The following is a 72,089-nucleotide window of genomic DNA, read 5'->3' on the forward strand; positions in this document are numbered from 1 at the left end:
GTCTATTACAACCAGGATAAACCTGTTGCCTGAAGATGTTGGAGGGTCTAAGGGACCAACAATGTTGATTCCTACCCTCTCAAAAGGGACTCCCACCACTGGGAGAGGCACCAAGGGTGCCACATTCTTGGCTCCACTCTTGCCAGATGGCTGACAAGTGTGACAGCTCCTACAGAACTTATCTACATCAGACCCCAATTTAGGCCAGTAGAAATAAAGAGAAAGCCTTTCCGTAGTCTTCTTGAAACTCAAGTGACCAGCCAAAGAAATCTCATGGGTTAACTGGAGGAACTTATGTCTAGTCTCTAGAGGCACTACAAGTCTCCTGTAGTCCCCTGGGATAGACTCAGTTGGTTCACTGTAGAAGAGGCCATCTTCCCAGCAGGGCCATCTTAAGCACTTTGGGGGCCCGGGGCACGGACACCTCTGGGCCCCCCCCCCTCCAACAGACCAAAGGAATGAAGGGATATGGAATATCAGTGCACCACACCCTGTGTCACGATAACAAACCATAGCTTGATATGCTGCCTCGCAGAGATCAAAATAAGCATGGTAAACGTCCTTTCAGATACCTTAAACTCTTCATTCACGTTGTAATCAGAGTGATAAACAAGTAGCATTTCAAGGGCAACATTAGCAGTCTAAGGGAGGGTACTTGGGTTCAAGCATAGGTACAGCAAACATGTCATCAATAGCAGCCACGTGGAAGGTATACTGGACATAGTATAACTGCAGGACACAGATTTTATGACAAAGGTACACATAATCCAGAATAGTCTGAGATTAGCTGCCTCAGAGACAGCAAAAGTGCTCAAGCATGGATACAGACGACCAATGGGAAGCGAGGATAAAACTACACATACCATAGCATAGAGATCTGAGGATACCAAGAAGGTGTCTGTATGCAGACAGACTGAGATTAGAATTGGGACATGGTTTTCAAGTAGTGTTGCCATTCGAGAGCAAAGAAACAGGTGGCTGTGGTGTGTAATATATCAATGCTCACTATCATTATAGAGGAGCAACACCATATATAGCCAGTGAAACCATGAATGAGTCTTTCTTAAAGATCATAACCCTGAGAACGAAATCACTCTGAAGGGCTGAACATTTTGAAAGGTCTAGGGACTTGCAATTTTGACAGGTGAAGAAATACAAGATTAAATGAGGTCCCCAGGATCACATATTGATTAAGAGGTGAAGCTGGGATTCGTACCCACGATTTCTGCTCTTTACCAATTTATTTTCTAGTTTTTACCTTGAACTAAAATAATCCCATTTTAGAGAACTGACTTGAAAAATATGAAAATCTCATAACCCAATATAAACATTTTAAAAAACAAAACATTATAGAAACATATTATTCAAAATGGGAATGATTCTAGCTTCATCGTATCCATCATCAAGGAAAGTATATAAATACCAGCATACTAATGGAGGTGATCTTAAAAGATTTCAGATAGGTTTGTCTTTTGTATTGTAAAGCTTTAAATACACCCCAAGGAAAACAATGAAACCTTGGAGCTTGGATTCTTTTGTATTTCCGTTTTTGTAAAAATTGTCATTGATACAATTAAAATCAAATAAACAAAAAAATACACCCCAAACACAGGCTTGTGCAATGGTATTTAAAAACATGCAGAAAAACCTTTGAATTGTACAAAAAAGCAAACCGTTTTGTTGTCACATAAGCTGACCTTACAATATGCTGGTAAGAAGCCTGCAATATCTGGTGTGCGCTCTTCTGTCTAGAACTCCTTCCACTCAAATGGCCTACATGATAGGAAAGATCAAATAACTGGCCAAAAAATGCCACCAGTATGTGAGAAGAAAACCTTTTCATAAAAGGCAGTACAGTACCGACAGTGATATAAGATTTATCCAGGATCACTGTATCGTCTGCTGGCAAAGCGAGGATCCAAGCATGAACGCTTTGTTTTCACAGTCTGGAATTTGGATACATAAACACCTCTAACACTTTATTGTCATCATTGTGGGAGGATAGCTCAGCGGCAACGTGGAAGCAAGACGACATGGAGCAATACAGGTTCGATCCCCGAGTCTGTGCTTAGAAACCTCAGGGTATTAAGCGCGTTATAAATAACCAATCATATGATATCATATCATATCATTGGAGGTGCCTGCCTAGGTTTTACAACTCCCCATCTGAACAAACCAATTTCTAGACCATCACCATACTGACACTGGCCCTCATTACGACCCTGGCGGAAAGTGACTGACCTGACCGCCATAGCGTAAATAGCGTTTCCGCCATCGCACGACGGAGCAAAGTGCGGCCAATTCCGACCCATCGGGCACGAGCACTACGCCATGGCGGAAGTGCAAAGTCCGCGATGGCGGAAATGTCCCCAAAACGCACCTCACCGCCGTCGTACGGCGCCCTAGGTGCAATTCCGCCACCCATCTTAGCGGTCACCGTAATGAGCGGCAACCGGAAAGTACGGTGACCGTAAACATACGGAAACGGAAGAAAAAACATGGGCCCGGAACGGGAAACAGCACGCCGTACACCTATAAAATCAGAATTCCCACACAACCATTAAAAATACTACCCTGAGACACATCCCAACCCGTTAGCCACCCCAGTGAAAGCAATAGAAATGGGAAAAGTAGCGAAAAAAGCGTGCGACCGCAAGCGGCAGGTCCACTTCTCCCGTGAGGAACTCACCGTGCTTACAGAGACCCTCCAGGAGAATGCTGCCGTCGTCTTCTCCACGCAAATGACCAGGACGGCACTTGCGAACAAGAAGGCCATATGGGCCCTGGTGGCACAGCGGGTAAGTGCGGTGGGGACCGCACCCCGCAACCCACTGCAATGCAGAAAGCGATGGGACGACCTGCGGATACGCGTACGGAGCATACTATCCGCCAATCGCAACATTGCCACAGCTACCGGGGGAGGATCGGAATCACCCATCAAGTTGACCCCCTGGGAAGAAATCTGTGCCTCCACCATTGGAATGGAGAGTATAGAGGGAGTCGGAGGGATGGAGAAAGGAGTGCAGACATCCGAAGAATCCGGTAGGTGGGCCAACTAATACAATGCCAAATCCACAATGTCCAATCATGTGAAGTACCATGTGTCCACATAGTGCAACAGTAACACATGTCCAGGAGAACGTCCACATACATTGGCCTGACAGCGCACTTTAAAACTCACATTAAATACATAAATAATTAAAAACCCTAAAAACACCCTCTACACGTGCAGCAGGCACACCCTAACTGCAGGCTGCAAAACAACTGCATCCTCAATCCATACAAAAATGAAACCACCTCCTCCAAGGCCCCGACCCAAATCACCCTCAGGTACCACCGCAATGCATGTGATACATTGCCATTCCAATTTCCACAGACCCATAAATAACGCTCGCCCTCCTTTACTCCACCACAGGGTCCGTTTCAAACGACGAGCTTCAGGACACCCCTACCAGCACACCTGCAAAGAGGGCCAAGACCAACGGCCAAAGACCCTCCACCTCAGCTGCACGCATCAAGACACGGCAGCAGCACAAATCAAGTGGCAGCACACAGGAGGGAACATCAACAGGCACCCCAGCAGCCAGCATGCCCACAACAGCACCACCACAGGTCCCCCCAATGGATGCCACAGAAGGCACTGCCTCTGGTGGCAGCAGCACCATAGGTGACACCCCATTAATGGCAGCATGCTCCGACACAGAAGATGGGGATGTCGAAGTAAGATCCATCCATGACCTGTCTCAATCCCCCTGTTTGTTTCATCCCGTACACCATGAGGATACCACGCAGGGGCACCCACAAGACGACGACTGGCCATCCCCCACAAGCCCTGTGGCAAGGCAACATGAGGTGACCAGCCCCTCTGTGACACCACCGCAAATGGCCATGGCACAGCAGAGGCAACAGTCCCTCGACCAGGTGATCGTGCAACAGCAGCAACTGGCCACGCTCCTCAAGGACCATGCTGATGAATGTGGGGGTACTAAGGCAGCCATAGAAACATCAACTGAGACGCTTAGGGCAGAAATGGAGAGAAGCACCGAGAGTCTGAGAGTACAAATGGAGAGAAGCACCGAGAGCCTGAGAGTACAAATGGAGAGAAGCACCGAGAGCCTGAGGGGGAACTGCATGCGACGTCCAAAGACGTATGTGCTGAACTTGCCGCTGTGCGCCGTGTGCTCACTGAGCTCTCACAAACCCTTAGGGACATGCATGGACGTGAGCAGGCAGAGACATCATCCGTTGCAAGTTCCGTCCAGGGCAGCCCCCAACGTAGATCTGGGAGGAACCTGCGCTCCACAGGCAGGGGTGCCCCTGATACCCGGAGAGGGGGCTTGCAATAGCGTCTGCCCACTGACAATGAGCATCTGCGGACACTGGTGTTCGGGGGGGAGGTAGGAGGGTGGAGGGGGTGTGTTGGGCTTACTTGGGTGGCGGGTCGATGGGGTGTGTAACATAATTTCACATATGCTATAAACATTTCACAATCATCCAATGAGATGTGTGGACATTGATCTTTGTGTACGAGGCCTTTATAGGCGTACAGTCCATATTGTGCATGTTCCAGACACACACAGTGCCACAAGTCCCGTGTCCATGTATCAGCCACCAGGCGTGAGTGCTAGAAGCATGAATCTATGAGCATCTGACGAATGTCACGGCCCTCCTGTGCCTCGCAGACTCCTTGAGGTGCTGCCACATCCCCACCCTCATCATGACCATCTTCAGGTGCTTGCAGTTCTGTGTCAGGGGGCATGGGCACATTTCTACGTACGCACATGTTGTGTAGCATGACACATGCCATGGCCATCTTTGCAACCTTCTCATGGCGGTACAGGAGTGCCCCGCCAGACCTGCTGAGGCAGCGGAAACGAGTCTTCAGTAGGCCGAATGCCTGTTCTATGACTACACGGGTACGTGAGTGGGCATGGTTGTAGTCCTCCTCATGCTGGTTCTGTGGGTTCCGGAGTGGTGTAAGGAGCCATCTCTTCAGTGGATACCCGGCATCACCTGTATGTGGACAATAAAGGACGTTTGTGGAATGACATTGCTACGTACGCACCCCCCCCCTTCCTGCCAGGTCATTGCCGCATCACATACCCCACATTATCATGCATGAAATGAGACTCACCGAGTAGCCAGGATCTGTTCCCTGCGTGTCGCTCCATGTAGCGTGGTATTGTAGAGTTCCTCAAGACCATAGAATCATGGGTTGATCCAGGAAATCGGGCACAACAATGTGTAATGATCCTGTTGGAGTCAGACACCATTTGTACATTAAGAGAATGAAATTGTTTTCGGTTGCGGTACTGGGCCTCCATGACATGTGGGACGACCAATTCCACATGGGTGCAGTCGATGGCACCAATGCAACCCGGTATGCCGCCAAGTGCATGGAATCCCACTTTTGTGTTCGTAATTTCCTGCTCCGAGCGTGGTAGAGAGATGTAGTCGTCTGCGTGCTTCAGGAGGGCATCGAGCACTTGCAATAGTGTCCGTGAGAACAGTGGCTGTGAAATGCCATGCAACTGTCCGACTGTGTGCTGGTAGGTGCCTGCGGCCAGGAAGTGGAGTACAGACACCACCTTCAGTAGGGGTGGGATGGCGGTTGGGCTATCTATCATGCTGACAAGGTCAGCCTGTGTCATGTCCACAATGGCGGTTATGGTGTCCCGGTCCAAACGGTAGAGGGTGTGGATCTGCTCAGCAGTGAGGTTGAACGGATGAGCTCGGAGGCGTGGGATTGCGGGCTGCCTGCGTGGTGGTAGTGGCTGTGCTGGTGGGCCTTGCTGGCCCTGCCTTGCCCTCCTCCTCCTCCTGCGTCTCCTCTGTGCGGCCGGTTGTTGTAGTAGTTGGTGTTCGTCTTCTTCTTGAAGTTGGAGTACTTGCAGTGCTATCAGGTCCCCCAGGGCCAACATCGCTAGTCCTGCCGGTAGCATTTTGGAGTGGGTGTGGTTGTGGGAGGGGGTTGGGTGTGCAATTTATGTGTTTTCAGGCTGTATAGCCTCCACCTGTGGTGATTCATTCCACCTGTGCCAGCTGCAATCCCCTTTGGGCGAGCACCGTACCGAGGTTCACCGACGGGCGGGGCGTCCCATTTGTGAGTGAAGCCAGTTGCCTTTTACACACACTGCCGCACTACATGGATGAATTTGTGATTTCAAGCGGTCACAGATGCCTTTTCGACGTGATGTTGCAAATGAGGAATTCGAAGGACAGCGCTTTCGGTTTTCAGCTAGCGGCGAGGAGACGCCCACAGGTCTGACTGCAAATATAACGTTCTATTGTTTAATGTCCTTGGGACAGGGGCCATGGCGAGTATGCTATGATTGATATGGATAGTATGGGATGCGCAATAGCGTAGTGGACAAAAAGGCAGGACGTTCCCAAATACATGTTACTTCACAACACTAGAATTCCGGGCTGGAGAACAGTGGATTTTGCAGACTGCATTACGCACAGACTCAATGGAAGTTTCAAATGTGATGTGAGTAAATAATCAGGCGTTTTCATACCGGGATGAGGGAATGATGTATGGATGCATGGACAGATGATTTGATGGAGAGTTTGCCATGTACAGGGCTTTTTGGAATCTATCCACCTCCCCTGCGCTATGTCATGCAGAGCTGCCATAGTGGGACCATCGTCTTTCTGCCCTTGTTGAACCCTCCCTGTCTCGACGCGCCTTCAGGCACTTGTATCTATGCACGTTACTAATCCCATCTGATGGATTCTGTCTTCACAGACGCATGCACACAAACACTCGTTTGTAATGCTGTTTTCACCTCGATTTTTATGGTTGTGATTCGCAAGTGATTTTTGGGTGGGTATATTCCTTTTCAGTGGGCTAGCATGCATATGGCTGTAGATTTAGTGTGATCATTGAAGTGAGTTATACAATTGTAGTTCTGATGCCCATACTATTCTTTTTCATTTCATTTGGGTGACAGGTATCTCCTCCCCTTTTGCCGCTGCCATCTGTACGCCACTCCTGCAGATGGCTTTTACTCCCGACACCTGCTGCTTCGTGTCAATCAGTGGAGCACCATTACGATCTTATGGGACGATCGCCAATGGGCCACATGCCCTTACGCAGTGCTAGTGGCTAGGAGCAACATATCGTCCTTTCTGCTGGACTAGTGGCTACCTGATGGGACGGCCCTGCGGTTCTAGGCGCTTCCGTGTTGCCTTTTTGGACGTGAATGTAGCCCCTGTGTACCATGATGGAACAGGGCGTCACACAAGCAGAAGCTGGTCATTTCTTGCGGATGCAGCCCACAATACTGGAATGTATTTAGGAGTTCATGACCTAATGGCTGTATGGCCCTTGGTGGTTTTGTGGTGCATTAAATTTCTATTCTGTTTTTGTTTGTCTCATTTTTCTGCTCATGTTGCTGTACTTGGACCTTCAAATGCCTGTGCTGCATCAGTGCGGCAATGGTGCCATGGCAGATATGGATGCCCACTCACAAGGCACTTGGAGCCCCTGGATTCATTTGTTTGTTGGCATGCATGGGTGACTTGTTCATTTCACTGGTTGCATAGTGTGACTTCATTGCACCTACGAGGAGTTGTGCAATGTGGCCAGGGAGTGGTGCACAGGCACTCAGTAGGGCCGTTTACGGTTGATTCGCGATGCCGTACTTCTCACCATGGCGGAATGGTACTTTCCGCCATGCTTGATGGCGTTAGGTACATGTCCGCTAGGGTCGGAATTCGCGTACCGTTGCGCCATGGTGGTAATTACGGTTTGGCATGGCGCGCGTGCGCGTACTTGGTGCAGTTAGCGTTGGCGTTCGCTACGGTGTCGCTAATGGCATCGTACTTTACGGTGACGGGTCGTAATCGCACCGAGCGCTATTCGATGGCGGTATTGCATTTCCGCCATCGTTTTTCGATTTCCGCCAGGGTCGTAATGAGGGCCACTATGTTAGTTTCTATAGCAACCACAATCTAGTGCAGGTACATTGGTGATAACACCTGGAGTGCTATAGAACAACGTACATATACATGCAGGTTTAACAACTTCATACTTTGGAAACGCGGAGTCAGCCTAGCTGGAATTTGGTATTGTAATCTTGCATGTGAATGCATATCTCTGCAATGAGTGCTTAATAGACTGAGCTATCCTCTAAACCATCGGGACACTGAAATGGATCAATATGTATTTCAACTTTGACAACTGCACATGATCAATATAATACCCACAGAAAGGTGAGAATGCTATAGGTCCTGTGCCACGCAAACTATGTTTACCACAGTGAGCATGCACCAACATGTGTTTACACACTCTGTCCCAACAGGCCATCCCCACCCTCTCTGGTCCCCCTGCGTTGTTCCCTTGTGCACCCCCCCTTCCTGCACACAGGAATCTGTCCTGATACATTCTGGTTTCACCATCACCGTCTTGTGGCCAATGCTGGATTTTACTTTTATGGGCTTCATTGATTCATGGTGGGTCACCCTTCTCAACTCTCATGCTGGACTTCCTTTGCATCTTGTACTCATGGTGGCCCTGAATCATGCTGTTCCATCTTCATCTTGTATCCTGGCTTGCAACATTATGTGTTACTACTGACTTCTGCAATTGTATTCGCTCTCCTCTCTTGCTTCTCCACTCTTTTTGACTGCTTACTCTCTGTTCTCTCCTTCCCTTCCCTCCCCTCTCCCTTTTCCTATCTCCTCCCCTTACTTTCTTCTATGCACTTACTCTATCAGAATTTTCCCTGGACCTAGTATGATAGCAACCTCGTCTGTCGTTCCCCTATCCCCTTACTGTTGCCCCCCCTCTCTCCAGCACTATCTGAAACGTTGTCAGGCCTAGTACGATAGTCACTTGTTTTGTTCCTCCCCTCCATTTCTGCACCCCTCTCCCTCACCTTTTGTTTTCCTCCGGCTCTACCAGAAATATCATCAGGCCTAGTACGGTAGTAGCCTGTCTGTAACCATTTCCTTCCCACTCTCCCCCTCCCTTATCTATGTTTTAGCACTTGCACTATCTGAAATGTCGTCAGGCCGAGTATGATAGTTAATTTCACATCCTTACTGTTCATGGCCTGTAAGAATGTCGTATTTTCCCTTGTTTCCTTCCTTGCCTTGAAGCGCTTTGAAACACATTGTGTATAGGCGCTATATAAATAAACGATCATATATCATGTATTACAGGATGAAAAGATCAGAACAAAATGTACTTGTCAACAACAGACAGAAAATAGGTTTAGCCTTAGCAGCACACCATAGAAAATCCTGATGTGTGTCACTTAATTTTGTTGACTTAGGGAAACTGACTTTTTTCATAAGGCTCCTTTTTGGGGCCCTCTCCAGGGTGGGGGCCCGGGGCAAGTTCCCCTTTTGCCCTCCCATAAAGACGTCTCTGTTTCCCAGTATAACCTATGCCTCCCTGGCTCTTGCCTTTCCAGCTGGGAAGCTGCTTGTTGGCGAAGGGCTTCAAGAGTAGGACACTCTCTTTGACCTCTGCTGAAGTCTGCCCCACAGGGGCCACCTTCTGCCAGTAAAGACTGCAGCTCAGGATGGTCTGTGGGATCCAGATCTCCAACAGGGGGACAGTCTTCTTCCAGCTCTGAATCTTCAGCAGCTGATTCAACCAGTCCTGGTTATTTCTCACACTCAGCTTCACAGGTGTGACTTTGGACAGTCCTCTCAGGGAAGTCCTTGTGGGTAGCACAGGAGTGCTTGCTGGCTTTTTCTTGGAGTTTTTAGGTTTCCTCTTTTCCTCCCTTTTCTTTGAAATAGTAGTGAGTAAGTCCTGTGGACTGGGGGTTATAGTTTCCTCTATCATTTCCCCTAGAGATCCTTTTAAGGTGCTCTCTCTGGCCTTCCTTGTCTGCTCCTGTTTCCTTTTGCTGGGAGGCCTGGGGGTGCTTGATACAACTCCAAGAGTTTTTAAGTCATTCCCCAACTTGACTCTCTGTAGTGATTTGTAGTTACTTCCTGGTCAGTATCTCTTTCACCATTCATGATGTCAAATGTAACTAAGTTGGGTCCGTAATAAACCTGGTAAGACCTTTGTTGTGAGAGCACTAGTTTATTGTAGTGCCACAGTTCAGTTTACGGTTACACCTCAGCATGAAGATACGTACATCCACCAGCCCCCATGGTCAGCCACACTCCTTCACTAACTCAAACTCCGAATCCCAACGCACACAACATTCCACTCCTTCCCAAGATCCATACCTATGACATCATGAATGGTGAAAGAGATACTGACCAGGAAGTAACTACAAATCACTACACTCTCCCAGGTACTTCACTCTGCACACTAACAGGTATATTGACAGTCATGTCATTGCACTGGATGAGAGCTGGTAACTGGAAGCATTTGGACAGGGCCTCCAGCAAGCTTAGTGAGGTATTTGGGTGCCTTAGCAACATCCTCAACCTTGGAAAAAGATTCAGCCACTACAATAATGCTGGTCCAGTGTCTCTGATGGCAGGGGTCGCCTGACCATTCACAAGTACACTGTCTTTGTAATATTCTTTGGTATTGTCTGGGATCGAATTATAGACATCTAGGTTCTGTTGTTCCCACAGACACAGGGAAACTAAAGAAACACTGGCTGAGACTTTCATGGGTTCCTCAGCCAGTAGGTGAAAGTTTCTACTTTACCATTTGTACTTCTTCCTCTGGGGAGAGGGCTAAGGAGACAGTGTGGATCCCTGAAGGTTTATCCTTACATCTGGGATCCCCTTTCACATGGTCAGTTGACACACAAGCAAAACACTTTCCAAAGGTTTTGATAAATGGGGGTTTGGTCTGACCTCCCTCTGGTTTAGCCCCAGAGGTTTCTCTAGCCTGATTCGGTTTCACAGGGGGCTTATCCTTCATATGTTTCTGGCCCTCTTTGGGAGTGGAGGTATTGGAATTCTCTTTGTTATCTTTCTTGTGCTGCTTTCCCTCATCCTTTTCTGAGTAGCCCCAGAATCCTTGTGAGTAGCCCTGTTGGTAGCCCACAAGTCAGCAGCCTTTGCTAACTTCTTTGGATCAATTTCCTTGGAATCAGCCAAGTACTGTCTGAGCTCAGGAGAGCAGGCATCATGGATAGACTAACATGAACAGATTTCTCATACCTTCATAAGTGTTAACTCTGTAACCCTTAACCCAAACATCTAGGTTTTTCAAACATTCACACACACAGGTAGCCCAAGGGGTACCATCATGCTTTTTGAGGGTTCTAAACCACTTAAGATTCTGGGAAGGAGTTTTCCCAAACCTAGATATCAAAGCTAGTTTCACATTTGCATACTCCATCCTGTCTATTTCCCCCACCTCCATTACAGCATCAGTTGCAACCTGGGTAGCCTAGACAAAAGCCAAGGAATCAGCTAATTCCCTGTAATTTCCTGAATCCTATAGTTGTACTCAAAAGCAGCCAACCAATCCACAATATTAAGTTTAAGCTCATAGATACTTACTGCATCCTTGGGCATGCAAGGCCTCTTTGGACTGGAAGACCTAGAATACTCTGGGAGAGAACCATTCTCAAGAGACAATTTCTTCATTTCAAGAGCATGTTGTAGTTCCATTTCCCTTAGTTTAAGTTCTTGATGTTTACTTTCAGTTTGTGCTTGAGGCCTTTTGAATTCTAACTCAAGCCTCATCTTCTCAAAAGAGACACACTCTGGACTCAGTACTGGACCTGGTAGGATCCCTGTGGATAAAGTTTGAGGCCTAAGAGCAGGTAGAGGTGCAGTAGGGCCTACATCTTGAAATTCCTCTGCCTCTTCTAACTCATTAATAACATCTGAGTTGGACTCTGAAACATTATCATCCTCATCATAATTTTCCACATTTTCTACAGAAGTAGGTATAGCAGACCTATTTCTCAGACTTTGAAATTCTAACAATCTTTCTATCAATTCATTCTTTTTGCCTTTAAGAGTGAGGTTCCTAGTTTTACATATTTCCTTTAGTTGATCAACTGTTAAAATGACTAGTGCCCCCTGTCTGTAGTTATCCATATCAGACATGAGAAAACAATTGCTTTTCTAGTAGTGATTAGCCTTATGAAGGTTATTTGAACAACATTAGGAGCAGTACTCTCAATGTAACAACTATACTTTATCCTCACCACTTGCCACCAGTGTTAGGCAGAATTGCATGCAGTACCCTTTGCGAACACTACACACAATTAAGACTACAGGTATAAGCACAATCTCACCTTTGGTATACGTCTGTACTACACAGTTTTGTGGTAGCAGGGCTGAGCAGCCAGGCTTATCTCAAGAGGGATGTGAGCAGTACACAGGGGTACACAAAGGACTTGAAATCACAGTGGTTCAAACAAACACTTACTCAAGGTTTCTTGGTAAAACACTATTAATTTATTTACACAGTCATTTATAAAACATTCAACTAGCAATAAGCAGCTCAATAACACACTATAATGCACTCCAGTCCCAAACCAATAAGTTTCTGAACAAGTTAGGCTCCCCTGAAGTGGGAGCAAAATGGCACTTCAGTAACTTTAAAAAGGGGTAAACAGACACAGGTATAAGAATTAAACACAAATACTTTCTCAGGCAGGGCAAATAGTTTCATTTCACTACAAGAGGCAATTCAATTCAATAGGCCTGTGCCAAAGTCAATGGATCAGTGTCTTGGATAGGATAGCACAGTTCTGGTAGTAAACAGTTAAGTCTTTGCCAATGTCCTTAGAAGTAGTTTGCACAAAAAAGAGTTATATGTCGGATTAGGAGTGAACAAGACTCCAAAGTTGGGAAAGTTTCACAAACTTTCACCACAGCAGAGAGGATTTCTCAACCACGTGTGCACAGTACCTTTGTAATGAAGAAAAGCTGTAGCTGAGGCAATTGTTCCTGGCAGTTCCTGCAGATTTCGCTGCTCCTGGGCCTCAGTCGTGGGGACAAGAGGGAGGACGCCGGGAGGTTCCTGCACTGCACGGGGAAGGATCCACAAGCTTGCCAAAACATTGGTTTAAGGTGCAAGTGCCTTAAAGTCCATAAACTGGTATCCTATCCGGTTTTCAACAGCACTCTGAAGAAGATTCGACCAGTATGAAGATGGTTTCCAGGAGGCTTGCGAGTTGGTTGTTCCCACCAGCTTAAGGGAAGAAGTCATCCTTGAAGGGGCTTCTCTGTCGAGATAGTTTCAGGCAATTCGGACCTGCAGCAGGGCTTCACCGGGCTAATAGCGCCATGGTTCTCCGCCATCCGTGTAATGAGGCCCAAACACTAGAAGGACCTTTCCAAAAAGAAATGGCAAAAACAGTCGATTGGAACGTGTTTTTACAGGGGGGTTCAGACGCCATCTTGAAAAACATGGCTCTGGTGGATTTTAGCTACCAGAGCATTTAAACGAGTTGCGGTCAGGAAGATGATGGTAATACCACTGCCACCAGCCATTCTGAGAGGAAAGGGTAGCTTTTGAGAGCTACATGAGTTTTCTAGGCATAGGAAATACTAGGTATTCCCTCCAGCACTCTGCTGTAAGGCAGTGTGTGCTGGGTATAGCAATTTAAAACAACTAGCAAAGTCAATGTAACTTTACATTCACTGGGAGACAGTAGTCAGTCCCAGAGAAGGTATTTACACATTGGGAAGTCTGAAAGACATCCCTGTGCCACTGCACTGAGGGTGCTGTGTGACACATTAGAAAAAGATGACGCCTATGGAGTTGTATAAAACTACATTTATTTTTAAATTTCTTTATTGGCATTTATAATAGGTACATAAACAGTGTGGCAGTGGGTGCCAACTGCGGCATAGAATACATTTGTCCATATAAGCCAGTCATTTAATGAACAATAAACAACTTCAACATGAAGCATTTAACAATAACAGTAATTGTCTCCAAGTGGTCAGTAAATAGTTCATTTTGAGAGGGTTAACACAGGAAGGGAAAGGAAGGAGTCCAAAAGGAGGGGGGACCAGGTATATTCAGGCGGTGGTCCATTCTGGTGTCTTGTGATGAATAGGTCGGTAAGCATAGGGGTGAATCATTCAAGGGGGTTTGTCGTCATTGGAGGGGTGGAACAGAGCCCTTGTGAGGGCCTTCCAAGCATCAAGTGCCTGACTCGCATCCTCAGGGGACCTGGCAATGCCTTCCTCCCAGGCCGAAGTCTCCGCCCCGACCCAGCGTTCCAGTTCGTTGCACCATGTATGGAAGTGTGGGCCATCTGGTTGTTTCCACGCCATGGTCCTTTTGGTGAGGATGCATGCCAGGTCCAAGAGCTTTACTGTGTGCTTGATTTTAGTTAATCTGGGGTAAATCCCTAGAAGGCACTCTCCGGGGGTCCACTCATTCCTGGTCATGCCAGCTGTCCTACAGGTTCGCTCAACTTTGGCCCAGAGTTGTCGGGCCTTGACGCACTCCCAGAACATGTGCATTAGGTCCGCTTTGTCTCTGTTGCACCATGGACAGATATGCTGGGGTTGCTCGTAGATCTTCACTATTCTGTGCGGTGTTAGGTACGAGCGATACAGTACGTTGAGCTGGATCAATCTGAATCTGGAATTCCTAGAAACCTCTTTAGGGAACGCCAGTGCTCTCTCCCATTCTCCATCGGTCATTTCTCACCCCAGGTCTCTGTCCCATTTCAGTTTTAGTTCAAGGCTGCGGGGATTAGGCCTGTCTATGAGGTGACAGTATATTTGAGACACTTGTCTCCACCCCTCTCCGAGACTGTACAGGAGTGTTATGAAGGGGTTGGACTCTGGCTCTTCAGGCCAAGTATCCCATTTGGTTTGCGCTAGTTTCCGGATCTTTAGGTACCAAAGGAATTGGTCACTGGGTATGTCATCTTCAGATTGTAAGGAGGAGAAGTCTCGGAAGGAGCCTTCGTTATATAAGTCCCCCCAGGTGTACACTGCCAGCCGTTCCCAATATCTAATGGTCGCTAGATCGACACTGTTCTGGCACAAGTTTGAAAGGAGCGGAATGTCCGTGGTATGTGCGTGCTTCAGGTGGAGAAGCGATTTTGTTCTGAGCCATATTTGTTTTCCTAGTGCGGCAAAAAAGGGGGTCCCGCCAGTGAGGTGTTGGGGAGCCCAAATGCGTTCATTCAGCCGGATTGGAGCGATTGAGTGCTGCAGTAGTGCCGTTTCAGGAGTGACGTCATCAGCCAGCCATTTGGCTACGAAGCTGAGCTGGGCTGCCAAAGAATACTTATCCAGGTCAGGGAGTTGAATGCCACCCTGTCTGTACAAAAGGGTTAACTTTGATAGTGCCAATTTGTGTCTGCCTTTCCCCCATAAGAAGTCTTTAAGTATTGCCTCTAGTAGTCGGAAAAAGGGAGCTTTAATACAGTAGAACACATTTTGAAATCCGTAGAGAAATCTGGGGAGAACAATCATTTTGATGATGTACACCCTTCCCATCATGGACAGGGGGAGTCAGGACCAGAACCCTATCGACTTGCGTAGAGGGGGCAGCGCTGACGCTGTGTTATTTTCATGCATGAGTTCAGGCGTGTGGTAAATGTTGACTCCAAGGTAGCGGAATGTGGTGAGGCGCCAATTCACCTCCAATGAAGGCAGGTCGTCCATGTGTTTACTTTGAGGCCTTCCAATGGATTCTGGATTTACTTCTGCTAAATTGTATGCCCGATACTTTGGCGAAGTTGCCAAGGACCTCCAGCATGGTCGGGACGTTCAGGTGCGGATCTCTTATATAGAAGAGGACATCATCCGCGTACAGGGATATTATATGATCTGTCCCGTCCAGCTGTATGCCGGCATCAAAAAATTGTTTTCTGAAATAGATGGCAATAGGTTCGAGCCCAAGTATGTAGAGCATGGGGGAGAGTGGGCAACCCTGCCTAGTGCCCCTTTGTATGTCCCAGGCTGCAGAGATAAGCCGTCCGGAATTCACTCGTGCCCTTGGTTTAGTATAAAGGACCTTGACCCACCTAATGAATTTCTCTCCAAAGCCAAATTCACAGAGCACCGCCAGCAGCCACTCCCAGAAGATGGAGTCAAATGCCTTGATGGCATCCAAGGAGAGCAGAGCGTAGGAACCCCTGTCTAGGTTGGTTTGAGACAAAACATGTTGGAGCCTACGGAGGTTGGCGGTGGTGTTGCGGCCTGGTACAAAGCCATTTTGGTCAGGATGCACCACCCCTCCTATTACCCTGGAAAGCCGCTTGGCTAGGATCGTTGTCAGAATCTTGATGTCGTAATTGAGCATTGCAAGTGGGCGGTAAGAGTCACAATCTTCAGCAGGTTTGTTGGGTTTAAGCATTGGATTCACAAGCGTTTCACGCATACTCTCAGGTAGGATCCCCAGTTCATAAACCTCCTGAAAAACCTCATGATGCAGCGGGGTTAACACAGGTTCGTAAGTCTTGTAAAATTCAGTGGGCAGCCCATCGCAGCCCGGGGCTTTGCACATGGCCTTTGCACTTGATCGCCTCGGTTATATCGCCCTTGGTGATGTCTGCGTCTAGGGCTTCTTTGTGTGTGAGCGGCAGTTTAGGCAGACCTACTTCCTCCAAGGTGTCTGAGATCTCGCACGAGGGAACCTGGGCATCATGGGAGTACATCTGGGCATAGAATTGCTTAAAAGTGTCATTGATGCCCTGTTGGGTCTGGTGTAGCGTGCCGTCTGCACCTTTCAAGAATGTGGTCAGGTATCTGGGGTGCTCTTTTCTGCACAACCAGGCTAGTAGTCTGCCGGGTTTATCCGCCTGGGTGTGTGCCCTGTTGGTCCTGGTAGTATAATCAAACTTGGCTAGCCTGTCCCAAGCCTTTTTGCATTCAGTTCTAATTTGCTTGAGCTCATCCTCTACTTGCTGGGAAACTCGGGTGCCGGATTTCAGCTGTTCAATTTCGGTTTCCCATCGCTCCAGTTTGGTTCTTAGGTGCTTCCTGATTCCCCCTGCCTCTGCTATGATTTTCCCTCGTGTAACTACTTTCAGGGCTTCCCATAATGTGCTTAGGTGGTCAACGCTATTCGTGTTTTCCTTTATGTAGTTCTCCAGGGACTCCCTGAGGTCGTCTCTGAATGCTGGGTCTTTTAGCGCTTCAGTGGGCATCCTCCATGTGGGTATTGGAGATCTGGGCCCTGCGGTGCTCCATTCTATTGTTAAGGGGGAGTGATCAGAGATGGTCCGGCCCAAGTATCGCGCCGTGTCGATCTGGGGTATGGTTTCTCTGCCAGTGAAAATTTAGTCAATCCTGGTGTGGAGGTTATGTGGGGACGAGTAAAAGGAGTAGCCCCGGTCTCTTGGATGTTTCTCCCGCCAGATGTCCACTAAGTCTAGGCGATTCAGCATGGCATTCAGTGCCGCGGTGGGTGCCGACGGGCCCCCGGGGAGAGGGGTGGACCTGTCGAGTTCTGGGTTGCTGACACAGTTGAAATCTCCCCCCCAAATAAAGAATCCGTTCGTATACTGTGTGACCTTGGCATACATCAGGTATAAATGTGCTGGTATGTTGCTGTTGGGGAGGTCCGAATTAACAATGCATATTTCAGTTTGCTTGATGTGGCCCCACAATATCACATACCTTCCTTCTGGATCTGATTCAGCTCTGTTGAGTTGGAAGGGGATTTGGGGGCTAATCCATGTGAATACCCCTCTGGTATATCTGGAGTATGTGGATCCAAACCCCTGCCCTCCCCAGTGTGTCTGAAGTGTTGCGATGGACTCCTTTGTTAGGTGGATTTCCTGTAGGAGGGCCAGTGCCACCTTCTTCCTGTGGAGGTAGGATTTAATCCTGTTGCGACTAAGGTAGGTACCCAGACCCCTCACGTTCCAGGTTACAACCTTGATGCGTGTGGCCATGTTAGTACAAGGAAAAGTTTGAATGCTCGCTTCCGGCTGAACCGGTTCACCCTCCTGTAGGCTTTGCATTTTAGACGCCTCCCCTCATGGCTGATCAGTATTGGTAGATAGTCCATTCCCTCCCGTGTCTTTGGTGACTGAATTGCTTTAGAAAGTGGAGACTTGTTAACGTTTTCAACTTCCACACGAAGAGGTGGATTAACAACATGGAACAACTGTGAACTGCCCCCAGCAGCTGCTTTGGGAGAGCAACGCTCGGGGGCTTCCGCTTCCCGTTGGCCTATCCAGGTCGTGAGATGCGCATGTAGCGCTAGCAACAGGCCGGCACTGGTTGTGACGGGGTGGGTTGTGACAGTGCCCATGTGTGATCGTCTGAGCTCCCGTCCGTAGGAGCACATTTTGTCTTCTCAACGGAGGATCACCTTTTAGATGCAATGTTCAGGTCTCGTAACATGATGAGGTTTCATTCGTAGGATTCCTGATTCCTGCTTAGACCTTCAGCCCCTAAAGTGCGTTCATCGCCTTCGGCTAGGTTATTATGCTCCAGCCACATGTTGGCTGAAGTCGGGGTTTCCATGAAAAACGCCTTCCCTTTGTAAAGTATCTTGAGGCGTGAGGGGTATAGGAGCATGCATTTGAGATTGAGTTTGCGTAATCTGGCTTTAATTGGTATGAATGAATTCCTGGCTCGCTGCACATTGGGGGTATAATCTGGATACATGACGATCTTGGAGCCATTCCGTTTGATCTTGCCTCCCTCTCTCTCGAGAATTTAAGTATCGTCTTTCTGTCACGGAAATTCCAAATCTTCACAATCATCGGGTGTGGGTGTGATCCTGGTGGGGGTCTTTTTTGAAGAGATCGATGAGCTCTCTCGACTGAGAATCCCTGTGTGAGCTTGCCGGGCCCAATCTCCTGAAGTATCATGGACTCTACGTATTCTGTTGGGTCGGTTCCCTCCAATTCTTCTGGAATTCCAAGAATACGTATATTGTTGTGGCGAGCCCTCCCCTCTGCCTCCTCCGATCTCGTCTCTAGTCGGTGCAACCTGCCTTTCTAGTTCAGTTACCTTGGTTTTCAAGTCTGTGGCGGTATCTGTGGTGTCCTGCAAGTTCACCTCTGCTTTGCTCACCCTATCTGTAAGATTGCGGACATCTTGGCGTATGAGCTGCACGTCGGCCTTGAATTCGCCTATTTTGGTCTCAATAAATGTCTGAAGTGCCGCAATAGCCTGCAGTACCTGAGTGTTTTTAGGGTCGTCCTCGAGTGGGGGTGGCTCTGTTTGCTTGGTAATTTCATTTTGGAGTTGTTGTTTGGGTCTTGTCCTGGAAAAGGAGTCCATAATTGTAGCCGACTTATTCTTGTGTCATGAGGCGGACATCTTGCGCTGTGTTGCGTAGGTTATTCCAGTAGGTTCTAGCTCGCTGTGGTGCAAAGTGGCCCTTAGCGTGTCATGATGGGCCATCACTCCCTCGTATTGGTGTTAATCCTTCGCCCTGGTGTCAGGCCTTGTGTTACCTGGATGCCAGTGACTTGTGTCCACCAGTGCTTCCAAGCTCTCCCCAGGCACCGCCCTTCACTGGGACTTCTCGCCAAACCGCCCCCCGGCGGCGGAAGAAAGGGTGGGCTGCACTCTGCCAGAGATTATATTGGCGCGGTGGGGGACACCTGGGTCTGATATTGTCCTTGGGACCCTTGCGGCCCAGTATATGAGGCCCTTCGAGTGGGGAGCCTTTCTTGCGGGCGCGAACAGTGCTGCGGTCCAAAGCTCTATCTGTGCTTTCACAGCATACCCTCAGGCATTCAAGGGTTTCGCCTGCAAGTGAATCTGGGCTCCAGCGTTAGTGTTCTGTTGAGTGTGTGCCCCGGCAGGGAACCCTGCTATTCCACATATCTCACTCGTGATACGGAGACCTTGTCATGGTCCCGATCTTCGTTCGCGCGGGGAACCAACAGAATGCGCGGATGCTGCAGGGGGAGGACGGTGTGTCCGTCCTTACCCCGGTGCTATATCTGCGTTGCCGGTGGTCTCATCCCTCGGTGCGGCAGCTGGGGGGGTACTCAAGCAGGTCCGTAGCACGTAGCACATAGCACGGCAGCACTGCTGCGCCTCCAACTGCTGTGCGGCCGGTTGGGGTGGGCCGAAACGGGCTCAATGTGCGGCGGCTTCAACGTGTAGCTATTTCAGAGGGCCGATACGCCCTCCTCAGTCTCTCGGCGCCGGCGGTCCTCGGATCTACGCCGTGGCAGTCTCCGGCGTTCTCCAGGCCACACAGCGTCTGAATAAGCTCCTCCCCCACTAGTGCCCTCGGCTTCGATTACGCCGTCATTACAGTGGGACCCCCGAGGCCCGTTGGCAAACCTCGTTTCAGGGTATGCAGGCTCCGATTTTCTTCGGGTCTTCGCCGGAAAGGCACAGCAGCGCTTGTTCTAACGGTGTAGTGATTATTTGCCAGAAATTATTGCCTTTGGAAGCAATTTCAAGGATCAATGTAAGAATCAGGACGGGAGCTCATCTCTGTTGCTGCCTCACTCCATGAGCTCCGGCCACGCCCCTGTCTAAAACTCCATATCCAAAGAACACAAAAGTAAAGCACACATCAAAATACATGAAAGAGTGGGAAAAAAGGCTCACACTCCTTCCAGGTAAAAATTAAAGTCCTAGAAATCCAGCAAAGTTGCTGGGGGTTTCAAAAGGTAAGGGAAATTAGCACATTTATGAGAATTCTCCCTAACAATGTGATATTTGGGTCAGACACAGAGGATGATATCCAGACCTACTTCACCCATAACACAGCAGAGAGCACATCACATGGTATAGTGTGGCAGGCATTTAAGGGGTATATCAGATGAATGGCAATCTCGAAAGTATTTGGTGTCCTCAAGACTATTTGGCATGATCTTGTGGCTTGTGAGCTCCGGCTCAAAGACTTGGAAAACACCTACACTGCCAAGCCAGACCTAGTGGTCAGGGCGGAAATGCACACTACATTGGAGCAGTTTCTGGCCCATGCACACAGAGAAACTAAATACTTCGCAAAACCTGCAGCTGCAAAGCTCTACAGAGAGGGGATCGGTCAGGAAGAACGCTCACATGGCTGATACAGGATGAGGGTAGCCCCCACAGGTTGACGGGATAATGGACGAACGAGGAGAGTGTAATCACTCGGACCGGGAGAGCCTTGCAATGTTTGGGCACTTTTATGAATCCCTGTATCGGGCCATCCCACTCGGGGGGATGAGAGCTATCGATTGCATACTGGAGGGTGTACCAATATCTAGGCTGTCGGCAGGCACTGGGGAACAGACTAACACACCATTCACTGTTGAAGAGGTCATGGGAGTGATTAGAGACCTTCCTATAGCAAAGGCCCCTGGTCTGGAAGTGCTGACCGCCAAACTCTGTGGCATATGGGGCAATGCTGCTCCCCACCTAATGAGAGTGTGGGAAGAATCATTGATTAATTTGGTCCTGCCTGAGTCACTCTGTGAAGCCACCATCACAATCCTCCTTAAGCCAGACAAACCCGCTAATGAATGCGGGTCATACAGGCCACTATCATTAATTAATGTAGACACCAAAATATTTGCTAAGATGATAGCAAACAGATTGCTTGCCCTCATGCCACACTTGGTGCATAGTGGTCTGGCTGGATTTATACCTGGGAGATCTATCGCACTGAATGTCCATAGGCTATTCAATATTATGTCTCGTCTGGCTCCGGGGTCCTTGGCCATCACTGTTGCATTGGACACACAGAAGGCCTTTGATATGGTCTCCTGGGAATATATGTTTGCTATCCTAGAAAAATGTGGGCTTGGGGACAACATTACTCAGTTAATCAAACTTCTCTACATGCATCCCACAGCCAGCATCTTAGTTAACTCATAACTGTCCGAACCACTGCATTTGTGGAGAGGAATGCACCAGGGCTGCCCCTTCTCCCCTCTGCTGTTTGTGCTGGCCAACAAGTCCATTGCTGATATGGTCAGGGAGCGTCACATGAGGAGAGCGATTAGATTATTCAGATCCCTGGAGATCATCTGCCTATGCACTGACTACGTGCTGTTATACTTCAGAGACCCAAGTGAGAACCTCAACCCAATTATACAAGATATCATGGAATTTGGCATATTCTCAGGCTTCACAATCAACTAAACAAAATCTGAAATATTTCCTCGGACAGAGTGCTCGGCTTGGCTACCCTTTGAAGTGGGCACCTGATGATTTCCGATATTTGGGAGTTTGGGCGACTAGCAATAAGGGGTCACTGTTTACTCTCAACTACAAGGCACATGAGATTTCTGTCTCTGATCAATTGCTAAGGTGGCAGAATGCTCCACTCTTATTGGCCAGCAAGTTAGTGTTGGTGAAAATGATTTTCCTTCCTAAACTCCTATACCTGCTCACCAATGTACCCATATGGCCGGGTAAGGACTTTGTTGCCAAGCTCCATGACTCCTTGTCGCAGTTCCTGTGGCATACCGGAGCTGTTAGGGAAAAAAGGGTAGACTTGGCACTCCTGTATGATAGGTGGGGTTTGGTGGGGGTTTGCTGTGCCCAACTTTGAGACGTACTGGCTAGTGACTGAGGCACAATTTGCATCATATTGGTATGGGCTGAAGAGGTCCCCTCCACAAGTCTGACTTGAATGTCTGGCTTCTGACAAAGCTGACATTAGAACCCTTGTGCTTGACAGTGGGCCTCATTACGAGTCCGGCGGTAACCGAGGCAGTAAAACTGCCTGGTTACCGCCGGACTCATATTACCATTCCGCCTCCGTGATTCCCGGAATTACTGGGGCATTACAACCCCGGTGTCCCGGGAGTTCCGGAGGCGGAATGGTGTAAATCCAGATTCCCGTTGAGTCCCATAGGACTCAATGGGAACGGCGATCATGGAAACACCAGCACCATCTCGTGATGGTGCCAGTGTTTCCTCGTCCGCCTGCAGGCGGGCAGTGTTAAACCCGCCAGGTCAGACCTGGCGGGATTGACGCCTCTGCCTGCAGGAGTTGTGATCACCCGGTATGGACACAACGGTGGCGGCGGGTTTACGGCCACCATTGTTTGCATACCGGGTGAGTTGTAATGAGGCCCAGTGTGTACACTGACGACTGCCCCTTGACCCTGTACACACCACCATCCTATACATCCGGGCACGGTAAACCAAATTCTAAGGATCAGTGGCTGTCCCCCCTAATACAAATGGCTGCCACTGTGGATGTCCCCTTGGCTTGGCACCATATGGGATTGTTCACCTTAGGGGATATGGGAGAAACTGGGGTACTGGGCATTAGAGGACTAGAAGGGAGGTTTATTACTATGCAGATGTGGAAACAGGGGCATTTGGGCACACCAACGGAAATCTTACAGTAGTACAGGCTACATATGGGCTGCGATGTCCGGGTGGTGGGAGACATACCCTATCAAACCCCCGGACAACGAACATCTGAAATGTATCTCCAACTCCTGTGAGGAATACTTGCAATGCTGTATTTGATGATTGTGGACAAATCAAGCTGACAGATGACCCCTTCCGGGCAAAGGTGGGCGGAAGTGCTATGGGTTGAAATCTCTGATGAACAGCGGGGCAAAATGTGCTCCTTAATTAAAACTGTATCCCTAAACTACAGATTCAAACTGATCCAGTACAAAATACTGAGCAGATTCCATTTTACCCCCAGCAGACTCAAAGCGATATATTTGGAACTAGATGGTAGGTGCCCCGGATGCAAGGGTGAGAGGGCTGACCAATTACATATGTTGTGAGACTGTCATAAACTATATGACCTTTGAAAGCATGTGACAGACATTATATCAGAAATAGTCAATCGTACCTTGCCATACTCTCCCATGGGGATTCTGTTTGGGCTCTGGGGGGATGTTCCAGAGCGGATGATTAGATATTTTCTCAACATTGGGTGCCTTACTGATAAAAGCTGTATATTGAAAAAATTGAAAAACGTTAATCCGCCCTTGGGACAGGACTGGTTATTTGATCTAATCTCTGCGGAGAACTGTGGGGACCTTTACATAAGTACTTTTCCTGGCATGTCCAACCCAAAGGACATCTGGTGCTACTACCGGGTCTTTCTGGTGAGACCACAGACTGACTAAGATGCACCATGGGAATGTTGGTGGACTGGGCCGCTGAGTTGAGTTATGAAACTGGTCAGGATTACTGTTTACTGGGCTTGGATCTTGCCGCTCTTATTGTAGAACGTGCACGATGCTGATTCCCTACTTGCGTTGCCACATTCTGCTATTTATTATCTGTCTAATGGTGTCGGTCAAGCAAAAATAAAGTTAAAAAAAGATCATAAACTCTGGACAGCATGTTTGATTTAGTGTAAAGACATTATAGCAGGCCTTCAAGTGAAGGATACAGCAACATATATAGCAGTGTCTTAATAACCCAAACAGGGGCTCTGCACTGACCTATGGATCCTGAACAAAGCTATTGTATATGCCAGCATTCTGCTTGCTAACATCTCAGGTGGGAGTTAAGGAAAATGTGTCCACCTGCTCCTCTGCATTCCCCCCTCTGGTCGAGTCCTTGTCCACATTCTCTTATTCAATCTCCTTCATCTTCTCTTACTACTGTTGTTTCTTTGAGATCCATCTCTTTTGTCACCCCCTCAGGTGACCTGCATTCTTTAAATGTTCATCCACACTCCAGGTCATGTGACAGCATTCTCCTGATGGTGGACAGAATATCCAACGTCGCACATATATTTCACGATCCTGGGGGTAGTAGAACTTTGTTCCTGGAGGTGTTAAAGGACTTTTCTTTATATTCTCATAGGTACTTTCCTCATTCTGCATTTGCTCACCAGTTCCAGTATCTATATCAATCATTATCTTCATCCCAGTAGCCTTCTTGGCTGTCTTCTGGCACTGTCCCAAGATGATACTTATGAGACAAAATCCTAGCAATACCAACACTAGTATTGCTCCAAGTATTTTGAAGGCATTCGCCAACCAGGTTGGAATCCATGACAATAGCAATGAGAACTAGTCATCTCCTGTTGTCTCATCAGCTTAATCTTCCATCTTTGTATGCATAGTTATTGCTTCTGTCGGGGTTCCATTTTCTCCATTATGAGATGGTATGAATGTACAGCAAACAGGCCCGACCTTGGCATGCATGCCTCCTTCCATTGCTGCAATTAAGCCCAGGACATACCTGTTCATCAGCCTTATGGCTCTCAATTCTTCTCTCATTGCATTAAATCCTTCTATTGTTGCATTAATCGTCTGTAACAGCTCCCATCTTGTAATCTGCATCCACTTGACATTGAATGCAGTCTGGAGTCCTGGCAAGAAGATAGACGTCATTATAATTACTGTCTTGCTGAACAGTGTATGCTCATCTGGAATATCTTCATAGGCCTTTATTGATTTTGATGAGAAATAATTCTCCCCATTCAGCCAGCGAGGTTGAGCAACCTCTTCCTCCTTTGATGTTGATTCATATTTGGAAATCCATCAATGTTGAGATTGCTTTGAGGAATCACTAATGCTGTAACATGTAATAATACAATAGAGCACATTCCTTCCCAATTCTTAGGTAATTGCATGTAAGCTCTGGATCCACAGGCCCAATATCGGTACATCAATACTGCAGTTCCTCCATTCATTCCTGGGACTCTGATTGTCTGTCCAAATCCTTTATTTTCTCCAACCAGGACCAGGCCTTTATTCTTGAAGCATGTTGTTGCATTCTTTAGTGGTATTATAGATAATGGTCCTGCTTCATTGTAGACCCATGTTAGTAACTTAGAGTATTTGGCCCATGATTCTAGACATTTGTCATTCACCATTTGTACTATGCTTACTGGTTCCTTCTTCAGTAAATGTGCAGAGCAAGATAATAGTCCTTCTTCCCATCCGGTACTGGTGGCAACATGCCCATACACCAATAGCTGAGGGATCTCCCAGCATTCTGACTCTCCTGCTCTTTCAGACATGTCTGAGCATTCCATTCTCTTCATCTCAACAATTTTTATTTGTTCGCCAATTTGGGATGGATACAAACATTTTTTGCTTGTTCAACCCATTCCACTTTCCATCCTTCTTGTTTTCAAATAAGTATCTTCATATGGAAATGTTCCTCTTGAACGTCATCGTAAAGGTTCCCATTTCCTTCAAATTGCCCTCTGGTTGTGCATGCTGCTAAATGACAGAGACATTTTGCATCCTGTGCAGGCATTACTTTGGCAATAAGTGTCCTTGGTGCATTCATGGCATACAGTATTAAGGAAAAGACGTAGCAGCTTTCATCTGACGTTCTCTCTCCCACCTCCTTCAGGTGCTGCTACCATAGATAATTTTTTAAATGGGCCGAATTATCAAGATATGTATTTATATCTTCATAGTCTTCCTCAACACCCCTTTTAAATAAAAGAATAGGTGCCTAGTAAGATTATAAAGGATAATGTTTCATTGGTACCCGTCATATCTGTATTATTTCTTATAACATGTCTAAATTCCATAATGATCAGGAGAATAACACAAATCATAATACAGAATAATATCACAATTATTATTCCATGAAAGCCCATCAATTTTCTTGATGACGAGGAGCCTCTTATATTCTGAATCCTCCTCATCTTGTTTTGACTTTAGTACTCAAATATTCTCTATGAGTCACACTTTTATATCAAGGCCTAATTGCTATGATTATCCTGAAAACAATATGATTGTTCTTAGGATTGCCAAAAAACGTTACTGTGATGCTGGAAATGCATCGGAGGGACAGGGCCTCCGTATCCTTGTCCTTTACTGCTTTTTATCGTGTGTTCTGTCGTGTTTTCCGCACAGGAGTTCATGTGGGACTCCTGGCGGTGCAGCTCTCTTTCTTTTGGTTTGGTGAACGGACCCGTGGGATACCCTTATGGCACCCATAGGTGGGGGTACAACCCTGTGCCGTTAGTGTATGTTTTTGGGCACCTGTGGGTGGCCCGCAGAGCAGGGTATGGGCTGGTGGCAGCTCCATGCTGAATTTGAGAGGTGCGCGGAGTATCCTCCATTTTGGGATACCCCGGCCCTGCCATTTTGTCAGTTGATTCCTGATGGAAAACAAGATGGCCCCGGTGGCCTCTTGCTTTCTATTACCCATTACCTTGTTTTCCCAAAGTCCTGGGAAGCCCTGACTCTGTCCCTTCCCCCTGACTGGCTGTTGGGTGGAAATGGCATATATGGTGTTGTTGTGAAGGCCCGGCCATACTAGCTGAAGCCTTCCCGGTGATGTATGTTGTGGGTACCTCCTGCGGGTGGGACCTGGGTGAATAGAGTGTGTGACGAATATGCATTCTGTGTTGTGGGTGTCTAGTATCTGGTGGTTGACACAATGACTGAGACAACCCTGCCCGAAACCGGTATGAATGCAGCTTGGAGTGTTGAATGGCTCGGTACTTGTCCCAATACACATAACTTGTTGTGAGTGTCTGGAGAGAAGTGAATGGCCTGAATACCTCGTGTGCCTGATTGGCTGCCTGCCTGCATGAATGCCCGTAGTCGTGATTGGATGCTTGAGTGTGACCCAGCGGAATGAATGGGAGATCAACAGTATATCTGGGGACCTCTCACTGCTAGGAATCGTGTTCAGAAGCTGAAGTGCACTACGACGAGTAACTGGAGTAACTGACGCTTGACCTTGAAACCCCTGCTGGATGAGAAGGAGTGCTGTGGCTCTCCCTCGCAATCTGAAGGCTGCTGTGTTTCCAAGGACTGACCCAGAGAGGACCTGGTAAGGCGCCCTCTTCGTAAGCTACGAGGGACCATCGTGCACAGCTAATCTTTCGCAACGCTCCCTGGTAGACAGACCTTCGACAGCTGCCAACCCGATACGGGGACTGCTGCGGAATCTCAAAGAGAAGCCCTCGGACTGTTGTCCGCCACTGTGCTCCTGTTTGCCTAAGAACTTTAATTGATCATCGGATGCTCTCGTCTGCATCGTCATCCGCTTGTCGCCGAGGAGCACCCACCGGTGGGTTTCCCGCCACCTAAAGGTCACAGAGGCGCCGACGACTAGACGCCCTTGGTGGGCCACAGTTCTTCATCATCTCTTTGCGGTCCAGAACTATCGTCACCGAGGTGCCCCGCACGCCTCTTCCTTGCAGGACGCCAACGCTCTGTCGTCGACGAGCACCGCTAGGAACGAATTTGCCACTTCCCTGCCGTAGTTCACCCTGTTCACCGTCGGACGTTCGACGATCCGTGACTCCTGCCTTAAAGGGAGGGCACTCAAGAAGGGCCGTCGATTCCCCGACACCGAACGCCAAGTTCCCCGACACCTCTCGATGATCCTTGGCTCCCGCCTGAAAGGGAGGCACTCAAGAAGGATCGGTCGACGCATCGTCGGAGAACTCTACTCCACCAGGTACATTGGGGGTGTAAAGTCTTAATAGGAAGAAGTGAGACTATTGAACATATGGACTGGGCTTGTGTGATATATCTTATTTACAGGTTGCCCGGGGGGGGGGGGATCTCCACTCAGAACTGTGCCTCGTGGTAGGGTTCAGTATTCTGCCTACTGTTTCAACCATCTTGCGTTCCTTCCTATCTCTATTGCTGGTTTCCTCGTTATTGATCTGTGTGACATTTTAACCGTACAGTTGATGCACTTTAATGAGATTTGATAACATTAGTGGTACCACTTTAGAATTGTATATATTTATCATTCTTGACTTCCGAGTACAAAGTGCGTTGTTGTGATCGTGTACATACCTTTGAATATTAATTATATAAAGACTGTGTTTTCAGTAATACAGTGTGTGGACATTCCTTTGTGGGGGTTCTTGGACTACACTGTACTTAAGAGCCAGCCTGCATCACCTCCTGAGAAGGTAGGCCTTGATTGCTCGTCCATTGCTACCTTATGGAGAATCTTGGCTGGGGTCTTCTGTGCCTCTCCTCTACCATACAGAGAGCAGAAGTACAGACACCCCCTACCAGTCTTTACACTGGTGGCAGCGGTGGGATGCTTATGGTTTTAAGAATCAGTGTATAACCGTGCCACTTACAAAATATCCGCACTTTATTAGATTAAGGTTTGGGTGTGTACAAAATAACTGCATTACAAGCAATAGAATGTTTTGCGAATGGTAAATTGACTCGGATGAGCTTAGAGGCTCTCCAGAGTGCTTGTGAAGCCAGGGAGTTAGACTTTGTGGATAAGTCTAGGGCTGAGCTGATAGCTGCCCTGGTGGACTACCAGACCTATGGTGAAACTCTTGATGAGGGGGGAATGCAACCGATAAGGACTCTGCCCCTGGGGTTTCTACTGAATCTGTTTCTGGGAATGCCGCCATTCCTGCTGCCTCTGTTCCGAACCCCAGCAATTCCTTGGAACTTGAGTTATTAAGGATGAAATTGGCCTTTGAATATCGCAAGTTGGAAATAGATGCTGAACTTAAGAAAGAGGAGTTGGCGCAACAAGGTGAACTCAAGAATAGGGATCTTGAACTCAAAGACAAGGACACTGAATGTCAGAGAATCCAGCTAGAGAATGCTCGAGTGGAGACTTCAGCGAAACCCAGTGAGAGTGTCATGTCCCCAGCAACTAAATTTATGAAGGATTTGGTTGGTGTGTTTTCGGAGGGTTCTGATATCCTCCAATGGATTGAAGCGTTTGAAATGGCGTGTGCAATTTATGATGTTGACAAAAGAGATTGGACTAAGTGTTTGCTAAGCAGAGTGCCTCAAACTGGATATGACTGTATTCTGATGCTGAGTGTGGAAGAAAGGGGTCAGTATGAGTGTATGAAATCTGCTTTGATTGCCAAGTTTGGCAAGACGCCTACCCAATACCTTAAAAGGTTCAGGGATTTTAAGAAAAGAGAGAATGTGTCTTGAGTTGACTGGGTGAGTGCTGCGCACATGAATATGATGGGGTGGATTGATGGTTACAAGGTGAAAACTTCTGTTGAATTGTCCCACCTATTGTTTTTTGAGCATTTTTCTGAAGCCTGTTCACCGGAGCTGCGTCAGTATGTTGCTGACCAGAACATTTTGAATCCCTTTAAGCTGGCTAGGTTGGCTGACAAGTGGGTCTCCCACTGGGTGTCCCCTAAGGACTCCAGTGAGAAGGAAAAGGACAAAGAAAAAGGGGCCTCTCAGAAAGCTGAGAAGTCCCAAAAGCAGTCACAGTCGAATAAACCAAAACCCTCCTCTCCTAAGACCCAAACATCTAGTGGGGATAAGTCATCTGTGGGTGGGAATAAGAGTAGTGGTCCACCTGCTGCAAAGCAGGCTCCCGGTGGTTCCAGTACCGTACCCCGCACTCCCGGCACTTGTTGGGACTGTGGGGCTGTAGATCACAAAAGGGGTGACTCCAAATGTAAAGGTAAGGCACTCGGAGTACAGGCTGTCAGCCTGACCTACCCTTACCCCATGTCTGAGGTGGAGGCCACTGTCCTCCCCTCCTCTACAGGAATCACTTTTGGTGCTCCCGTAGAGATTTCCATAGTGTCCCTTGGGGCCTGGGACCAGTACGCGGAAGTACTAGCGACTATCACACAGAACACCCGTAGATTTTTGAGAAGTGTCCTCCTGAATGGCCAGCCTTCTACTGGTTTGAGAGACACTGGGGCAAGCATGACAGTGGTGGACAGGACCCTGCTCAAGCCAGAAGACTATGTAGATGCTCCTCTGAGAACCACCAGGTTAGCTGGTGGGCCTCCCAAATTATCGCCTGTAGCCTGAGTCACACACTTAATTGGAGACAAGACAGCAAAGCTTCCTGTCCTGGTTCAGGACAATGTCCCTGCTAACATTTTGTTAGGTAACGATCTAGTCGAGTTGGGATTGATCGCGGATGGTCTTCCCATGCCTGCTGCTGTGGTCACTAGGTCACAGGTGACACCGGGTCTGGCTGTGAGTCAGGTACCCGAGCCGAAGGCGCGGCCTAAGGCACGACGAAGGAAAAGCAAGAAGGCCACCTCTGCGGAGGGAGCTCCTTCTCTTCCTGCTGTTCCTACAGCACCCATTGGGATCCATGCTCTGGATGGGCTGGGTCCAGTGGTAAACCCCGTCTCAACTCCTGTGGGAGAAGAGCCAGAAGACTCTCCTGTGGGAGAGGTTCTCAACCCGGAGGATCATCCCGATCTTCAATGCTTGCTAGCTGAAGGGGGACCCTCCTGGGCAGGCTTCTGTAAAGGACAGAGAGAGTGTCCCTCTCTCGGGGGTCTGAGGAAACAGGCCCTGTCCCAGGCACAAGGAGAGGTGCCTAGGACTTTCCTGATTTATTGGGAGGGTGAGCTCCTTGTTAGTGAGCCCACTAAGCCTGAACCTGGTGCCCTCAAGAGGTTGGTGGTACCCCAGGTTTACAGGCCCTTCCTACTGCAGTTGGCGAATGAGGTGCCCTTGGCTGGTCATCTTGGTACCAAGAAGACTAAGCAGAGGCTCTCTGCCCATTTCTACTGGCCTCGGATGGGAGTAGAAGTGGAGTCCCACTGCAGGACCTGCTCAACTTGTCAGTTGTCTGGCAAGACTGGAGGCAGTGTCATTGCCCCACTGCAGCCATTGCCAGTGGTTGGCACACCGTTTGAGAGGGTGGGCATCGACATTGTCGGTCCCCTTGGCCCTCCAACGTCAGGTGGACATCGGTTCATCCTGGTTTTGGTAGATCATGCCACCAGGTACCCTGAGGCTATACCCCTTCGGACTGTTACGGCCAAGGTGGTTGCCGGGGCTCTCCTGGGCATTTTCACCCATGTTGGATTCCCCAAGGAGGTCGTCTCTGACCGAGGATCCAACTTCATGTCTAGTTACATGAAAACCATGTGGAAAGAGTGCGGGGTAACCTACAAGTTCTCCACGTCTTACCACCCCCAGACCAATGATCTGGTTGAGAGACTTAATAAAACTCTCAATGGCATGCTAGGTGCTTTGGAAGAGCCCCTAAGCAGGAAATGGGATCTCCTCCTGCCATGCCTGCTGTTTGCTTACAGAGAGGTATCTCAAGAGGGTGTTGGTTTCAGCCCCTTTGAGCTACTCTTTGGACATCCCGTGAGGGGGCCCCTTGCCTTGATCAGAGAAGGTTTAGAAGCGACCCCTCCCGGTCCCGCCAAGCAAGTTGGGGACTATGTGTTAGGCCTCAGGCGGAGGATGACACAAATGATGGGTCAAGCAACAGCAAATCTCAAGGCCAGCCAGGAATTGAACAAATACTGGCATGACCTTAAAGCATCGCAAGTGGATTGGACTCCGGGACAGGAGGTCCTCGTGATGGAGCCTACCAAGCCTCGGGTGTTGGCAGATAAATGGACTGGACCCTTCCGGATAATCTCCAAGATGGGCGAGGTCAACTATCTGGTTGGCATGGGAATCCCAGGGGTAGCCCCTCAGGTAGTCCATGTCAATAGGATCAAGCCTTTCCACAGGCGAGCAGAAGTCTCATGTCTCTTGCTGGCTTCAGAGCAAGAAGAGGATGAGAGTGAGCCCCTTCCTGATTTGCTGCATAGCAACCCTCAGGATGGCTCACTGGAGGGAGTGCAGCTCTCTCCAGATTTGACAACCGAGCAGCAGAGGGCCTGCAGGGCTTTGCTCCAGCAGTATGCCTCTCTGTTTTCGCTGATGCCAGGCCTTACACCGTGGTGTAAGCCCGAGATTGACACTGGTGACAGCGTGCCTGTCAAGGGCAGGAGCTACCGAATGTCAGACAGGGTTAAGAACCACATCCAGGCTGAGGTCGCCAAGATGTTAAATCTGGGTGTTATTGAACCCTCAACCAGTCCTTGGTCCAGTCCCGTGGTCCTTGTTCCGAAGGCAAGTTCCCAGGCAGGTACCAAGGATTGGAGGTTCTGTCTGGACTACCGAGGAGACAATGCCGTCACCAAAACTGACGCGCAGCCATTGCCCAGGGCTGATGAGCTCATGGACACCATAGGTGCTGCCAAATTTGTGAGCACCTTTGACCTCACCTCAGGCTATTGGCAAATAGATCTGACGGACCATGCCAAGGAAAAGACGGCGTTCTCAACACCCGAGGGACTCTACCAGTTTAGGGTAATGCTTTTGGGTTGAAGAATGCCCCTGCCACCTTCCAGAGATTGGTCAATCATGCTCTCAGTGGGCTGGAAGCCTTTTGTGTGGCTTATTTAGACGACATTGCCGTCTACAGTTCCACTTGGGAAGAGCACTTGGCACATCTGGGTAGAGTGTTGCAGGCCTTAAAAAGGGCTAACCTCACTATCAAGGCCACCAAGTGCCAGATAGCTCAGGGGAAAGTCACGTATCTTGGTCATGAGGTAGGAGAGGGTCAAATCCAACCTTTCCCCAGTAAGGTACAGGATGTACAGGACTGGGAGACTCCCACCACTCAAACCCAGGTGAGAGCATTTTTGGGCCTCACCGGGTACTTTTTCATGGCGGACTATGGAACCATAGCTGCACCACTGACAGCTCTGACTTCACCCAAACAGCCTAGGAAGGTCAATTGGACTGAAGACTGTCAGAGGGCCTTTGATGGCTTGAAAGAAAGTCTGTGTCGGGCACCCGTGTTGTGTGCGCCTGACTACAGCCGACCCTTTATCGTCCAGACGGATGCCTGCGACACCGGAATTGGAGCTGTCTTGTCCCAGTTAGATGACAAAGGGAGAGAACATCCTATCATATTCATCAGTAGACAACTCAAGGGTAGAGAACTTAGGTGGGCTACTGTTGAGAAGGAATGTTTTAGTATAGTTTGGAGCCTTAGGCATTTTAGGCCCTACCTTACGGGGTCAACCTTCAAGGTCCAAACAGATTATAAGCTCCTGAAGTGGCTTATGCAGATGAAGGGTGAGAACCCAAAACTGCTCAGGTGGTCCATTAGCCTGCAAGGGCTAGACTTCACCATAGAGCACAGACCAGGGAAGAGTCACGATAATGCAGATGGCCTTTCCAGAAGGTATGTTGACCGTCTGGATGAGGGTGCCTATCCCATGGGACATTAGGCACCCTCCACCTCAGTCTGGGGGGGGGCGACTGTGATGCTGGAAATGCATCGGAGGGACAGGGCCTCCGTATCCTTGTCCTTTACTGCTTTTTATCGTGTGTTCTGTCATGTTTTCCGCACAGGGGTTCATGTGGGACTCCTGCCGGTGCAGCTCTCTTTCTTTTGGTTTGGTGAACGGACCTGTGGGATACCCTTATGGCACCCATGGGTGGGGGTACAACCCTGTGCCCCTAGTGTATGTTTTTGGGCACCTGTGGGTGGCCCGCAGAGCAGGGTATGGGCTGGTGGCAGCTCCATGCTGAATTTGACAGGTGCGCGGAATATCTTCCATTTTGGGATACCCCGGCCCTGCCATTGGGGTCAGTTGATTCCTGATGGAAAACAAGATGGCCCCGGTGGCCTCTTGCTTTCTATTACCCATTACCTTGTTTTCCCAAAGTCCTGGGAAGCCCTGACTCTGTCCCTTCCCCCTGACTGGCTGTTGGGTGGAAATGGCATATATGGTGTTGTTGTGAAGGCCCGGCCAGACTAGCTGGAGCCTTCCCGGTGATGTATGTTGTGGGTACCTCCTGCGGGTGGGACCTGGGTGAATAGAGTGTGTGACGAATATGCATTCTGTGTTGTGGGTGTCTAGTATCTGGTGGTTGACACAATGACTGAGACAACCCTGCCCGAAACCGGTATGAATGCAGCTTGGAGTGTTGAATGGCTCGGTACTTGTCCCAATACACATAACTTGTTGTGAGTGTCTGGAGAGAAGTGAATGGCCTGAATACCTCATGTGCCTGATTGGCTGCCTGCCTGCATGAATGCCCGTAGTCGTGATTGGATGCTTGAGTGTGACCCAGCGGAATGAATGGGAGATAAACAGTATATCTGGGGACCTCTCACTGCTAGGAATCGTGTTCAGAAGCTGAAGTCCACTACGACGAGTAACTGGAGTAACTGACGCTTGACCTTGAAACCCCCGCTGGACGAGAAGGAGTGCTGTGGCTCTCCCTCGCAATCTGAAGGCTGCTGTGTTTCCAAGGACTGACCCAGAGAGGACCTGGTAAGGCGCCCTCTTCCCGAGCTATGAGGGACCATCGTGCACAGCTGATCTTTGCCAACGCTCCCTGGTAGACAGACCTTCGACAGGCTGCCAACCCGATATGGGGACTGCTGCGGAATCTCAAAAAGAAGCCCTCGGACTGTTGTCCGCCACTGTCGATGACCGCCGTCGCTGACCAGAGCCGCCGTGCTCCCGTTTGACTAAGAACTTTAATTGATCATCGGACGCTCTCGTCTGCATCGTCATCCGCTTGTCTCCCACTGGAGAAGGCCGAGAAGCATCCACCGGTGGCTTTTCCGCCACCTAAAGACCACAGAGACGCCGACGACTCGACGCTCTTTGTGGGCCACAGTTCTTCATCATCTCTTTGTGGTCCAGAACCATCACCACCGAGGTGCCCCGCACGCCTCTTCCTTGCAGGACGCCAACGCTCTGTCATCGACGAACACCGCTAGGAACGAAGTTGCCACTTCCCTGCCGTAGTTCGCCCTGTTCACCGTCGGACGTTCAACAACCCGTGACTCCTGCCTTAAAGGGAGGGCACTCAAGAAGGGCCGTCGATTCCCCAACACCGAACGCCAAGTTCCCCGACACCTCTCGATGATCCGGCCTAGTGTCCAATTCCTTCCCTTTCTCCTCCTCACCCGAGTAGTAATCCTCCAATTCGTCTGTATTGAGACGCCGACGTGCGCAGAAATCTCTCCTTGTGGATGAAGCAACTTGCCTACCACGAGAGGAAGCCACAGTGAATGCTTGAAAACAAGCAGTCCTGGGACTCCTCTCCCATAGTAGGCGACAAGGGAAAAAGCCTTCTTGGCACAAAAAACCCTTGTGAGGCAGGAGGTCGAGCAGAAGTCTTCCCAGGGAAAGTACGAGAGTCCAGCAGTCGAAGAAGTGAAGGTGGACGGCCGTTGCGGGCTGTGGAGGCAGAGCAGAGCCGAAGGCAATGGAGACCAGGAAGCGCTCTCACTAAAAGGGAGAAGCGTGAGGGGAGCTCAAGCAAGAAAACTTGAGCGGCCGCAGGACCCAGGAGAAAGGGAGAGAGGCTCAAGCTGAGGAGAAGTGGCAAGCCACCGGAACTGAAAGAGAAAACCAACCAAGAACCAGGAAGGGAAAGAGAAAGAGAGGGGGGATTAGCGGAAGAAAAAAGGTATCGCAAGGAGCGATAAGGCGAAGAGACAGAGCGGCAGCCGCAAGACAGAAAACTAGCGTCTCACCCAAAAGGCTGAAGCGGAAGCTACGGGGGTTGCAACGCATTGATAGCTGGGAGAGGGAGACTTATGTACCTCCCAGTGACCGCCATGTTGAAGGAAAACTAGACCGTGACTGTACGCAAGGAAACACAACGTGCTGGAACTACGGTCGGCGCCGGAGCCTCCATCGCGGAAGTAACCGCCAATCGGCTCGGCAGCGCATGACAGTATGCCCCCCTCCAAAACGAAATCCCCCAGGTTTTCCTGGAAAACACCGATGGAAACCTCTCAGCAATCGGGGGGCATGTATGTGGGAGACCGGCTCCCAGGAGTCCTCCGACTCCGGGTAACCCTTCCACGAGACTAAGTATTCTAATCGACCTCTGTAAAACCTGGAGTCACGGATAGCCGCAACTTCGTACTCCTTGGCACCCCCAGAACCCTGAATATGAAGACGAGGAAGGAATCTTTGGTGAGGATCTTGAGTGAAGGGCTTGAGAAGAGAGGAGTGAAAAACAGGGTGAATGCGATTGAGAGGAGGAGGCAATTTCAATTTGAAAGAGACAGGATTGATTTTAGATAGAATGGAAAAAGGTCTTAGAAAGCGAGGAGAAAGTTTGGAAGGGTGAACCCATCGGGGTAGGAACTTGGTAGAGAGCCACACCCTATCCCCCGGTTTCCAATCGGGACAACCCTGCCGGTGTTTGTCAGCCCGTTCCTTGTTTCAGATTCTGCTCCTTTGCAGACTGAGTTTAGCTGTCTTATGCGCCTCCCCAATGGATTGGAGCACCGATTCTGCAGTGGGCGAATTGGTGGAAACCGGAATCAGGGGAAAAATGGATCGAGGATGCACTCCGTACATGCAAAAAAAAGGAGTGAGACCTAGTGCGGAATGGGTGGAATTGTTGTACATAAATTCCGCTGTGGGTAATAAAGATACCCAGTTATCCTGCTGTTGGTTGATATAGCATCTCAGATATTGCTCTAGGGTGGCATTCAGTCGTTCCGTCTGGCCGTTCGACTGAGGGTGAAAACCAGAAGAAAGTGCCCTTTCAATGCCGACCCTAGAACACAAAGCCTTCCAGAAGTTTGAGACGTACTGACTACCTCTGTCGGAAATGATCTTATCTGGTAGGCCATGCAGTCTAAAGACATCTCGTGTAAAGGTCTCCGCCATTTGAGTGGCGGTAGGTAATCCAGGCAGCGGGGAAAAATGCGCCAATTTAGTGAAGGTGTCTATCATCACCATGATGCAAGTACAGGAATCAGACTCTGGTAGGTCCACAATGAAATCGGTCGATATGAGACCCCATGGGTGTGTTGGCATCTCTGGTTGGGTAAGCAAACCTAAGGGCCTTCCAGAGGGATATTTGGCTCTGGCACATGTCGGACAAGCCTTGACGTAGTCCTTAATCTCTCCTTTTAAATTCGGCCAAAAAAACCTTCTTGCGATGAGTTCAGTTGTGTTAAGCACTCCTCTATGACCCGCAGTCAGTGAATCATGGCACCACCGAATGATCTTCTTGCGCCAAGGACTTTCTGGAATGTACAGTCGGTTACCAAAAAACACTAAACCTTCCCTCTCGGTGTATGCCTTTCCTTGTGGTCCCAGAGACGTTGACCTTTCCGAAGCTAAAGCGGTCTTAATTTCCTGAAAGAAAACATTGATAAATCCCAGGATCTTATTCCTTTTGAACATGGTCTCCCGAGGATTGGGGGCACCCTCCCCCGGAATCTCCTTCCTAGACAAGGCGTCCGCCACCTTATTAGAGGTGCCAGGTACATAAGTGATATGGAAGTCGTATTGGGCAAAGAAATAAGCCCATCTGGCCTGCCTAGAATTCACGCACTCCATGTTTTGTAATGCTTTGAGATTCTTATGGTCAGTCCTGAGGATAAAGGGATGACGTGCTCCCATCAGTAGATGTCGCCACTCCTCACAAGCCAGTTTCATTGCGAGTAGTTCCTTTTCGAGAACCGAATAATTGAGTTGGCTGGGGGACAATGTTTTAGAGAGATAGGCGACTGGATGTTCCACAGCATTGTAGGTTTGCAAAAGTACTGCCCCTATAGCCATGGCAGATGCATCTGTTTCAACGATGAACTGTCGGTTTTGATCTGGATGACGAAGAACCGGAGCGGAACAGAACAATTTCTTCAGATCCCTAAAAGCCTGTTCAGCTTCTGGTGACCACAAGAAAGGCCCTGACTCTTTCCTCAAGAGACTTGTGATGGGAAGAACTACCTCAGAGAAGTTTGGTATGAACCTTCTGTAAAAGTTCGAGAGACCAAGAAACCTTTGTACCTCCTTCACATTACCAGGAGAGGACCAACCAAGTATGGCCTCGACCTTGCCTGCATCCATGGAAATACCGTTCCCAGAGAGAATCCCAGTATCCGAGATAGTGCACTGAGGAGGCTGCAAACACGCACTTCTCTGGTTTGACCAGAAGTTTGTATTGTTGAAGACGCTCTAGTACTTGAGTCACATGAAGGATATGGGAATCCAGATCCGATGAGTAAACCAAAATGTCATCCAGGTAGACGACGACGGTGACCAGAAGTAGGTTGGAGAATAATCGGTCCATGAACTGCTGAAATATAGCTGGGGCATTCACCAATCCGAATGGCATCACCTTGTATTCGTATAAACCGAACGGGGTGCGAAATGCCGTCTTCCATTCATCACCCTTGGCAATGCGAAGCAAATGGTATGCCTTACGTAGGTCCAGTTTGGTGAAAATGCGAGCCCCTTGAACAGCCTCTATGATCTCAGAAATGAGGGGCATGGGATAACGGTCTCTTATGGTAACCTTATTAAGTCCTCTGTAATCGATGCAAGGACGCAAATCGGGGGAGTCCTTCTTTTTTATGAAAAACAAAGAAGCTCCTGCCGGAGACTTGGAGGGTTGAATAAGACCGTTTTGCAGATTAGTATCCAAATATCCCTTTAATACTTGTCTCTCAGATTGGGTTAAGGAGAACATCCGGCTGAAAGGAACCAAAGCATTTGGTTCTAGTTCCAAAGAGCAATCTTCCGGCCTATGTGGAGGTAGTTTCGCCGGTATTGTTTCCTTGAAGACCTCCTGGTAGGGTAAACAAAAACGTGGCAAAGCGTGGATTCCCACCTGACCACTTGTTAAAATCGTCGCAGTCTGGTGATTGTTCTGAAATGACCTTGAGAAGCAATGCTGTCTACAAAATAGATACAAAAAACTCAACTGGTTGCTGGTCCAGTCTACCTGAGGATTGTGCTTGCGAAGCCAAGTTATTCCTAGAATGATCGGAAAATGGGCTGCTCGGATGATATCGAACTTGAGCACCTCTGTATGTTGGAAAATGGTGACTCCTAGTTCCTCCGTGGTATGTGTTATCAGGCCCGAAGAGAGGGGAGAACCGTCCACCCCTTCTACCTTTTGATCCTCTTTACGGGCTACTCTATGAAGGCCCACCTTCTCAGCCCATAGAGTGTCGACAAAGTTTCCGGCAGCCCCACAATCCAAGAGGGGTAGGGCATCTATGGATCTCCCCCGGGATTCGATACATACCGGAATCACCATTAACCTGGAATCCTCCAAAGTGCTGGAAGCTGAAATAGAGAGAGATACGTAGGGACGTAGGAAATTGCAAGATGATCCTCGGAACCAAGTCCCTACTGGCGCCGAGGAGTTTCGTTTCCCTGTGATCTGGTTGGAACCACCGGGCATTCCTTAAGTAGGTGCTGCTCTGACCCGCAATAGGCACACAGTCCCTTCTCCTTTCTCCGTCTTTGCTCCGCAAACGAAAGAGGGCCTCTGGTAGCCCCAATCTGCATTGGTTCTTCGAAGGAGTGGGAGGAAGAGTAAGAAGAGGACGTAGACGGAGTGGAGGCAGGAGAACCTGTTGCGAGGCGATGCTTGCGGCGTTCAGCTCGGCGTTCCTGAAGGCGGTACTCAATCTGTAATGTGGAAGATAGCAGATCAGAAAAGGTTGGTGGTCGGGAGGATCTGGCTAGCTCGTCCTTGATCTCTTCTCGAAGGCCCCTTCTGAATATGGCGTACTGGGCTTGTTCCGGCCAACCCGCTTCTGCGGCCAGAGCCTTGAATCAAGATATGTATGTAAGAACATCTGAGGCCTCTTGTCGTACATCCAACAAGTCCTCGCTGGCAGTGAAAGTTAGTTCCGGTCGCTCAAATGTCTGTTTCAGTAAACCATGGAACCCGGTAAAGTCGTGTAGTATGGGGTTGGCACTGGTAACCAACGGTGTGGCCCAAGCAAGGGCATTGCCTGTCATGTTTGCGATCAAAAACCCTACTTTGGATTGATCGGTAGCAAAGGCACGAGGCCTAAAGGTAAAGTACACCACACACGCCTCCAAAAATTCTTTTATCTTCTTTGGTGAACCATCAAACTTCCCTGAGGGGAGCGTCATTGGGGTAGTTCGGCAGGCGGAACATCTCGGGTAGTGGCAAGCTGTCGTAGGACTATGTTTTCAGTCTTGACGGTCTGCAACTCTTGTGATAAGCCCTGAACCGCCTTCCAGAGTTCCTGGATCTGTTCCTTTGCCGACATCTTGATTTCTTGGCGTTGCAATCTGTCCAATTCCTTCCCTTTCTCCTCCTCACCCGAGTGGTAATCCTCCAATTCGTCTGTATTGAGACGCCGACGTGCGCAGAAATCTCTCCTTGTGGATGAAGCAACTTGCCTACCACGAGAGGAAGCCACAGTGAATGGTTGAAACAAGCAGTCCTGGGACTCCTCTCCCGTAGTAGGCGACAAGGGAAAAATCCTTCTTGGCACAAAAAACCCTTGTGAGGCAGGAGGTCGAGCAGAAGTCTTCGTAGGGAAAGTACGAGAGTCCAGCAGTCGAAGAAGTGAAGGTGGACGGCCACTGCGGGCTGTGGAGGCGGAGCAGAGCCGAAGGCGACGGAGACCAGGAAGCGCTCTCACTAAAAGGGAGAAGCGTGAGGGGAGCTCAAGCAAGAAAACTCGAGCGGCCGCAGGACCCAGGAGAAAGGGAGAGAGGCTCAAGCCGAGGAGCAGGGGCGAGCCACCGGAATTGAAAGAGAAAACCAACCAAGAACCAGGAAGGGAAAGAGAAAGAGAGGGGGGATTAGCGGAAGAAAAAAGGTATCGCAAGGAGCGATAAGGCGAAGAGACAGAGCGGCAAGCCGCAAGACAGAAAACTAGCGTCTCACCCAAAAGGCTGAAGCGGAAGCTACGGGGGTTGCAACGCATTGATAGCTGGGAGAGGGAGATTTATGTACCTCCCAGTGACCGCCATGTTGAAGGAAAACTAGACCGTGACTGTACGCAAGGAAACACAACGTGCTGGAACTACGGTCGGCGCCGGAGCCTCCATCGCGGAAGTAACCGCCAATCGGCTCAGCAGCGCATGACACCTAGCTTCTCAGGAGGTGATGCAGGCTGGTTCTTAAGTACAATGTAGTCCCCAAGCCCCCACAAAGGAATGTCCGCACACTATATTAGTTAAAACACAGTCTTTATATAATTAATATTTAAGGTTATCTACAATATCATGATACCTCACTTTGTACTCGGTTATCTATAATGGCAAGTATACAGTTCTACGTTGTACCACAATTACTATTAGATCTCTTTAAAGTGCATCAACTGTATGGTTAAATGGCACACAAATCAGTTTGTAACGGAAACCAACAATAGATATAAGAGGAAACCAGTTGGTTAGAACAATTGGCAGAATACTGGCCCCGATACCCAGACACAGTTCTGGGTGGAGATCCCCCCACCTCAGCAACCTGTAGAATAAAGATATATCACAAGTCCAGTCCATATATTGTTCACAAGAATCTTTCCAATACTTCAGCAACCCCAAAGCACCTGGTGTTGTAGAGTTCCTTGTCGGGAAATCAACGGCCCTTCTTTGAGTGCACTCCCTTTAAGGCAGGAGCCATGGGTCGTCGAACGTCCGGCAATAAACAGGGTGAGCTACAGCGGTGAAGTGGCAGCTTCGTTCCTAGCGGGGCTCGTCGGCGACGGAGCATAGACATCTTGCAAGGATGAGGTGTGCGGGGCACCTCGATGTCGATAGTTCTGGACCACAAAGAGTTTGAAGAACTGTGGCCCAGCAAGGGCATCGAGTCGTCGGCGTCTATGTGGTCTTTGGGTGGCGGGAAACCCACCGGCAGATGCTCCTCAGCACATCAACAGCCTGGCCTTCTCTGGCAGGATAAGGCAGATGGCAGTGCAGGCGACAGTGTCCTTGGATCAAATGAAGTTCTTAGGCAACAGGAGCACAGCGGCTCCGGTCAGCGACGGCGGTCGTCGACGGTGGCGGACAACAGTCCGGGCGCTTCTCTTTGGGATTCCACGGCAGTCCCCATCTCCGGTCGGCAGCCTGTCGTAGGTCTCTCTACCAGGGAGCTTTGGCAAAGATCAGCTGGTGCACGATGGTCCCTCGTAGCTCGGGAAGAGGGCGCCTTACCAGGTCCTCTCTGGGTCAGTCCTTGGAGACACAGCAGCTTTCAGATTGATGAAGAAGGGCAACAGCAAGTCTTCTCTTCCAGCAGAGCTTCAAGGTCAAGCTTCAGTTTCACTCCAATTACTCTTCTTAGTTTGAACTTCAGCTTCTGAACACAAATTCTAGCAGTGAGAGGCCCCCAGATATACTAGTTGATCTCCCATTAATTCTGCTGGGTCACACTCAGGCAACCAATTGGTCAGAAGGGCATTCATGTAGGCAGGCAGCCAATCAGGTGCATAGTGCATTCAGGCCATTCACTTCTCTCCAGACACTCACAAGAATTTATGTGTATTGGGACAGGTCCCCAGCCATTCAACACTCCACACTGCATTCATACCAGTTTCGGGCAGGGCTGTCTCATGCATTGTGTCAACGACCAGAAACCAGACATCCACAACAAGAAGTGCATATTGGTCACACACTCCATTCACCCAGGTCCCACCCACAGGCGTACCCACAACATACAGTTACTGGGAAGGCTCCAGCCAGTCTGGCATGGACTTCACAACAACACCATATATGGAACTTCCACCCAACATCCAGTCAGGGGGAAGGGACAGAGTCAGGGCTTCCCAGGACTTTGGGAAAACAAGGTAACAGGCAATAGAAAGCAAGAGGCCACAGGGGCCATCTTGTTTCCTATCAGGAATGAACTGAATCCAATGGCAGGTCCTGGGTATCCCAAAGTGGACGATACTCAGAGCACCTGTCTAATTCAGCATGGAGCGGCCATCAGCCCATACCCTGCTCTGTGGGCCACACATAGGTGCCCAAAAACATACACTAGGGGCACAGGGTTGCACCCCCACCCATGGGTGCCATAAGGGTATCCCATGGGTCTGTACACCAAACCAAAAGAGAGAGCTGCACCGCCAGGAGTCCCACATGAACTCCTGTGTGAAAAACATAACAGAACACATGATAAAAAGCAATAAAGGACAAGGATATGGAGGCCCTGTCCCTCTGATGCATTTCCAGCATCACACTGCCATGTGTTTAACACTTTCTATTTCAAAATCAGAAACGGTTGGGAAATAGGCTGTCTCTTTGGCTTCTATATCTTTGCCTTCATTTCTGCGAGAAATTACATCTTCCCTTTTAGTATGCGCTGCGCATTTTATGACTGCGACAGACAACGGGAGTGCTTATACTTCAATAAGTTTATCCAATGGTGCCGCATGTTACAGTGGAGTGCTGTATGCGCAGAGGAAGCCCCTCCTTTTCCAGCGTGACATGCCTGCGTGTATGGTAGGCATCACAAAGGCCGAGTCAGAGCACACCGTCACTTCCTCATCTTCAAATCTCTGAAGCGCAGGCTTAAGCACCACTAATTCTAAAGCTTGCGCTGAGTAATGTGTAGGCAATCTTGTGCTTGTGACAACCTCAAATTCACCCTCTTGGTTCAGCTTCACTACTGATCCAGTCTGCCTTTCACCAGTCGTTTGTTCAATTTCTGAAGAACCGTCAATAAAGAGAACTTTGCCCCTCCCGATAGCATTTTCCCTGGCTTGGGGAATTTCATCATAACAATCAGTATACGATTGGCAGTCATGTACATATCATCCTCCCCTACTGGTTCCGCTATGAACGTTGCTGTGTTCACTGTCTTGCATCTGACAATTTTAATTGCAGGATTCAAATAAAATGAACTCGTATTCTGATGCTCTTTGTGTGGTCATTGTACTTTTGTTTTTTTGTAAAATCACAAATAATGCATGCTATACAAATAGTGTTACTGAATACCTCATTGTTATACTTGAAGCTTTTTCAATCGCAGATGCAGCAGCAGCTATAGACTGCTCACAAGGATAATGCCCTTTCATAACTGGATGTAAAATCCCACTATAGTAAGCAAATGGTGTATGTCCATGTCCTAATGAATTTGTCTGTCTAAGGACTGCTGTCATGACTTCTCCATTTGAATGAGAAAATAAATACAATTCTTCATGATAATCTGGAATACCTAACACAGGGGTTGTATTGATTGCCTTTTTTAATTCTTGGAATCCTTCAGTCATCTCATCTGTCCATGTTATTTTGCTCTTGCCCATCTGTGCTTCTTTAAGCCCTTTTATGATATGATATGATATGATATGATATGGCATTTATAACACGCCTATTCACAAGTGTTTCAAGGCACAACGAGGCAAGGGAGGGGGAACAGAGGGAAGACAGACAACGATCCTACTAGGCCAGGTGTCATTCAGATCGTGCAAGTGCATGGAAAGGGGGGAATGGGATAGTGCGTGGGGAAGGGGAGGGGACAGTGCAGTGCATAATAGAATAATTAACTGTAAGTAAAAGAATGGCCAGCAGGTGGCAAGTGCAAGGGTAAGTGCAGATAACAGGTGTCAAGTGCTGGTAGTGGGACTGTAGGGATGCAGAAACAGTCCCCAATTGCAGGGGTTGCCAGGAAGGCAGTGCAGGTGTAAGACTGGTGGGAGTGGGGACCTGGGCCCGAGATCTGAAGGTGGCCAAGTAGCCAGTACAGTTTCAGTCAGAAAGTCAGCAGGGGAGAGGAGGAGAAAAGACAGAAGCAAAGAGAAAGTTTTTGAGGTGCTTCTGGAACCGGAGATGATTCTCCTCAAGTTTCAAGGAGGCAGGGAGGCTATTCCAGAGGGAGGCCCCAGCTGAAGTAAGAGATCTACCGCCAACTCATTGCTTGGAGAAGCGACTGACCCTGAGGGATTTGGAGGCGGATGAGCCAAGAGCTCGAGAAGGAAGATATTTAGGAAGAGAGAGTTGAAGGTATTGAGGCCCCAGAAAGCCTGTGGACAATGCAGAGGGTTTTGAACTTAATCCTAGCAGCCAATGGCAGCCAATGGGGAGATTTCAGTCCTGGAGAGATACGATCCCTGGGCTTGAGGCCAAGGACAAGTCTCGCAGTCCTGTTCTGGATGAGTTGCGGAGGGTAGAAGCAGGCAGATTTAGAAAGAGGCAGTTGCAGTAGTCCAGCCTAGAGAGGACCAGAGCTCTAGAGACAGTGAGCTTCTGGGGGAAGGAGAGGAAAGGAAGAATACCTCTAAGGAGGTGCAGCTGGTAGTGTGACGTTTTAGAGACATCAGAGATGTGAGGAGAGAAGGAGTGGGGAGTCGAAGATGACCCCGGGGTTCTTAGCCTCACAGGTGGGAGCAGGAAGACGGCCAAGAGAGGCCAGCCAGAGAGTGGCAGGAAAGGAGGGAGCGGGTGTGCCGATGAGGAGAATCTCAGTCTTGCTGACATTAAGGCAGAGATCTTTGGCAGCACACCACTCCTGGATGGCGGACAGACAGTCAGAGATGAGAGAGAGAAAAGTGGTGGATGAGGGTAGCCTGAAAATGAGCTGAGCGTCATCCACATAGCACTGGAAGTTGGGGCAGAGTGCGGCAATGCGGTAGGCAAGAAGTGCCAGGTATTGATTGAACAGCCAGGGAGAGAGGTTAGACCCCTGGGGAACACCACAAGTAGAGATAGAGATGGAAGAGAGGAAGGAGCTAAGTTGAACCTGGGAGCCAAGTTCAACCTGGGAGGGTCGATCAGAGAGGAAAGAAGTCAACCATGCCAGGGCCTGACCAGTGATACCCAGGTCATCGTGGAGACGGTTGAGCAGGATGGCATGGTTGACCGTGTCAAAGGCAGAAGAGAGATCAAGTAAGATGAGGACATAAGGGGTGTTGGAATCAAGGTTGGAGAGCAGGTCTTCACGGATGTTCAGGAGAGCAGTTTCTGTGCTTCTGGCAGCTCTGAAGCCAGAATGATGATTATGGAGACAACCAACAGATTCAGTGTGAAGATTGAGCTGGGAGATGGCCAACTTTTCCAAGGGTTTGCCCAGGAAAGGAGTGATGGAGATTGGATGATAGTTAGCCGGGCACGACGGGTCGCCAGAGGGTTTCTTAAGAAGAGGATGCACAAGGGAGTGCTTTAGGGAGGAAGGGAAACACCAGTGGTGAAGGAGTGGTTGCAGAAGTTGGCCAGAGCAGGAGCCAGGGAGTCAATGTTGTCCTTGATGGTTTTGGAGGAACAGGGATGAACCTGTTTTGATGAGACTTTCATAGATCGGACTTGTCTAGAAACCTCATCTGGGGAGAACAGGGGAAAGGCAGAGAAGGAGGGAGGAGTGTGGCCGAAGAAGGGCCAGAGGAAGTGCAGGGAGTGGAGGGAGGAAGGGGAGAGTGGTTGGATGTATGTATTGTAATCAAAAACCAAGAACCTACAACAGTTACATAGGCCTAAAAATGGTTGCATTTCCCTCACTGTTTTAGGTTCTGAGGACTTCATAATCGCTTCTGCTCTTTCAAGTGTCACTTTCCTCCCCTTGTAAGAAATCAACTGTCCTATATACAAGACCTCTTTCTGACAGTATAGTAGCTTCTCTTTGTCCACTTTATACCCTTTCTCTGAGAGTATAGTCATAAGCATAACTAAATCTTATCTGCATCTTTCTTCTGTCTCACTGTACACCAAAATGTCATCCACGTATTGAACTATTACACTTTTGAGCTGAACATTGCCTAGGTCCACCTGGAGGACTCTGTTAAAGATTGAAGCAGACTCACACTACTCCTGGGGAAAACAAGTATGTTTCAGGTGGATATTTCTATATGAAAAGGAAGTCAAATCTTGTGAGTCTTCATGGAAGGGAGTTGAAAAGAACGCATTCTCCAAATCTATGGCTGTGAAATATTTGACCTTAGATGGTATGCACAATATTGTCACAGGATTTGGAAGTAAAGGAAACTCAGCGTCATCTATATTGTTTAGGGGGGGAAGATCCTGTATGAATCGCCACTACCCCTTGTTTAGTTTAATTTTAATTGAATTGGTTTTTTATAACATGCCTAATACTGTACCTCTATCAACCGTTTGGTTTCTAAGCGCGGATCTGGGATTTGAACATCGTTTGCTCTGCGTGGTCTTGCTTCGAAGACCAGCGCATTGACACTGTGCTATCCTCTGTTGTTTTTCTAACTTGGTCCACAGCTGTGTTATATGGAGAATTGGATGGTACCAATATTCCTTGCTTCATTAAGGCGGAAATGGTCTCAAATATACCTTCACCCGCCACTCTAAACACGGGGTATTGCTTCGCACATCGCAAAAGGGGTCTTGGTTTAAGCTTGATTTTAACTGCTCCTACTCCTTTCAATAGACCCATATCATAAGGACTTGTGGTCCATAAAATCTTTGGCACTTTCTCTAAATCTTCCTGGAAAAAACTACAGTTTCCTTTTTGCCAATGCCATTCTCTGCAGTATTTCTCTATTCTCCACTTCAATCCAATAAGTGTGACTTATAAAAATACTAATTCATCATTTGAGTACTTATCCTTAATCAGCTCCTCGTCTGTCAAATCTGTCAGCATGTATCTTTCACTGAGGACTATCACTGTTCTCCAGCCTCTTCCCTCATCATCTGTCCCATGAAGAACCACCCTTTCCTATATGACCACTGCTGCTTTTAACTGCAAGGGGATAATCTGCCCTTCTTCATCATCCATAGGGATTTCTGGTCTGAACAAAAACTCATCAGGTTTTTTTAATAGTTTACCTATCAATCTGCGTAACCATGATAATAACACAGTCACTACATACAAGAATAATTCTGGGTCCAAACAGACCCCTCACAATGCCTTCTAGCCTGTAAAGGCTAATATAAACTCTCTCACATTCATATAATGCATCCCTGGGTTGGAACACACTATTCCTTCATCAATCAAAGATATCGTCATGTTATGTTTCGTCATTAAGTCATGCCCTAAAATCTTAACTGTCCTCTGCCTAGAAAATAATAATGGCATTGAGATATTTTGTTGTCCTATAGAGAATGGTAATTTGTCTGTAAAGGGAACTAAACTCATCACCCCAGAGAATCCCTGCACACTCATGGCAGTACCTGACATTAGATATTTCCCTTCTAGATATGTGTCCTTGTGTCCTATTCTTCCACAATTCCAGCACTATTGTGGCTGGCCACCATTATATCCTCCTGTTCCCTGAGGGTTTTGAAATCCACTTCGTCTTCCTCACCTAGGCCCATTCCCTCTTCCTCTTGGACAAAAATCGTACCCACTCTGATCCGTGGGATACACCATGTTGTTTTGCGGCACTGACTGCTTATCCTGTGTCACCCCAACTTCATTACTCGTCAATACTTCTCCCTCTATGGCTATTTTTGACAACTTTGATGGGACTCATTTCGCCTCCTCCTGCTTCCTACGCACCTTCATTACTCGTCAATATTGCTCCCTCTATGGTTATTTTTGACAACTTTGACAGGACTCATTTCATCTCCTCCTGCTTCCTACACACAGCTTTTTTCTTATTTTTCTCCTGCAACAATCAACAGTGATGTGCTATTGTCAATTGTATTTCTGGTCATGGTTTTGCTTCCATTCCCACCTGTTTCTTCATTTGCCGTTGCACTGAGTCGGGCAGTCCCTGACACAAAATGTGGTAAAATAATGCCACTGTTTTATCCCACGTTTCACGCGTCTCATAGTGCCATCTCTCTTAAATGTCTTGAATATAGGCGACAGGGTCTTCACACTCCCCGATTGTCCTGGTCATAATCGCACCCATATCTGATGTATTGGGAAATTGTACTCTGAGCGCCCACCATATATCTGCTCTGCAATTATTAAATGGCGCTCCATCATGTGTCATGTTTTGTGCAGTCACAACTGCGTATCCTGCTTGCTTCGAAATGTCATCAGCGCTCTCTTCTATAATGGCTGCTAGCAAGCATTTTTATGGCACCTATGGCTAACGTCATTCATAATGTCATTCTCGCTAATTCATGAATCCATTTTCCGACACCGGAAGTTAAACTTCGTAATTTACATCTAATCTAAAAATGTCTTTATCCATTTGTTGCCATGTATATATTGTGGTCATCCTCCCTCCTTTCACGAATAATGCAAATAATGGAACTTGTGAAAATCCTGGTCCATAATCGTACCTGCCTACACTTCTCGTTTTCCAGACGGGGCTAGCCTCACCCGTTTGTCTCCGTCCTGGTAGTGCCCTTAATATATTTACATAATGCTGTGATACATCCCCTGTGCTGTGTGATCATGCTTGTGGTTGATCAGTATATAGTGTTGATTCTGGTGTTCTTTCTTTGGGGTCCCCTAGATCTGACCATTTTACCCCTTTTTCTACATTTGAAAATCTGCATGCGCCCTCCCTTTGCGCTCTCTCATTTTCTTCCCTTTTGCCATCTGACATTATTATGCCCCAGCTTGTATGACTGTTATCGTTTTACACATCATCAAGCTCTAGTCTAGTTAAAGACAGTGTTCTATGCTTGCCTGTGATTAAGTCATCTAACCTTCCTCCAGTTTCCCTCGCTAGAGATCCTTCTACATTCTCTTGTTGCTTCATTTACATCATCACTCTTACGTATTTTCATTTCGTTTCAGTGTGTCTTTGCACATCTTCTTCATGACATCACTCTGCCCTCATCAGATTTCTCAGCGACTCCATGATGTCCAAGGTGCATGCTGACATCCTTCCACACGATATCCTTCCAATCTTTCAGTGCAAGGATACATTCAATACAGTTGTCTGACTGCATATCATCTCTCATATACTCGATCCGGAATAGGGACGACACACGGAGTCCCCTATAGGGCTCTTCTCCTACTGTTCTAATATGACGGCAAAAATATCTCTGAGATAAGGCTATCGTTGAATAGAGACAAGTGTAGAGAGATGATGGACTAATTGGGAAAGTGGAGAGTAATCTGACTTGACTCAAGCACTTGGGTTTTGTTTCGCTTACGTGCATGCTAACGAGCCGAAAGTCCAAGGTTGGGTGAAAATGTCAACCAATCAGTGGGTCTATGGGAGTAACCTGCTATACAATGTAGCATAGACCAATCCGCTGCTATCTTGTCTGCCATAATCAGTATTATACATATTTAGTGGTAGTTTGAGGCATGCCCTACAGATAAGGGTCAGCCAATGGTGTACTAACCCCTATGTATTTTATAAGTAGACATGTTCCCCTAACCAATTCCTCCCGCCAGTCGGTTTTACAGTTTGCACGTAGGATGACATCATAGATGATGCCTTTTGGGGTATAAAACCCCTGTGTAATCAAGTTTGTGTGTGAGTGTGCAAGCATCAGTCAGATGTCTGCCAGTTTGCCCTGCTTTATTAAATTGAGAATAAAGTAGGACTTTGCCATATTCTTTGAGTCTTTCTGGTTATTTGGTCTGAGATTTGTATTGATAATTCTATCTAGCACAAGAGATGCTTGAAGGTGCTAGAGCACACACGGTCTTCACAAAATTGGACATGCAGATTCCCCAGAACTAGAGCGACCTCCTATACTTCTTCAGAGCCTTTGTAGTTTTCCAGTACCGTTTGGCCTGTGTTCAATGACTTGTGTTTTTTAGATCCTAGTGACTATAACCTTGAATGGAATTAACAATGTAAAGTATATCTGGGATAGCATTCTTGCAAAAGGACGCATGGCAGAAGAACTGAAAGTCATACTGGACAGAGCTCTGACCTAACTCAAGAATTTCAGTTTGTGACACCGCAATGGGAAATGTAAATTCTTACAACCCCGTAGAACTACCTGGGAAATGATATACCACAGGATGGGATACACCCAAAAGATAGTTTATTTAAATCAATATATATATAAATATCTTGCACTTGGTAGACTTGAGGGTTGCCTGTCCATAGTGTCTTGAAATGTCTACTTCAGTTGACATCTGCCGCAGGCATGGCTATCCATCCACACACTTTAGAAGGCAGCCACGACAATGACAAATTCGGTCAAGCGGGACATATAACCGCTTCGCACTGAAACACCAGACTTGCCTGAACACCTTTGCCATTCGAATACAGTGACAACCTGTGACAAATTTCGGTCTAGCTGGGTACATAGCGATTCGCTTGCACTAACGCTCTGTTGTGCTCTCCCTCAGTGCCTGCCCACATACCTGACCTCTTGGGCTGCTTACTGGAACCTAGCTAGTCCTCCTAATTCCTAATCCTGGCCAAATGCACACATTCATCTTAAGACTCTTTTGAGAATGTTCCCATACCTGAACTTTAGTCCCCGAGGGCTTTCCTGCCACAAAGCGTGTTGAGGCCATACAAATGGGAAAAAGTGCTACATAAATTACAACTACAATACAATACAATATGATGCTTCTCAACCTGAAGATAGAGAACAGCTTAAGTATTTCTTGGGTATGGTGGAATACGTTTAACACATTTGTAATATATTTATCCATAACATTAAACGCCTTCGATCTCTGCTCCAGAAAAGAGCTCAGTGCACATAGTTGAAGGGGTACAACACAGCATTTGCAAAAAATTAAGTATGAGATTGCATGCGTCCCTACACCAGAAAGGAAACAAAGCCCCACCAGCCATGATTGGCTAAATGTGTGTCTACCTCACAAAGATATGGAGGCCATATCCAAATGAGTCACTCATCCAGATTCCGGTCATAAACATATATCACAGTACAACAAAAACCATGCATTGGAAAACATCAGCACAGGCAAATAAGAATATGCACAGAATAGGACAATTGAGACGGGATATATGACCTAAGTATCATGGACGAACAGGAATACAACATGGATAATGAAAGCGAAAGGAACATGATGGCGGAGGGAGAACGCCCACCAAGGTGATCCCAAAGAATTAAAATAATACCAAGCAGGTAACCAAATCTTCAATGTACGTGCTAGGCATTTATACAAGATTAAAGGTTGAATTGGCACAGACTTCTGTGGGCTGCAACGTCATGGGAAGGCTTAAACAATATTGCAGAGAACTTGGGATAATAATAATAATAATTTAACATTTATATAGTGCTACGAACCCTCAGGCAGCTGAGCGCTGCTTATTATTACCCACGGTTTGTGGTGCTCATTTATCGAGCTCGGAAGGATGAAAGGCTGAGTTTGGCCCTGCTGGGATTCGAACATGCATCAGCAGGCTCTGCAGAGATGTCAAAGTACTCTACTGGCTGTGCTATCAGACCAGATATGGTCAGAAGGCAAATTATACAGAATGTTTGAAAAGGAGATAATAGTTACAATAGATCACAAGCAGGAATTTCTATGTAAAGGCACGTACCTCTGTGATGGCTCCACTCCGAATATGAGGGCCAGCAAAACTGCAGAACGGTGCTGGAGGGAAGTCTAGCCGCTCCTATCTCCTGGGCATCACATTCTCATAAGCTTTCACTTGTTACACATTGCCACATACAAAACATGTTAAACCTCAATAAAGTGGCCAATTCGGTAGAAAGACAGGTGCAAGGCTTCCAGCTGTAAGAGCCATAGACTATGTGTGACTTCCCCATCCTCCATTCCCTGGAATGGTAGATGATTTGGTAATCTCACAAAGCAACACGAGCACGCCCTGCGTAGTGATGTCATCAGGAAGAGCATGAAGGGCGAGAAGCGCTGAGTATTGATCACAAAAGGAAGAGAAATATGCACTTCATAAAAAAGGTTTCTGGAAATGAAATAAAGCATAGTGATTATCAAATATGGAACATAATTGTGGTGCTGCCCCTTTACAGGCACACGCACATGGCGAAGTGACGTTTCACTCTGCCGCGTGCACTATAAATAAAGTGGGCGTTCCCGGCCACCGCAGAGCGACTGGGGAGTCCGACTCAGCAACAAGTGTGTCCGTGTGCCTTTGTTAGCAGGTGGGAGGGGCTCACGGTACTCCGTGAGCACAGACATCCAACAGTGGCCACGAAGCAGGCGATTAACAACCCGGGCATGGTGGTGAAGGCAGTGCAGTTATTTTCTTTATTTTGATCGTAATTTCACCATTCTAAATGCCACGGAAAGGGGAAGAGCCACGCGCTTTGGCCGCCATTTTGGAATATATACTCAGGAAGGTTGCGGCTCTTTAATAGAATGCCTGTGTGCCATCCGGGCTGAATTTTTTTAAACTTTATCAGCGGAACAGCTTATGATGCACATGCTGTGCTTTTGAAGTTCTTTTTCTTCATTTATACGTCGATTATGAGGTGAGGTGCTGGGGGAGGCCTACAATTTCCTTTGTTCCCCTAGGCCCCCCCTGCTCAATTTTTGGAGCCACTGCAGTGGCCAGGTGGTCCCTTGGCAGCAACATCTGCCCAATCGGCACACTGAATGAGGTGCATGTCTGGTGCCCCAATTTTCTTTATTTCGGACATTTTCTGGGGTGCATAGAAGGAAGTGCAGGCCTGCTGTGTGCTTGGTGGGGGAAGTAGTCATCAGAAGATCACAGGACAAGGGGCACATTCACTTTGTCACGCTCATCCTGCGGGTGCTACACCATCACTGCCTGACGGACGTTGTCCCACTCATCCTCTGTGTGCAAGGTGGTGAGTTGCGGCCCCATCTAACTTGGGTGGGGTGCTTGTGCGCTCGCCATCATTCAGGATGCTACGGCAGCGGAGGTACCTCCAGTGCCCCAGGCTCCGGTGCCCCTGGCACCGCTGGGTATGAGGCAGCAAGTGGCACTCCAACCAATGCCCGAATTTGACATCTCGGGTGCTCTGTCCAGCCCGGGACCAAGCTGGATATGTACTTTAGAGCCACAAAGGAGACCGAAGACGACAATGACGTGGCGACACTGCTGTATTCTGCTGGGCCTGCGTTGCATGAGTTATTTCAGCACCTGCAACCTCCTAATGCCTCCTATGATGCAGCGAAGCCCGCCCTGCAGGAATCTTTCTTGCCACTAGCGAACACTGACTATGAACGCTGTGTCATGGGCTCCACTCGCCACAAGGATGATGAGACTTTGGACACTTTCTATGACAGGCTGCACCGTCTGGCTCTACCGTGTGCATGGGACAATCCAGGCATGATGATCCGTAACCAACTGATCCAATGGTGCGCGTCAGGCAAGTTACACAGGCAGGTGCTGCGTGACCCAGGCATTCCGCTTCCTCACATTTTGGCGTTGGGACGGTGTCAGGAAATGTCGGAGGTGAGAGCATCCAGAATGGAGGCAGGGGTGCGCCCAGGAAAGTCGGAACATGCCTGTGTGTTGATCCATGGCCAGGGTGGCAGAGGTGCTAGACGTCCAGGTGGTAACCAACATGACCGGGGCACGAGAACAATGGACTCATGCATGAAGTGCGGATATTACCACCCACACCCCGCTGAGTGCCCTGCGCAGGGGAAGTCGTGTGGCCACTGTGGGGCATCAGATCATTACGCCCAAATGTGCAGGGCTCCATTACCCATCGTAGTCCCAAGGGGGCCCGTCAGTGCGGGATTTTTCCAGCAATAACGCCCGCCTAACATTGCCCAACTTGATCAAGGGGAGGAAGGTGCCCCTCTGGAGGACCATGACGAGGATGAGGAAGAGAATGTGTTCTTCGTGTCCAGTGTGGGCATTCTGCGGTCCAAGACCAGGAGGCAGCCACAGTGACTGCTGAGGGTGAACGGGTCATCAGTTCCGGTGCTGGTCGACACAGGGGCCTCGGTGAATGTCATGGCGCGACAACATTATGACGGCATGGTATGCCCACTGAAGCGATTGACTCCCAAGGCTTGCATCTTTACATTCGGTGGGGCACAACCGATCCCATTGGATGGGGCATTCGTGGCCAGTGTGGGACATGGTGAGGCATCGATCCAAGCCCGTTTCTACGTGATGACTGTCAGCAGTAACACCATGCTGAGCTGTGTGGCGGCGGAGACGTTTGACATTGTCAGTTTCGCCTATTCTGTGTACATGGAGGATGTGCAGGAGCTACTGGCGAAGTACAGCCGTCTGTTCGAGGGCATTGGGCGCATGGTAGGTGACCCAGTGAGGATCCACATTGATGAGTCTATTCAACCGATTGCGCTGAAGCATCGGCGAGTCCCGTTTAATCTGTGGGACTTGGTTGACAAAGTGTTGGACAATCTCGTCACATTGGACATCATCAAAAAGGTGGAAGGCCCGACACCTTGGGTCTCTGCTATTGTCACAGTCCGGAAGCTGAGGCAGCCAGACTCTGTGCGGATATGTGTGGACATGAGGCTTCCAAACAAATCCATTAAAAGGGAACGCCATCTGACCCCCACTATAGATGACATCATTACGGAACTGTAAGGAGCCAGGTTCTTTTCAAAACTGGACTTGAGGGCTGGATAGCATCAAGTGGTGTTGCACCCCAAATGGCGGGATATCACAATGTTTACCACGCACCGTGGTCTCTACCGCTACAAACGTTTGAGTTTTGGAGTGTCATCAGCAGCAGAGGTCTTCCAGAATATCTTCTGCGGTGTCCTTGCTGATCTGGACAGAGTATTTAATATTGGTGTTTGCACGGTCAGAGGTGGAACATCTGGGCAGACTGGCGAAGACCTTCGAGCGGCTCCAATCTCTTGGTCTGACACTACATTGGAACAAGTGTGAGTTCCTGAAAACAAAAATCGAGTTCTTTGGTTTCACCTTCAAAGAAGGGGGTGTGTTACCAGACCCTCAGAAGGTGAAGGACATCATTGAGGCACTTCCGCCGGAGAACATATCCGAAGTTCGAATTTTTCTAGGAATGGTCACATATTGTGGCCTGTTCATTAAGAACCTTGCGTCCAGATCGGAGCCGCTGCGAACCTTGACTAAGAAAGATGGAGCAGGCCGCTTTTGAGGACATAAAAGGGGCTCTGATGGCTGAGGATACCATGGCTTTCTTTGATCCGTCTCTTCGATCAGAGATTATGGTGGATGCCAGCCCATTTGGACTGGGTGATGTGCTCACTCAGATCGATGCCAGCTCAGAGGTCCGGCCAGTCACGTACGCCAGCAAGGCCCTAACGGAAACAGAGCAGAGGTTCTCTCAGATCGAGAGAGAGGCCTTGGCGGTCCTGTGGGGCTGTCTTCACTTCCAGCTAAACGTCTTGGGGAGGCCAGTGACGGTGGTCACCGATCACAAGCTCATCTTGCCCGTACTGGGATCGTCCTTGAAGCTGCCAGTCAGGATCGAGCGGTGGATGCTGGCCCTGCTGGAATATGGGGTATCCCTCTTGTACAGGCCCGGCAACAACAATGCAGCCGGCTACCTATCCAGACACCCAAGGGGAGAACCACAGGGGACACAGAACATCAGTGCCGAGTAGGGTAATGAGCATGTCCGGCTGGTGGTGGAGGCAGCAGCCACACCCAACTCAGTGCCGATCCGTGAACTGGAGCAGGCGGCAGCGGAGGATGAGTGTTTTATCATCCTGAAAGCGGCCCTGCAAAAGGGATCATGGAGGTCTGTCGTGGACATATTGGCGCTGAGGACCCAGGAAGCGAAGGCTGCGTTTGAACAGCTTTGGAAGGTCAGGGATGAGCTGGCATTCTCAGAGGCCGGACTGCTGCGCAAAGGTGACCAGATTGTGACCAGATTGTGACCCCTCAAGCAAAGATCTTGCAGGTGATTGAGCTGGCACACCAAGGAGATCAGGACACTGCCAAGATGAAGGTCCGCCTGCACCAAAAGGTGTGGTTCCCGGACCTCGAGAAGCAGGTTGAGGAGTTTATGGCGGCCTGTGTGTGGTGCCAGGTGGCATCCCCAGCTCAGACTATGCAGCGAGGCGCCAAACCATGGGAGGTGGTCCACGCCAACTTTGGCTGCACAGGCTGGGACACCCATTTTCTTGTGATCGTGGATTAGTGGTCTAGATACCCGAGGTGGAGTTTGTGGAGTTGGTGACTCTTGAGAACGTTGCTGTCGCGGCAGAGAAGATCTTCGCCTCCCACGGACTGCCTCAGGTACTATGCTCGGACAATGGTCCACTCTTCCAAAGGGAACATTTTGCCCACATTATGGAGGAATATGGAGTCCACCACCGAAAGATCACGCTGATGTGGCCCAGGGCGAATGGTGAAGCGGAATGCATGATGAGGACCCTGAACAAGGTCTTTCGCATTGCTCAGGGCCAGGGTCTGCAGAGGGCCCTTTACAAATTCCTACGAGAGTACCGGGCCACCCCACATACCTCCACGGGTGTTGCGCCGGCTGAAGCAATGTTCAGGAGGTGCCCGAGGAGCCTCATCCCGGAAGTGGGCGAGTGTGAGCCAGCAGTCATCAACGATGAGCAGGTGGAAAGGGCGACGAAAGTAAGGACTGAGCAGGAGAACATCCGAAGGGGACTTCACCCCCAGCAATTCGTCCCACTCGATGAGGTGCTGGTCAGGAATAGTCATCCACAAGGAAAGCTGTCGTTGACCTATGAGCCTGGTCCCTTGGACGTGGTAGCGGTGCACGGCTCAATGGTAACAGCATCAGATGGGACTGCATCTGTGACTCGCAACGCTAGTTTCTTCAAGAGACTGGGAGAATCCAGGACGGCGCAGAGAAGGGACATGACCGAGGTTCCAGACAAGGGCAGTGGCATGGTCCATTCGCCAAGCTCCCCAGGTCGGGGGAGCTCAGGTGAGGAGGGCCCGATCTGGGAGGCGGGTAGGCGGTATCCCCAGAGGGTCAGGAGGGGGAAGCCTGCCCACCTGAGTGACTATGTTTTGGACCCCTGAACTAGCGGGAACACACTATGGACTGGAATTTACATGCAGAACAGGGATGGCTGTGATTAAAGAGGTCTGTTATTTGGTGTTCAGTGTGTTTTGATGTTTTGTAGGTAGCCACCCTTTGTACTTTGTTTTGTTATGAAAAAGGAGGAGTGTGGTGCTGCCCCTTTACAGGAGCACGCACGCAACGGACTGACGTTGCACTTAGCTGCGTGCACTCTGAATAAAGTGGGCTATCCCGGCCGCAGCAGAATGACCAGGGAGCCCGACCCAGCAACAAGTGGGTCCGTGTGCCTTTGTTAACGGGGGGTGGGGCTCACAGTACTCCGTGAGCGGAGACATCCAACAAAAATTAGAATCAGGAAAAGTAACGATTGTTCTTTTGTAGAAAGCTGCAATTTTGCGAATTTTACAGTACTTTAAATAAGTGAGGGCCTCTGTAGCCTGCAAGAGTAATCCCTGTATTGCTAATGGCATCACCATAAATACACATTACTGTACTCCAAGGCTGTTTGGATCTTTTTGACTACTGCGCATTTTTTACTGCAAATCCCAAAAATGTCAATTTTGCTGTTGCTTTTTTGCACTTTTTCGAAAATAAATGTGGTGGGAAACCTCCTACACTCCCCGCCCACATCGCCCATGCCTAATTAATAGCCCTACCCCAACTACCATCTATACTTGCAAGAAAAGGTGCAGACATTCGATGAATAAAACCATACATGTTGGTGTTTGCATCGGTGGGATTTGGCTTTTTCGTTCTGTGCCGTCTGTTTCTGCGTTGAGTCATGTGCACTACATTGCCGTGAAATAAATCGCAGAAAGAGGGGATACAGTCAACCATTGTGCATCAGATGAATGAATGGCTGAACAGTAGCGTTTTGCCACACTCATTTGCATAAAGCCAGACTTACCTCCTTGCAAGGTTACAAGGTTGTCCATGAGAGGACGGTTTCTTTTTTGACAAGCTCTTTTAAACTTAAGTACAATCAAATGAGTACCAGCCCAACTAAGGCACATGTGAGGAAACCACTGCTGCTATAAAATGCTGAATTTAAAAAAGAGCAGTTCTTCAGTGTGTGATCTCCAAACTTTCCCGACATGTTCAGGGCGCATAGCTCAGTGCAGAGCCCTAGTTTAGGTTATCAGGAAACTGCTATATGTTTTCCTGTATCCTTCTCTTGAAGGCCTGCTATGACGTCTTCACACGAAAACAAACATGCTGTCCAGAGTTTATGATCGTTTTTTTAGCTTTATTTTTGCTTGACAGACACCGTTAGACAGATATCAAATAGCAGAATGTGCATTAATTGGAACGCAAGTACGGAATCAGCCTCGTGCACGTTCTACAATAATAGCGGCAAGAACCAAGCCCAGTAAACAGAAATCCTGACCAGTTTCATAACTCAGGTCGGTGGCCCAGCCTACAGACATTCCCAGTGGCACATTTTAGTCAGTCTGGGGTCTCGCCAGATAGACACAGTAGGAGCCCACGATATCCTTTGGGTTGGACGTGCGGGCAAAGTACTTAAGGTCCTTGCAGTTCCCCGCCCAGGTTAGTCACTGGGATCTAAAAAGCATAAGTCGTTGAGCCAAACGGTAAACTCACGTACTACAAAGGCTGTCAAGAAGTCAAGGATGTCGCCCTATTTCTGGGTAATTTGCATATCCAATTTTGTGAAAACATACAGGGTAATTCATGGAATTAATGTGCGCTGAAAAGGGGATTGCAAGCGAGAAAATTGCAGCGTGCGCGAGCGAAAGCCACGCACCCAGCCATGAGTCAATTCATTGAATGTACTGCGCGTGGCTTACCTGAGATGTGCGCTGAATCCGCGTGTGGCGCACACATCATTGCGACATCCCGAAGGCTGTGCGCGAGACGGCCAGTGAAGGCGCACACAGGTCAGCGGACACACCTAAAAGGGGAAACTGTGGGCGTTACGGGGGAAGTACCGCTGCCAAATCCTTGCAACGCACACACGCGCGCTAACAACACGTAGTCATGGAATCGAACAGGGGAAATCTGTGCGCCACAAAAGACGCGCTAATCCGGAAACACGTACGCCAGGCGGAAGCAGACGGAAGCATCCCTGCGCAGCATAAAAGTGTGCGCAAACAACAAACAAGCTCAAACGCTACTATGAATATACCGTTCCTCGCAGCAGTGATCATGGGACACCGCAGGAGAAGGAGGATAGCCAGGCCCCGCATTTTTACCCAGGACCAGCCTTTTTGGGATGCTTGATGACCAAGTCTATGGCAGGTACAGGTTTCCACCCGATACCATCCTAGAACTGGTTGCTAAGTGGCAGGATGACCTTACATCACCCACCCTATGCTCCCAAGCACTGAGCCCCTTGGAAGAGGTGCTCAATGTACTCCATTTCTTGGCTACTGGGTCATTTCAGCGGACAAGTGCCATAGTTGGGGGCGTCTCACAGGCCACACAGTCACGCTGCCTACACCAGGTGTTGGCGATCACGTCCCTCAGTCGGCAGGCACATATACATGCCCAGAACACCTGCAGAAAGGCAGGCCATGGTCCACGACTTCACCCCAAAGTGCTAGGTGCCATTGATTGCATCCATGTGGCTCTACGTCCTCCTAGGGCCACTGAGCACATCTATCGAAACCGCAAGCACTGGCATTCCATCAACGTGCAGATTGTATGTGATGCCAAGGGAATCAACACCTCTGTATATGCCAACTATCAGGAGTCCAATCATGATAGTTTCATATTCAGAATGTCACCACTAAACTGGGACCTGGAAGCTGGGAGGCATGGCGACACATGGCTCATAGGTGAGTACAAATGCCTCCGCACATGTATGCATGTCACACACTGACAAATGGCAAAACCCAACTAATGACAACCATTATCACCTCCCCAGGGGACAGTGCCTACCCTCTGAGCACCTACATGATGGCGTCAATACGGAACCCCACCACACCACCCAAGGTAAGATACAACGCAGCCCATATTGCAACCCGCGGCATAGTGGAGTGCAGATTCGGAGTGCTGAAGTCACGTTTCTGCTCCCTTGACCGCTCTGGTGGCCAGCTGCTATATGCACCCCCAGTAGTGTGCAGGATCATAGTGGCAGCATGTGTCCTGCACAATGTTGCAACCCAGTGGGGCGTGCTGGTGGACATGGTCGTGCCCCCACATCCCCAACCACATGCAGGGCCCCTGCGCATGGGAGGGGAAAGGGCACGTGGTGAGGCAGCCCGCACCCAGCTTGTGGCAAATTTTTTCACATAAAATACCACCCCTGCGGAGTGCACACAGGCCTGGCACATACCAGCTGACAATTTATGATGACAAAAGGGACAGTGAACTGTCACAACCATACCACCCTGAGATTGTTTATCTGGAAGTGCTACATTGTGTGCATCCCTAGCTACTTAAAAAAACAATGCTATGACAGTAAAAGGCATACATTCATGCTGCATGAAGGACTACCCCCTTGCAAAATAGCATAGCCAAATACTTGTATGTCACCCAAACCCTCCCAAACCCCATCTGAGCTGGCCATTACACCATGGCATGGCATGCAATGTCAAAGCAACCAAATGAATGCACAGCACGTCACACAAGTCTCACAAACTGCACCATCACAAATTGAAACAGGGCAGAGACAATTCCCTCACACCTATGAAAAATAAATAGCACACATGAACAAATACTTATCAACAAGAGAAAACATTAATACAGGACCCAACAGTGGAAATGTATGACAGTAACCAATGACAATAGTGCAAGTGGTACAACCTGACAAAGGCAGCACATTGACCCCTTCAATCTCCAGTGGGTTGTTGGTAGGTAAATGTGGCAGGTTACTGCATACATCATGAACTGCATCTGCAATGGACACAGGCAAGTTAACACATGAAGAAGCTACATGCAAATATGCATAATGGCCAGTATGTTATACAATATACAAATGGAGAAATCATTAGCAATCCCCACTAGGGGTGTTTACACAGTTTGGACTACAGACTGGCCACACAACTGATGGGAGCCCAATGCCTCTGTGTAAGTTACTGTCACACAGTGACACCCTTGCAAGCCCATGGAAAGTGGAAGCAGGAGTGGCATATGTGTCAGGACCCCAAGCTGCTAACACAAACACAGGACAAGCCTGCATGGGCCCAGCCGTAACACACAGTGGATGCCTACGGGTGCCACACTGTAACATGAATGTACAATAGAAGCAAAAGAATTTTCAATGAAAAAGGAAAAATTAAAATTTAAAATAAAACGGAAAAATTGTAATTCCAAGTAGAAATGAAAAAAGAAAATAAAAATTTAAAAATAAAAATATTAAAAATTAAAAATTTAAAATAAAAAATTAAAATTACAATGAAAAAGAAAAATGAAAATGGAAAATTACAAATTACTATTGAAAAAAGAAAAATCAAAAATGGCCATGGGTCGACCGGGGGGGGGGACCACCCAGGAGGGAGGAGTTTCAGGGTGCACCCCAACAACTCTCCATGGGCTCATGGCCTGCACGGCTACCCGATAGTGGGAGAACTGCCGTCACTGTCATCACCCTCTGGTGGTACATTAGAAGGTGTGTGTGGTATGGGAGGCAGACCACGCAAAGCCCTGGCATGCTCCTCCATGGCTGCAAGCATGTGGGTCTGAAAGGTTTGGTTCTGCAGGATGATGGTCTGGAGATCCCCATGCAGCACCTCACGTGTAGCACAGACTTCTGCCTGCAAGGCCTCACGTGATGCCCGGATCTCCTCACGGGTTGCCTGAAGTTCAGCTGAGATTGTGTGTGTTAGCTTCTCCAGCTGCTGTTCTGACCTTGTACTCTGGGACACCTCAAGTGCACCCAGAGTATCTCTGAGGGACCTATGTTCTACCCTCAGGGCATCCCTGTGGGCCTGTGACTCTGCAGATATGGCTGTGCAAAGAGTCTCCAGTTCAGCCCGACGGTCCCTGTTGGAGGCAATTTGCGGTACCGTACTTAGCGCCTTCCCCATTCCCATTGAGCCCTATGGGGCAAAAATGGGAATAGGGAAGGGCCATGGAGGAAGAGGGAATTACCGCCCCGCCAACCTTGTAATGGGGTGGTAATTCCCCCTTTCTCCATGGCGGAGTCGGTAAGTAACCGGCATGGACAATGGTGCTATTAGCACCATGGTATTCCGCCTGGATCGTAATGAGGCCCATGGTCTGGACACACATGCATGGCCACTCACCGGGCATTGCCTCAAGATCTGGTAGGTCTCCCACGCCTTGGATCTGATCCTCTACGATGAACCCTCTACCAATTGCGTCATGTTCTGTGAGTTCATCCTCCCCTGGTGGAGACCTACTGCCTGTCACCAGAGTAGAGGCATAATTGGAAGCCAGCTTGTTTTTTGCTCTGCGTTTGAGGTAATTCCACCGCTTTGAGCAATCATCAGCTGTGCGCTTCACAAATCCAAGGAAACTAATCTGGTCCGCGATGCACTGCTAGTGGGCCCTACATTGAGCAGTCGTAGTCTTGCACCCTGCAGTCACCAGCATGTCGCGGCCTTGTGCTGACACGTAGCCCACAAGTGCGTCTAGTTCCACATCATTAAAACCCCACTTCCTTGACGTGCCGGAGGGGCGAGCTGTGTCTGGGGTCCCAGCCTGTTCCTCAAGAGCATGCTTCTTCCTCTTGAGCCTACCTAATCAATAACTATTTACAAAAAGGTGGGGCATAGTCCATGCACCCCAAAGAAAAATTATAAAAAACGAAACCTACACCTACAGAACTATTTACAAAGGCAGAGGCTAGTCCGGCGGCCCACTCATTGATGTTGCGGGCCAGGGCATCATCGACGCCACGTCGATGTTTCCGGAGGCAGGCCTCTTCCCTGGCATCGAGGTCTCGCAGGGATGCAGCCATGGCCTCCTCCAACTCCCTGCACTCAGCCCGCCTCAATGCCCTGTGCATGGAATTCTCCGCCCTGACCATTGTGAGCCGTGCCCTCTCCGCCCGCTGCCGCTCTGCACCTATTTGCTGGCCCAACTGCTGCCACACGGAAGACACTCCCAATCCTGGGTCCTCCTGCCCGCCGGCCGATGCCTGCCACGATGATGTTGGTGGGCCCGAGGCCTCATGCCTCCTACACCGAGCCTGCTGCAGCCACCTTTCTGCTGCCTGCCGCCACCACCACGACTGCCTCCGGGTAGATGGCAACACCCGGGTTCATCGTGCAGGTGCCCTGCTTGAATGTGCCTGCACATCGTCCATTGCCATGGGTTCAGTTGCTGGGGTGACCACCTGTGCTGGAGCACCGACTCCCGACTGTGGCAGGGTTGGGATCTCCACCAGCCTGGCTGCGTTGGTTGGGGCAGGTCCACAGGGGGCCCTGGTGGCATCTGGGCCGGAAGATGGCACGGAGAACAACTGGCGTATAGTGTGAACAGAGGAGGAGAGGGCTGCAAGACAGAGCGACACATGGAGGAAACCCCCGACCATGAGCCCTCTCAAGTGGGCCACGTTGGCACACGTCTCTTTGTGATGACGTGCGTGGTCCCCCCAGAAAGCACGCACGTCATCACAAATTACACATGTGCGCAACGTGACACCAATGAGGACGGACTCGATCCTGTCATGGGTCCCCACGTCCGCAGGTAGAGGAGTGCCAAATGACGTGGACCTCCCCCCTACCTGTGGACGGGCCTGGGATGGGGCATCCCTGCTGGTGCATGGTGATGCAGTCTCAGTGTCAGGGACAGTGACATGCACAGGCCCCTCCATAGCGACCTGTGCTGCCTCCTGCCCCAGCCCCTGGACTGCACCACTTGCACCAGTGGAACCACCCCCACCAGGCCCCATGTGCAGCTTGGATGCGGCCTCCTCCTCCTCCATACACACCACCAACCTGGATGTCTCCGCACGGTCTTCTGCCGTCGCCAGCCCCTGTGGGGGCTCACCCACCCCTTCCGCTGCAGCCGTAGTGGCAGGTGCGGCACCAGTCCCCTCACTCCCGGATGATGGAATGACCTGGGAGGGTGACTGGGCCTTGCGTCGCCAGCCGGTGGAGGCATCCCTGCAACTTTCCTCCACTGCGCCGTCTCCGCCCTCTTCTTCACTCGCCGCTGTGTAAAGGGAGACATTGAACACAAGCATCAGGGTACTGTACAATAGTCCCCTAGACACAAAGCAATAGCACATGAGTGGCACTGTCAAACGTCACTTCCATTATGTCCCTCCACAACACATGGGTCAGTGCAGGCAACACACATGCAGGAACAGGCATGGCACATGCAACAATCATTTGCATCCATGTCCAAGACACCGTAGAAACATCCAATGGTGGGCTGAAACTCACATGCATCATGGGATATGCTGATCACATGCACACACATCACCGGAGGGTCATGCATCTGGCCCCGTACACCCCCCAGACACAGTGGATCCAAGGATGACTAGGCTGTATCAGTGAATCAACACATCATCATGGACATGTGTCATGAATCCGCAGTCACTCACACACTTCTCAGACACACAGACATGTACACCATGCATGTCCATACCAGCAGCACCCTTCTCTCACACCCCAAACATGTCCAAGTACAAACACAGGCATGCATACATGTGTGCATTCCGCATGCTGCTCCGCATGATGCATTGTGACACATACACCATCCATGTGGGTCACGCCTGACTGGACTCACATGCAGCACCATCATGTCCCTGCACACACACACAAATCCATACATGACCCATGTCACACATATAGCCAAGTAGCTAACTACCACCACACTGCAACATTCACTGATTTAAAATGGAATGCATGGGCACTTACCGCTCGACTCCAGATGTGCCTGCATCCAGAGGATCTGGTGGTTAAGCACTGGGCAAATGTGCTCCAGGACCCTCATCTGCTGGGTGGCAAGCTGGCCCCGGCGCCCCACTGCATCCGCTGCCTCCAAGAGGCACTGGGCCTTCTTGAGGGTCCTGGACTTGTAGTCCTCCCAGCGCTTCTGGACATGTTTGATGTTGTGTGGGTGCCACCCACTCCACGTTGATGGCACCCACTATGTCCTTCCAGATCCTCTCCCATCCTTCCTTGTCGGCGCACAATGGTGTGAAGAGGGCATCATAATGCCCAAGGACTTGCTCCACCAGGATGCCAACTTCATTTGCACTGAAGATGGCAGCCCTCTGCCTCTCTTTGGACCCTTTGGATTGTTGGGCGCATGGGCCCTTGAATATTCATGTGTATATAGTTATGGACCTGGATTTACTTTATTTTTTGACCCATGGAGGAAAGCTTTGCTTTTTTGGAACTTTGGATTTTGTTTTATGGACTGATGCTTTGGAGCCCTTTTACTTTGGATTTTATTGATTACAGCCATTGTGATGTGGTGGGTGGGGGGACATGGGTCGGGGCCTGCTGGAAGGTTGCCGTCAATGGGGATGGGGTGGGGGCCATGAGCTAGGGCCTGCTGACAGGTTGTCGTCAATGGGGGTGGGGTGGGGGACGTGAGTCGGGGCCTGGCAGGTTGCCGTCAATGGGGGTGCAGTGGGGGGACATGTGTCAGGGCTCCCAAGTGCATGGTCCCATGTGGCTTGCCTGCGGGTCATGGTCTGGGGTGATGGGCTGCCTGCGGGGCTTGCCCAGGGGTGTAGGGTGGTCCCCTGTGGTGTGGGCTGCCTACGGGTCATGGTCCGGGGTGATGGGCTCCCTGCGGGGCATGCCCAGGGGTGTAGGGTGGTCCCCTGTGGTGTGGGCTGCCTGTGGGTCATGGTCCGGGGTGATGGGCTGCCTGCGGGGCATGCCCAGGGGTGTTGGGTGGTCCCCTGTGGTGTGGGCTGCCTGTGTGTCATGGTCTGGGGTGATGTGCTGCCTGTGGGGCATGCCCGGGGGTGTAGGGTGGTCCTCTGTGGTGCTACGGGATGTTTGCTGCGCCACGGCTCAAAATGGCTTTGGGAATCCATGAATATGCTGTGCGCCAGAATGCTGTTTAGCGCAACCGGCTGACGCACGCTGGCGCACGCTCCCTCTCTGCATAGACCGTGTGCGCTGCTTCTGCACTGAAATCTATGAATTAACCCCCTGGTCTCCATTCACTGATAACGTGATTTCTGAGATGTTAGGAAGCAGAAAGCTGCCATATTCAAAAGCTCTGTTCAGGATCCTTGGGTCAGTGCAGAGCCCCAGTTTGGGATACGTCCACTTTCCAGGTCGACAATTGGGCTCAACCATTCAGTGGAATCGACTGGTTCAAGAACTTTAAACTTTTGCAGTACAATTTCTATTCCCTATTTTGTAGTTACTGATACTGTTCAAACTCGGTAGTTTACCAGGCTGACGTCTTTTTTTGGACACTGCTGCATATCTCTCTGGTATCCCTAGGTGTCCGTTCAGTGTTATCATCGTGACCTGTTTTCTGGTGTTCGGCTCTAGTTTGATGTTGAGGCATCCTTATTGAGAACATCCAAGGGCTGGGTTGCCATTCTCGGTGATGTGTACAGGTTTCCTTTTGAGTGTCTCCCTTTGAATTCAATTTGACTTTTTATGGAACGCAGCCGTATCACCAGTTCATTTTTAATTTAAAGTGCCTACCTTTAGTTCAAAAACTCACGAAAACATTACTGGACGCATGTTCTTTTTCCCAAGCCAAATTTAGCATCACCTCGGCTTGCAGAAGCAAGCACTAGTAATTTCCCAAGTCAGGGCCAGGTTGAGACAGGCACAGCAAATTATTGGGCTGTGCAGCCAGCACCCTCACAGCCTCCTTAAATGTTTCCTTTGTTATCAGCAACGTCTTTCTGATGCATGATGGCCGGGACATTTCCAGCTGAAAGACCCCATACAACACCAGTTACCTAGAATACTTGTGGCTGATTCCAAATGAATCAGAGTAACAGAATATAGTAAGGAGTAACTGCGGTTCCCCAAGGGCGTTCAACCTACCAGCGCTTTGAGGTCATACCAATGATATATAGAGCGCTTTATAAATGCCAAGTAACATAACATAACATTAGTTTATTTATTTAATTATGTATTTAATTAATTATTTATAATGCGCCTTAGGCCCAACGGGCAAATGTTTACATCCGTGATGTCCACTAGTTTAGCATGCAGATAAAGTATGCTTTATGTTTATTGTCAAATGTTCTTAACATCATTGATAACAAGCTGTACGTTAGAGACAAATAATCTCCATGACTAACTGACTTTACTACCCAATGGGCCTCAATACGGCTTTGGCGGCATGGCTGCCTCCAAAACCGGGTCCGGGTTCCTTGAATGGGGAATTACCGGGCCATTCCGAGTTAGGAGGGCCCGGTAATTCCTCCCTCAGGGAACCCAGGCCCGGACCTTCCCCATTCCAATTCGAGCCCCCATAGGGCTCAATGGGAATGGGTGCAGGGAGCTAACAACGGGCCGATTACGACCGGCACGTTGTTAGCTCCCTGGTCCCCTATCGGGACCCGGTAAGGACGCCTGGTTTCACCAGGCGTCCTTACCGGGTCCCGCGAGGGGACCTCGTAATCAGGCGGAATGGGAATAACGGGTCCACATCCCTTAGCGGACCCCGTTAACCCATTCCGCCTGACTCGTAATGTGGCCCAATATGTTTTAGTGTATATCTGAAAGTGGAGAAAATGCAGAGGATATGAAAAGGAGACGTTTCAGGCTGGAATTATTTTGCATCCTGGGGCCTATAGTTTTCCTTTCAGGATTTGGAAAATAAGGCTACAATGATATTCTTTGGCTTAACATGTTCAGTTATTGAACGCGGCTCACCGACAGGGCAGAGTCATCCCTCAAAGAGGATACTCGACTTTTCTCTAGCATTTAACCCAAAAGGGGCAGGAATGGATATATTCTACAGCACTTTAGCAACGTTGTCTTCATACTTTGAGTACTTATTCAAGGACACAAGGACGTTTCACCTATTTCTCAACGATAACTGGGGGCTTTGTCCGCTTTACTGTAAAAAATAATATACTTCTCATTTATGCCCAGCCTTGAGAAAGACGGAAAGCAGGCCGAGGCGCGTGTTGGCACTTGGGCATTTGCTTAATTTACATATAAACATCTTTTTTCGTGACCATAATCTTGCTTGGATTATTGATTGAAGCATTTTAACCAAACGGAAGAGTGGCTTATTTCTATGCCGCAAGATGATTTTTAGTATGACGAGGACTGCCAACTCACATGCCATTGTAGTTTAGGAGGAATCTATGTGATCACTGCGCCGCCCGTAACTGCGCCGACGAAAATGTGGACGCCAATTACAGCACAGCAGAGTGATCAAATAGATCAGTTTACCCACCTCCCCGACCCCGCATACCCCTACCCAACCCCCCACCCCACTTACCTTCACGTGGCACACTTCTGTGTGCGCCGTCGACTCCAAGCTATCCCTGCGACGTCGGTTCCTCCAACTTGCGTTGGTCAGAGCTGACGCCGCAAGTGCTTTTTTTTTTTTTTTTTACTTTCTTGTCCCCTGCTTACCACAATGGTAAGCGGGGGACAACCCTGCAACCCCTGACTCCCGTTACTGCCCCCAAGGAGACCGGGGGACGCCCCCACAACCCCCACTCTGCTTGGGGGCATTACTGGGAGTTAGTATTTTGTGCACCCCCAAAGTCGCAGTGACATCGGGGGCGCACAAATGAGGGCGACATTATGGTGTATTACCGCTTAAGAGTTAACACACAATTATTAGGTTAGGACATGCACATGGTCTGAGGTGTATTTCTTTGTCTATGATGTTCCTATAAGGATTTCCATGTTGTCAGGTTGCTGCAGTTTGTATATTGTGCAAGTAAACCCTCTAAGACAGCATCATTTTAGGCCTTGAAATCTGAAACTTAAAAATGTGTACCAAGAAAAACTTGGAAGGTGTGTAGACAAGTGCTTAAATTGCACAGTGGGTGAAAATCCCTGCTTCACTGTTTAGCCAACGTTTGTAATTCTGGGTAAATGATTAATCTCACTATGACTGAACTGCAAACATTGGAGACTTATAAGTGATTAAATTCACAATATTTGAAAAGAAATGCCCTTACAATGGGCACATTTCATAATTTTAGGGACAAAATGATGTACCCCCATACTTCTCTGTTATTGGCCCCGCTAAAGCCACCCAGAATTGCGTTATTGTTGCACTGGCCCTCCCTCAGTCCAGTGACAGACACCTATATATTATCTACAGCCTTTTGGTGCACCAGAGATTACAATATAACAGGGGTCCGGCGCTTAAACCATTAATAATGTTCTCTTGTGCTGCCAGTCACTGATGTTGCTTAGATCATCCAGAGTTCTGCCCCAAAGGACAATGAGGGAAAATCTATTCTATCCCCCATTTTTCTATGTTTTTAAATCTTGTATGTCTTCTGGCCTTTTCACAGTTTCTAGTAGCCTCAGGATCGGCAAGAGGTAGTGTAGGGGACTCATTTAGTAGCAGCAGGAACAAGACAAGGTTGCTTTGTTACAATGTTGCTATGTTACAATGTTGATGTTTGCAGAGCTGAAAAGACAAGGCTCTCCGTGGAGTGTATGTTTTAGATATTATATGAGGTAGCTGAAGCAGAGGTTCTGTCACAAGGGTCTAGGGTTGCCAGGTGACACATGTCATGAGGGACACCCTTAGACCCTACAGTACTCCTGGGTTAGCTTTTATCTTAGTTGTATTTCATTCCATTACATTCAATTGAAGTGACTGCAGCCAGATGGTTACTGGCAACTGCAGAGTATATTGCAGGGAAGCAACAGGTATGGGTTGACCAAAATAATGAATTTTTATTTTTCTAAATGAGTGTTATTTATAAATTAAATTATTTTGAGAAAAGATACATAATAATATAAAATTAATATTCACCTGTCACCTGTCATGGATTGACGTCCTGTAGTGCGCCTGTAGGAAAATATCATTTTTACTGCCTGGCACTGTTTGCGGCCCGATGCAGTTCTAATTTAATGCCAATAACAATATGTTTAAGCTATGTTCGTAATTGTGAGTTATAGTGTAAATGACGACTCAACGATAATACTAATAAACATGCTCTAAAGAGATCTTCGTGTCAAATACTATGTTATTTAATTTGCATGCACATTTGGATCAAATATCCTTATTCATATATATTGTTGTATATTTCTGTCGAGGATTTTATTATTCAAGGCATTCTCTAGTTTAGCCCCAATGCAACAAAAGCCAATAAAGATTTCAAACTAAAGGTCATGCCCCCGTCGGCCGCCATCCTGTCCAGCTCTGCCCATCCCCGCCACTGCACAACCCGACTCCTTCCTTTTTGGATGCAGCCAGAGTACCACTAGTTCCTTTCCTCCACTTCCATCATTGATGTGTGTTGTCGGAAGTGGCCTCTACACTGTTAATAGTGAGCAATGAGTACAGGGTGAGGTGGGGCTTGACACGCATATCGAGGTTCAGAGGTGCTTTCCTCTGATTCTGGTGACTGTGTGCGAGAGTGGAGGCTGCAGACGTGCAGGGAGCAGAGGGGAGTACACGTATGCTCTCAGTACCCTGAGACAGGTGACTGATACCCGGAGGGGGTCGTGAGGGGGCAGCTGGCTATTGCGCCCCATAGAGCATGAGGTATGGACGCACTGTGGAGCAGCCACCCTTAGCTGCATTAGCTGTTGGAGCATGAAGCTCCGAGTAAGAGGAGAGCAGGAGCCTCCAGGCTGTCTCCTGAAAGCATCCTGTGAGTACATGTGCATATGGCTATCTCTCTAAAATGATAGAGTTGCATGCATCAGAGACAGCTGCAAGTGCACGGACAGAGAGGTGCATTACGCAGTGCGTTTTGATGCCATTGGTCTTTTGTGTCCCTTCTCTAACCAGAAGGTGACGGTTGAAGCCAGTGAGGTGGACTACGGAGCTGCTACGGAGCCACTGTGCTAGACTGCGCTGAGCTGCTGAGCCGCAGTGGTGGGCAGGGCTGGGCTGGACTGAGCTAAGGTGCTGAAGTGAGTGTGCTGGGCCATATCATGGTTCAGGCCACCCTAAATGTCGTGTGGCGTAATTGTTGTAACTCACATCCTCCCCAGCTTGAGGTAAGACCCGGGTCTGATACGGGACGTACTGCGGTGAGTGCAAACATCACCCTACAGGGGTTTTGGGACCTCCTGGGTTGGCCCAACTTGGTCCTCATTGCCTTTAAGATCTGTTCAGTACTGGGGAGGGGGTGTTGGGTGATTCC

The sequence above is a fragment of the Ambystoma mexicanum genome, chromosome 6p (assembly GCF_040938575.1).
Source record: "Ambystoma mexicanum isolate Mex_15411 chromosome 6p, UKY_AmexF1_1, whole genome shotgun sequence".
Lineage (NCBI taxonomy): Eukaryota > Metazoa > Chordata > Amphibia > Caudata > Ambystomatidae > Ambystoma > Ambystoma mexicanum.